The sequence below is a fragment of the Zootoca vivipara genome, chromosome 4 (assembly GCF_965207765.1).
Source record: "Zootoca vivipara chromosome 4, rZooViv2.hap1.1, whole genome shotgun sequence".
NCBI classification, from domain to species: Eukaryota; Metazoa; Chordata; class Lepidosauria; order Squamata; family Lacertidae; genus Zootoca; species Zootoca vivipara.
In genome coordinates, this window is record NC_142587.1 from 47,100,554 (window position 1) to 47,163,651 (window position 63,098).

The 63,098-nt window shown below is 42.4% G+C and overlaps 1 protein-coding gene across 1 annotated transcript; it reads right to left on the minus strand.

Moving 5' to 3' along the window:
- Nucleotides 1-9,394: 9,394 nt before the first annotated feature.
- Nucleotides 9,395-47,452, minus strand: LOC118084786 (amine oxidase [flavin-containing] B-like). The gene is made up of 15 exons (XM_035114743.3): nt 47,175-47,452; nt 36,127-36,221; nt 33,296-33,433; nt 26,372-26,476; nt 24,987-25,078; nt 20,360-20,501; nt 19,774-19,923; nt 18,355-18,514; nt 16,241-16,337; nt 15,495-15,548; nt 13,609-13,666; nt 12,636-12,733; nt 11,171-11,282; nt 10,257-10,319; nt 9,395-9,987 (listed from the first exon to the last, which is right to left on the minus strand). The coding sequence occupies exons 1-15, from the start codon at nt 47,221-47,223 to the stop codon at nt 9,832-9,834; spliced, it is 1,569 nt and encodes a 522-aa protein (XP_034970634.3). The 5' UTR covers nt 47,224-47,452; the 3' UTR covers nt 9,395-9,831.
- Nucleotides 47,453-63,098: the final 15,646 nt, after the last annotated feature.

Sequence of the window (63,098 nt, forward strand, 5' to 3'; positions counted from 1 at the left end):
GGGACAGCCAAGTGGCAATGTGGCACTCAGGAATGTTGTGGCACTCAGGAATGCCCCGGCTCTCTCTGAACTCGGCAGGAGCCAGGGCATTCCTCAAAACAATGCTGCTTAGCCGGCTTCTCCACCAGGGGCAGGGAAGATGAACATCTATGAGAGTCTCCCTCTCCACAGTGGAAGTGGTGGGGTGGGTGGAGCACTGCCTCGTGCACTCCTGCCTGAGGTGGGTGCTTCACCTCGACTCATGGGTGGGCTGGCTCCGGCTCCCAAGAATCATTGGAGAGAAGACATGACTTTGTATCCCCAACATTAGTATCCATTTAGAAATCCCGCTCTCTTTGGTGCAGAAAGAAGTTCCTTAGGTTGAAGTTCCTGTTGTGTGTTGTGGATCCAATGCCTTTTGCATTGTGCAGCCCACTTCTTCTGCAAGTGGATAGAGCCTTGCTGGTTTGGGGCATTTAGGAGGGAACCTTTTATTGGCTTGCAAAGTGGTTGTATTGTTCCGCAGCTGCTATCTTCAATCACTTCACATTGCCTTGTGCTGTGTTCCAAAACTTCACACAGAGAAAAGCACTTCTCACTACTGTGGGAGCTGCAAATGGGATTTCGACTAAAAGACTTTCATTAAAATTGGCAGTGTCCTGCTGCTTGCTGACATGATGCTCCTGCTGGAAGCAACATCTTTCTTTTGCTGCGGAATAAATTTATACATCCAATTTCTTTCTACTTTTTGATGTTCCTGACTACCAGCTCAAACTTACAGAAGTAAACTTACATCTTTCTGTAAAGTAGATACAGTGAAGAACATGCTGAGCCTTAGCTGCAAGGACAAAACCATTCTTCTCAGAACACTGGGCTGAATCCAAGTACTGTTGCCATAGAACTGCTGTGTGTGAACAAGTGCCCTGAGTCAGAGAAGATGTGACACTATGGATCTGTTGTTTGAAAAGCCAGCAGTATGAGCTGGAACAGCTCAATTTCATATTGTTTATCTCTGCGAATAGGGGTATAAATAGCCAAGGATTTCTTTCATTAATTCTGTTGACTGGTTCTGTGTTTGCTGAAACCAGGCTATGAACATTACAATTCCAAGGCCGTTGTGAAGCATACTGGTTACTAGATATATAATTGGTTGCAGACCATTGTGTTGCATAGTAAATTTTGGCTTTAAAAATACTCTACAGTGACATTGCAGGGCTCCTCACACACATTAGGATATCAAAGAACTAGAAAAGTTGCAAAAATGTTGGCAACCATCAGTAGTAGACAGCATGGTTGGCGGGGGCGGGGAATGCTGCTCATCTGACCTCTGGTTTGTCACATCCTTGCCTTTTATGGGGAAGGGAGAGGCAGGGGCAAGTTCAGCATGGTGCAAACACACTGCCTGGAACACTGCAATGGTCTGCACCATGCTGACCTTGCTGCCACCTCTCCATCCCATTATGTAGCAGGGATGCATCTGCTACAAGCATCTAAAACAATCAGGCAGGTATAGCATCTTCTCTAAGGAGGAAAAGCTATGATATCCAGGGATCTTTCATTTAGAAAAAGGCAACTTCACGAACTAAATATGCATGAACTGGGGGAATTATAGTTTTGCAGGAAGGGACTTGCCTCAGCAACAGGCGAGGGAAGGGTCAAATATTCTCACCCATCACCACCCACCTCTTCTCCACTTTGCATTGCAAGAGCAAGCAGTCAACCTTTTGCAAAATTCTTGGTTACCCAATAACTGTGCTGACTTGGGTGGGGAGGGGTGAGAGCTGTCATCCAAAGGGACTGGAAAGCCACCAAGAAGGCTTGTTTCAGTCTCTCATAGAGACCAAGACTAAGACTCTGATGCAGGCTTGGCCTATTTGTTTTGCATATTTACGGACGGGCTGGTGGCATCTGTTCATAGTTCATGTTCCCAGAGTCAGCTTCTTGGTAGGCATGGCTGAGTGTTTACTCTGTCAACACACTGAAAAGGGGTAGGCAAATCAATCTGTTCCCGTTCATGCCTCTTCCACATTTGTTGATGCATAAATCTGCCTTGCCCCTTTTCTACAGTCAACCGTGTTTTAAATCCACGCTTTTAAACACATATTTTTGCACATACATGTTTCTAAACCTTTTTTTATAGTCTCTCTCTTTTGAGCAGAGAACTGCATCAGAACATTCTGTAGAAGAGCCAGGGGACAACTTAGTCCCAGTCCACACATTAATCTGGGAGGGAAGGGTCAGATTGGTTGCAGGTTTTTCTGTCCTATCTAGGACACCCCTGATTTTTGTGGTGATGATTAAATATATAAATATATCCAGCCCAGCTCTCTGAAGGGGAGGCAAATGGTCCTTTCCCTCATCAACTGATGGATAATTTGATGAATGGGGAGAAGATGATACTCCTCTCCTTGGCTGATCCATGCAGATCAGCTGAAGAGGTGGGGCTCCATGCTTCTCTGTGGACATGCCTGTGTACTTGCATGAGACAGAAAAGTGTTAGCCACCCCTGCCGTAAGCAGCTACCAAATATGAGTGATATCCACCTCATACAGTAAACCCATTGATATCCATGGATGTAAATGCATTGGGTATCACCCTGTGTTCACACCTTGACCAAATCAATGCACCAATGGAACGCAGGGACTGCCAAAAAAAATCAAAAAGCCCTCAAAGACATTCAGTGTGGCAATGTTTATTCGTTTGAGTTGAACTTTTAAAAAGGTTCACAGCTGCCAGATAAAAATATCTAGAACAGGAAAAGGAACATAATAAGGGGTTCAAGACAAAATAGCCACCACAGAGGCACTTAAGAAAACGCCACAATCATATAAGGCACAAACAAACCATGACTGACTGAATCCATATCCCGATACTGTGATGTTACACTTGTACACAACAGATACGACGACTAGTACTAGTATGTGATCAAAGGGGAAGAAAGTTCAGCTGCAGGTTAGGTCAGTATAATTTAATTTAAACCCCCCCTTTTAAAAACCTGCTTTGAAGATATTCACTTCTATTTCCACTGGAACAGAAGCTCAGCTGTTAATAAGGTTTCAGGGAAGAAGACGCTGGAAGGAATATTATGCTTAATCAATGGGTACATTTACTTAGGGAGGACTGTTAACTTTTAATTGTACTGTTCAAATTTGCCCAGGTCTCCTGCGGATTAGCTCTTCTAGTTTTCAAGCACACACTTTCTCCTTTTCTGTGAAGCAAATATTTTATTTCTCCACTCTTCAAAATAGGCTTAAACTTTAGAAGCCTGCCTTTGGACACAGTTCTTATAGCACAGTAATATTCTAGGCTAATGTTATGCTAGTTTCAGTTCCATAAACTGAACCTCTTGGGGGAATGGTGCTTTCCAAAAGATGAAATCAGCTAGAGCAGACATCCCCAAAGTTCGGCCCTCCAGATGTTTTGCACTACAATTCCCATCATCCCTGACCACTGGTCCTGTTAGCTAGGGATCATGGGAGTTGTAGGCCAAAACATCTGGAGGGCCGCAGTTTGGTCTTCTCTCCAGCACTTAATAATCTGCTGGGTTTCCACTGATAATTAGAATTCAGGTGTTATCTTGGAAGAGGACATCTTGCAGCAAAGATGACAATGTTTCTAAAGCCTTTAACAGGGTATTGCCAGAATACTCATCTGACTCAGTGCAGAGAGGGGCCCTTTAATGAACTATGCATCAGTTCTCACTGCCAAGTGCAACAGTTGATTTTTCTGACCCCTTTGACATTTAAAACAGCAATACAATAGTTACAGCTCTGCAGTATATGAACAGATACAATGGCTTTCAAATGCATTGATATAAGAGGCAATTAGTGCACACTTAGCAACACCTTTTTCTCTTCATTGTCTCCTGGACTCTCTACATTCCTTCCCCTCCGATTTTTGCAACCTTAGCTTTAACCTGTAGGGCAGCACCATAGTCATTTACAGAAAAGATACAGTGAAATGTTGCTGTGCTCTCTTATTCAACAGTCTTCATCGATATCGATGGCGCACAGAGTCCTTAGTTCACTATGTCCTAAGTGTCACTTTCCCACAATTTGACAGTTAAGAACTGCAATTGACAGTGGGGCATGCCTCTATGCCAAAATAGTTGAATTCGTTATCCACAACACACACACACACACACACCTCAATAAACAAAGTGATGAATGGATTTTCTGGCTCCCTCAAAAGATGCTGGCATTGTAGCCTGCTGCCCATTCCAGAATTGGGCATGTACACACACACACACACACACACACACACACACACACACTTTGGTGATGTGGCTCAACAAGGCCCATCAAAACTATGGCACTAGGGATAACTTACAATAAGCACCCTAGTCAAATAAAACACCGACCCAGACATTCATTAAAAATACTGTAGCCATAGCAGCATACATGCTGTCTTTACTGAATCAGTGAAGTGCAGTTTAAAAAATGTGTCAGATTTCCAATCACGTATCGCAGAAAGTCAACTGGCACTGCACAGAACAAGCACTTACTTAAAAATGTCATCCAACTCCATGCTGTGTTATGTGCCTTACAGTCCTATAATGCCTTTCAGAGGAAGTAATTAAATTCCTAGTGTGAAGGGAAATCTCTGCCATGCCCTTCTTGTAAGCTCCACAGAGGCACCTAGCTAACCAATGGGGGCTGCAGTCCTATATCCACTTACTTGGGAGTAAATCCCTCCAAACTCAGTGGCACTTACTTCTAAGCAGACATGTGCAGGCTTGCACTACACATTGATAGAGTACAACCTTAGATGGACATTTCATCCGAGGATCCAAGCAAGGCAACCTCTGTGTTCTTTTCCTGTAATGTTGTATGACATCATACACATTTGTGTCCACAAACAAGGCTGCTAGTTAAAGTATGATGCAAAATAGTCCATTGTAAGTTAATGAAACACACCTCAAAAGATTAAGATGTTGCCATTTTATAAAGTCTAACACAAGCAATTTATGAAGGGACAGCTTAACCGTTTGCATCTTCCTTCTCCCATCTGACCCTGATTTTGGTTCTGAGCTCTCAGAGAAGTTTATAAATTCATGAGAATAAAACACTCTGCTGTTAAAGATGTTGGTCCTAGCCTTGGGGGGGGGGCAACATGCTGAGTGCCCAGTATTTATCTTGTAAAACCTTCCTCTTCTCCTTTCCCCACACTATCTTAGGTATGATCAGCATTTATCAGCTCTGAAAGATTAATCACTTGGTGGATAAGAAGGTTGAAGAAAACATCATCCCTGTATTGACCCCAGTTCTTGCTTTTCTTTTCCCTCAACTAAAGAGGTGATCGGAGATGGCAGGCACTTTAAATTCTTTGCATGGTGTTGGAGCTTAGTGGTACCTGCACCATGTGTTGGCTTGGGGTTTTCCCACAGCAACCTTTTATACTGTTAGTGTAAATTCATGCCCAGAAACCTGTTTCCATTCATGGATTGATGCAGAAGAAAGTTTTATTGAAATATGTGGGATATGCTTCCAAGAAATGTTGCTGAAAGAACAAAAGTTCAGCGAGTTCAACCTCTTGCCTAAATGCATGATCATCTATCCTCCAGATCTCATAGGCCAACTTCCAGACCAAAGGTAAGACTTTAATGTGCAACCGATTTCTGTTTCTGAAAAGCAGCTGCATTCCCATAAGCTCCACATTCTCATTTATCTCAAGAAATGAGGAACTGAAGAAAGCGGGGAAACAAAACATTTGTGGAAAATAATGATTGCCGGTAAATGGAAGAGCTGCGGATTTGTTGGGAGTGTTTGAGTGCTTTTTTGAAAATGAATCCACAACCCACTTTTTCATGCCTGGTGGGTGAATTTCTGTGACTGCTACATCATAGCTTAGTTAGAACAGGGGAAAGGGGTGCAGTAAAGGAAATCACATTTTGCATAAAATGTGCTGCCTGTGCTCCCTGCCTCCCTCAGTTCTGCCAAATATTCCTAGGGCTGCATGCTTACTCACAACAGAATAGGGACATGCTTCTTTATTAAGTCGAGTCTCTTGCCCTTTCTCATGACGCTGATGGGATACTAAAGCAGAACAAACCACGAACAGCTGGATGTTCATCTTCCCCTCCTCTCCATTAACTAAATATTACAGGCGCTACAGAGCCTCTCATACTACCTGAATGGCCATCACTGACACCCAAGTTATACATAGGAAGAAACCCAGAGCTTCTGTGGTCTCATACCTCTTTCCTCTCCATTCTTCGTAATTTCTAACAAAACCAGTGTATAAAGCAAGGTGCAGGGAGTCTTTGGCTCTCCAGATGCTGCAGAACTGCAACTCCCATCATCCCTGACTATTGCTGGTGCTTGCTGGGACTGATGGCATTCATAGTTTAGCAACATCTGGAGGGTCAAAGGTGCCCCATACCTGATATAAAGTGACCTCAGGTTGGTCATTTCTTTGACCCCCGGCCTCACATTATTGACAGGAAGACTCACCGTGCTAAAATGTCACATCACATCATATTTTATGTGTAATACATTACCAGGAGCCACAAGGCTGGGAGAGAGAGAGGCCACACATAGGCAGGTTGACGTCTCATTACCAAAAACCAACATTTACTACTTAAAAACCTGCCCCTCAATTGCCTGAAAACTTATTCTGAAGCTTAGGAGAACATGGAAACAGCCTCCAATACTGTCAGCTGGAAAAGAAAAGGGGGTGGGGTGGAGGCCACAGTGTGCAACAAGGTACTTGCTGTGCCTTGGGAGCCCCCTCAGGTTCTGGCTACTGCCCTAAGATTTCCTCTGTACCCACAAATAAACTGTGGAAAAGTGATCCATTATGAAAATAGAGGAAATATTTTCATAATAGCAACCCTGGGATATTGTTAACAAACCTACAGTAAGTCTGACCAAAGAATAAAAACAAAAAACATAATACCACCCAAAGGAAGAGGATGGTAAATTCATCAAGCCAAAAGCTAATAAACCTTGGCATACCATTTTGGTCAAGGGATGTAACTTGGTAGTTTGTATAAATATACATATGTAACTCCCAGGGAGTCACAATGTCATTAGTAAAAGATAATCCTAGTTTAGAAAAAAAATGCAAAACAACTCCAAGACTTGGAAATCTTTTGGTAAGTACATGACTCTGCCATAACACCCAAAAAGAAACACCATGTCTGTCATGTCAGCTTGTTCCTGTCTTTCAAATTCCTAAGAGATGCTCTCTCAAGTTAAATTGATGCCTTCAGTTCACAGTGGCACACTGCATAGCCAGAGCACAGAGAAACAGCTTAATTCTTGCCAGAGGCAAGCAACAGACTTCCCAAAAGATTGAAATTTGACATTCCGAAATGTCATTCTAGCTAGCCATCTTGATTTCATTGGAGCTACTTGAGCAGCAAGATGTTGCAGTCCCATTTTGTAGGTGAAAAATGGGCTTCAAGACCCTTCCCACGGTGTACTTCCTGTGAGCCATCTCATTAGAAACCAAAGCAGAAGCATTTTCACACGTAGAAATAATAAACCATTTTAAGCTGATGAGGATGTTAATATCGATAGGAAGATTTTGGACAACATTAAGTGTTAGTTCCTACTGCAAATCCAGGAAGTGCAAAAGAAAGCTAGTATCATTTGTATACACCTTTAAAATAATGGCTCTTCAAGATGATGCAAGTATGACAAGGTGCTTGAAAGGGCCTTTCCCAGAGCCTCAGAGGTAGACATGGACTCCATGTTATGTTTTAAGATACCTTTCCATATGGTATGGTTGTGCAAATTCAAAATCCAGTATCTATTGCTGAAGCTGGGATCCTGAAAATCAAGTTTTCATTTAAACAATAAGAAGTAGTAGTCAAGTGTCCAGTAAAAGGTAAAGGGACCCCTGACCATTAGGTCCAGTCATGACCGACTCTGGGGTTGCGGCGCTCATCTCGCATTATTGCGCGAGGGAGCCGGTGTACAGCTTCCGGGTCATGTGGCCAGCATGACAAAGCCGCTTCTAGTGAACCAGAACAGTGTCCAGTACTCCTATAGAAAAGCTTAGAAATGTTTGGATGCCTGCATGTTTTTATAAACCAAAAATCTAAAAGGGAATATCTAGGGAGCTGCACTCTTGTACCATGCACAGTTCTTTGTCCATTTCAATATTATTTCCTCTCTTCCGCCAAAGTTCATGTTGGTCCCTCCCTGTGTGAAATGCGGCACACTAATTTTCTTTCCTCCGTTACAGTTGCTAGCTACTCACAATGCCAGACATTTCTAAATGCTCAGGGTACACAAGACTTCATAACACTGCAGTGGTAAGATTAAGATGACAGACAGGAATCTTTCAAAATTCACAAAACAGTGTCAACGAGTTCCATCACAATGCAGTTCTGAGAGGCCATTGGCTGAGAGCAGGCTTTGGCTGTAGAAGCTCCCAGGTTACACATCCAGCTTAAAGATCTGCTTAAGAACCAGAACCTGTTGGTAGATATTACTGGGCTAGATGGACCAATTTTCTGATTCAGTATATGGCTGTTCCTTGTAGATTATCATCTTTGGTAATTCATTCCCTGATTTATACTGCCAAAGACATGAGAAAGGAAAAGCAACACTGGGAATGACCCCTATCTGGGATTTGCACCTGTATTTAGCCTGAGTTGATAGGTTCCTTCTTTGGGTGGAAGGATGTGTCAATTTTGGTCCTCTCAAGTTTCACATTTCCCCCGTCTTAAATTCAGTTCTCAACATTTTGCAGCAATTTGCCATGTTTTAAGAAATACTCACGAAAATTCATCGGCATGCTAGAGCGAATTTCTCCTAATAAACACAAAAAGCTTTATGCAACTTTGGCTAATGTACACTTTTCAACAAACCTATTTCCCCATCTGCATTTTAAATGTTATTTCTACTAATACCTTCCTCCTAATATATGCATTATTGTGAGCATTGCTTGGTTGGACAACTGCACCACAAAAATGCAAGAAATTGTGCTTCGGATCACATACTGTTTCGCAAAGTCCAAATATGAGTGTGTAGTGATTTACACTTTTCCTCCATTCCTAGTTCTTCATAATGCCACGAGTCAAAGGCAGGAAGTGGCAGGGGGGAGGGTGTCTAACCAGGAGTCCCAACAGCATCAATGCCCCCCAACCCCCTCGCATGCTTTAATCTGGTCCTGGTATTTTTAATGACCAGATTAAGGCTTGGCCATGTAAATAAAATATTTGCAAACAAATAACTCAAGCCTTAAAAATGTGTGTTTTCATTTGTTGGGTTCACTCAGGTGTAACTGCTCTTGCATTCTCCGAGTTAACACATGGTTGAATAGTAGGTTGCCTATGTGTTCTAGAAAATGTGCCATGGAGTGGAATCCTTCAAAAAAAGAGACCCCTTCCAGTTTTTTGGCAACCTTTCTTTGCAAAAAAACAAACAAACCCTAAGAACAGAAAACAAAAAGTACCCCTAAATTTGTGTAGAATGTTGATCCTGGAATTTATTCACTCATATAATCTCTTCACTTAATTATCATTCTCCCAAAACATTTGGAGGCAATGGAAATGTTCGATCAACTACTTTTCTCCCACTGTGCAATGATTTTTGCTTTGCCACTGTGGTGAGATCAACATAGTAGTTGGTTTTGTAAAAAAGGGGAAAGGTTGTGGCAATGCACTGGGCTCCACCAGACCACTTAAAAACAACAACCCTAAAATAAAATAAAATAACAACAGCAGCCCACTTTGTACTGGCCTCAGAAATACACGTTGGACCCTTTTGCAAGATAAAGTTTCATAGGAGAAATACATGGGATAATTGAGAATTGCATTAATCACTACCTGGCAAGAGTAAAATGATCGTGCAAATGCACACAAATCTGCCAGTTCTTGTTAGATTCACAGATCGATTTTCAGTTTTTCACCAGAAGTCCCCTTTTAAATGTGCAGAGCCCAACTGCAGTCGCTGATGTTAAGAGAGCACAGAAGCCAAACAACTTGAGGAGTCCAGGGACAGAAGGCAAGTTCCTTTCCCAAAAGGTGGTAGTGATTGGCAGGGCTGGGACATCCTGGATGAAAAGGACATTCAGTATTAGTTTAAGGCAACTATAATGTTCTGCTTAGGTGGCAATCTTAGTCACATCTACGGTATTTGGGTATAACTAAGAGCCATGGAATTATGCAGGACTTGCCTGTGACAAAACATGCACAGGTTTCACTGTATAAAGATCCTGTAAAAAGCATGCACAGATCCTGTATAAAGCATGCCACGAAATGGTTGATAAAATCAATAATAATACAGCCCTATTTCACCTTAAAGGAAGAACTGCAAACTTACAAGTGATTCTGGTTCTGACTTCCAAATTTCTGCTTCTGAAATCTTCCCCATCGAGTGCAATATCTAAAAATGAAGATAACATTTAAATGGCTTCCTTTTATTTCCAAATACCTTGGTAAAGGTTTCCCAAAAATTATACCCTAAATGCACGCCAAGGTTTCAGATCTTTCTGAAATGAGGGGGAGGTGCACAAATTCACACGTAATGCAAATTTATCAGAAAGGTCCAAGATTTAAGGGCATATCAAAACAGGCTAGGCAAAATGTTGCCCGCACAGATGCAGCCATGGGAATAAATCCTGCACCTGCAAACCAAGTAAACTTTGAACTGTCTTTAAAGTGGTCTATTTCCTGGGAATAGTCCATAATACTGAAGGCCTGCCCTAATCCCCAATGTCCAATTTCAAGCTCTCTTTCCAATTTTAAAATGTATTGCATTATTTTAAGCACAGTTACAGAGTATGTGCTCAGCAGTCCTCAGCCATCAGAGATTCAGCTGGTGAGACAGGGCCTGTTAAGTTGTGGCACCCATGTTTTGCAACCCTCTTTCAAGGGAGGCTCCACTTTATTAGAATTCCAGTCCATTTTCCTTTCTTTTGTCACATTTTGGGATTCATTTGACCACCGCTACCCTTCCTTCTGTGATTTTATGTTCTGATTTTCCCATTTTGTTGGCTTGCTTGTTTTTGTTGATTATTTGCTTTTAATGGGTGTCTCGTAAATTGCTTGGCCAAATCATGGAATACAAATGTTTTAACCAACAAATACAATTGCCCTTTATTCAAACATATCAGCAGTGCAATCCTATATGCCCCTATGAAAGAAAAAAAAGGCCCATTTAGTCCAATGGGGCTTACTCCTAGATCAGTGAGTATAGGATTGCAGCCTCGCAAGGCCTTGTTACTCAGGACTCACCTCTCTGACTGCTCTCTCTCCAGCCTGCACTGCACCTTCCATGTAGCCGCTCCATTCTGAAGCCGTCTCGGTGCCTGCAAAGAAGATTCTCCCAACTGGCTCACGAATTACCCTTTAAAAGAGGCGCAGAATATGGAAAGCATGAGGGACCCATTTCTCTCATCGGAAGTCAGACAAGAGCATTCCTAATATCATTCTACCACATCAGCATTGCTGCTTGCAACCTATGGCAGATTCAGATTGCTTCTGGCCTTCTTTTCCAACTTCATGAAATCCTTTCTGAGGAGAGGAAAGGTGACTACAATTGAGTAGCAGTCTTGTGATACAGAAAGTTTTCAAGGCACAGAAATCTGAGTTCACATACAGAGCACCCTTGTTGGGCAAAGGCACTGAGTTCCAACATTAATTACGTAATTTGTTAGCTTACTACTTTGATTTATTAAAACATATTATAAACTCAAGAGTTATAACTGAATGTTAATCAGAGCTGTTATATACAGTGTGCAAGGATACTCAGGGCTGATGGCACTGATATAAGTAGCAACATAAAACCGTTGCTTCAGATAATACCCTGTTTCTCATATTTTAAGACATACCCATAAAATAAGCCATAGCAGGATTTTTAAGCATTCAAGGAATATAAGCCATACCCCGAAAATAAGACATAGTGATAGGCGCAGCAGCAATGCCGGCCGCGGCAGGAGGAGGAGGAAAAAAATAAGACATCCCTTGAAAATAAGCCATAGTGTGTTTTTTTGAGGAAAAAATAAATATAAGATGTGTCTTATAATATGAGAAACACGGTATACTTAAGATATTTCCAAATAATAAATGCTTTATCTTGAGTGAGAAACAGGTAGGTAGCCGTGTTGGTCTGGGTAGAAGCAAAATAAAAAAATACCTTCAGTAGCACCTTAAAGACCAACTAAGTTTATATTTTGGTATGAGCTTTCGTGTGCATGCACACTTCTTCAAATACACTTGAAACAGAAGAGTCAGACCCTTATGTATATACAGAGGGTGGTTTACCACTCCCATCAGCCCATCAGCCCATCACCCATTCCCACCCACCCACCCACCCTCTGTATATACATAAGGGTCTGACTCTTCTGTTTCAAGTGTATAAGAAGAAGTGTGCATGCACACGAAAGCTCATACCAGAATAAAAACTTAGTTGGTCTTTAAGGTGCTACTGAAGGTATTTTTTTTTATTTTGAGTGAGAAAGTTACTTTTACTGAACACCTGCAAACTCTCACCAACATTGAGATGTTGAATTCCCCTTTAATTAAGGCTGCACACCAAAACATGAATCTGTTTACAGTTTTGATTAACTGTATTAGTGAAACAAAGGCAACCCTCCTGCCAGTCATTGCGTAATCACAAGCCAGGGAATTGTGTTTCAGATGTTATCATCTCCTCAGGTTTGTTTCTGTAATGAAACATCCTTGCTTATTGTTAACATACCTTCCAAACTGAGTCATTATCCCTGGTGGGAAATAGGCTGTATAGCACCCCCCAGAATACTGTTCTTCACACCAGTTCTTCTCTTCATAGTGCACTGGCTAGAAAGGCAGAATTAACAGGGTTAAAAGTAACAGAGGAAGCTTAAAAAAACAAAAAACAAAACAATAGAAAACTTATTTCAGAGATCTGTGAAGAGTACCCAGTGATTTCTCATGTCACTTTAAAATTTACTCATCTATTTACAGATAAAGCCACTCCAATTTTAAAATACAGGTCAGGTAGCACATTTAAAAGTGTAGGTTAGGCATCCCCAAACTTCAGCCCTCCAGATGTTTTGGACTACAATTCCCATCATCCCTGACCACTAATGCTGTTAGCTAGGGATCATGGGAGTTGTAGGCCAAAACATCTGGAGGGCCGCAGTTTGGGGGTGCCTGGTGTAGGTAAAACTACTTTAAAAGTAAAAAGAGAATGGGTAACACACATAAACTTTAATCCCTCTCTGCCCCCCCCCACTTTGTTAAAGGTTTCTTAGAAATGCATAATAATAAGGTACAAACAATATAGCAAGTGCTTGCTCTTCTCAGTCCATCTCTGAAAGAATTGAAATGCAAAATACATCTTTGGAAACCCTCACATGGTTGACTAAGATCCACACCATGTGAAATATTCCCAAATACCAACACTCAAAGTCAACCTACTGGTTTTCTGAGGTCATGGATTGTGTGTCCAGCTTCACGGACCATGGCCTCAGAAAACTAATCCGAGATGACTACAGTAGTCTTATAAATCTTCCAAAAGATGTCCAAGCGCTGTCCTGGGGCCCCAGAGGAAGATTCGGTGCCAGAGTATTGTCATACAAATAAATTACTAGAATTCATCTGCTAAAGGAGGAGAATGCTTGAAGCCCTGCTATCTGTATCACCAGTTCTAATTATTAATAAAACACACACAATATATATTATCCTCTTACATGCAAGGCTTCCTGTGATCCCAACACCTTTGCATAGAGCTCACAGATCCTTCTTTTCCTATAGCAGAAATACAAGAAAATACAGCTTACGTTTCTGAAACAAACTATAGTTTGCTCTGAATCTAGATGTTATTACCTTTTTTGAAGATTAACATTTAGAGGGATTGGTGCTATACATTCTAAAGGCCCTCATAAACATCATGGGTCTGAGCCTGCTAGAGGACCCCCCCCCCCACATACACAGTCTGCATACAACATCAGCGGCAACAAGGCTAGCCCTATTGCTAGGCTGCTGGCTTTCTGAGTGAGACAGCAACCTGGGGCAGCTTACTGGAGTGTCACAAACAAGTAGCAAACATTATTGTTGCATTTTTAATATGAGGGAGGGTAAAGTGGTGCTTATAGGATTTTCTGCCTTGGCCAGCCTCGGAGCGCCAGTGAATCATAGGAGGATACAAGCAAATGGACATGACCCCCTTTCCTTTCCTTTCCTTTCCTCACCCAATGGCTGATCAGTGGGATTCTCACTTAAAAAAAAAAGAAAGGCAGAAGATCTGCTTCACAAGAGTTGTACCGTATCCCCTGTGCTTGCTATGAGCCAGTTTCACATATGACTCCCATAAACTGATTGGGCACATACTGAAATTGCACAAAGGCAGAGTGTGGAACATGCATGAAAATAAGCTTCGATGCATCATTAGTGGGTCTTCTGGACATGCTCCCACATACACAAAGGCTGCTGCAGGAGGAGCTCCACCCACCCAGCCATGGATGCATAGTGCTCATCATCTGTTGCAAAGAACAAGGCTGACTCCGGGCCCACCCTCTCACACTGTGTAGTCATAGATGTTATAACTGTGCATTTCATATATCAATTTCTACGCACCGAATGAAATACTTTAAACTTAGCAAATACCAAACAACACTCATTTGGAGACCATCAAAACCATCGAAAACATCATTACTTCCTTGACTCCATTTTGTCCTGGGAGTCAGAACCTATATGAAATATATTTGCAGCTGAATCATTTATTTGTTTATTTAAAAAGAATATTTGTATGCTGCCAGCTCATGTAAAAGATACAAGCACAACAAAACACAAAAAAATACCCCTTCAAAAAAATCAGTAAAATGAATGGCTTGTCAAGTAAGTTTAAATAGCTGCATAGACCTGTTAGTGCATAAAGGTCTTTGCTGCTGAGCTTTACATGGGGCAACACTGGAACTAAGGAGGAGAAACTTGACTGGCAGTGCAACCACCTGGTCTGGCTGTAAGTAAGAAAGAAGGGAGGCGAGGGTTGGTTGAGGCTGGTGGAACAGTGCTCCACTTGCCCTAGTGCAGCGTTTCTCAACCGCTGTTCCGCGGCACACTAGTGTGCCGCGAGACGCTGGCTGGTGTGCCGCGACGTGCGGCGACGAGAAGGGCGATTTGCATTGTCACGTGCCTGGCGGCCGCCAATAAACTACACTGACCCGCCAGAAAGCAATATTTCTCCTCCTCTTTCCCAAAGCTCAGTGCAAACGAGCCTGGCGGCCGCCAATACACAGCACTGACCCGCCGGAAAGCAATATTTGGCAGGTGTTTCTTAGAGTCATAATTATAATATAGGGCGGCACAGAGTTAAATTTTTTAACTTTTTTAATGGTGGTGTGCCTCGTGATTTTTTTCACGGAACAAGTGTGCCGTGGCCCAAAAAAGGTTGAGAAACACTGCCCTAGTGGGTCAGCCTCCACTGATTCTACCACCATATGAATGAATGAATTTATTATTTCGGTCACAGACCAGTTCCAGCTCACATACAAAATCAGGGAAGTCCATTTGGGAATGGAAAGAAAGGAAAATCTTGGGCTGCCAGAAACAAAATCCAGAGGTTTATTGTTCATACCTTTCCTCCGCGGTGAGGTGAGTCAATTTTCTGCATTTCCGAGCAAGGATAAAACTAAAATACAATAATGTAGAACAGACTCTTACTTCTATCATCATAATAGAATCAATAATAATTATAGTTTAGATTAAGACCATCTGATGCCGGTGGTTTTCAATCATGTCATAAAGTCACTTTTCAAGACTTATGAAGACTCTTGTCAGGTAGCATCTTTCCACGCGATGTGACAACACAGAAACACCAGCCATCTCACTTTGTCTCTCCTTCCATGACATTGTGGTAAAGGGGAAGTATGGATTTTTCTCATGGAAGTGCCCAAGGGCACTTGACACCTGGTTGGCACAGCTTATACACAGGAAACAAGAAACTCCACACTTGCCTGTTATCAAAAAATGCGTGAAAGAATGAGGGACCCATTCTCTCTCTTTCCGTACTTCTACATAACAGATGAAAAGGTATGCAGGTTATAAACTAAATAGGTGCAAACTCAAACATCGTAGACTGAGACAAGAATTCTTCTTCACAGACAGCTTTTTATACCCCTACAGGACATATAAAGCCAATGCCCTATATTACAGTTGCATTTCCATAAAGAATGATGTTCCAACTGTATGGTACAGCTGCCCAAGTCAAGCAAGTATGGTACATGCTTAAGTCAAGACACAAATTATACTCTCTTCAAATTTCATTTCTGATTCTCTTCCTCTCTTAAAAGACTCAGAAGGCGGCTTTTCAGTATTCCTTACCCAATTATTGCTGGAAAACTTCCATCGGGTTTAGTGTCATCTAGTGTCAAACCAATAGCTGCATCCTCATCTTCAATTATCATGGTGCCACAATAATCTGAAATGGGGGTGAAAATTGAATCCCTAGGTAGTTCTAACAATATGTCACTCTCATGGCTCTAAATAATATATCTTAACAACATCTTTTGACAACAGGGGCACCACAGGAACATTAAATTTAATGCAGTGTATATGCAGCAATTTAAAAGTCAGAATACACAGCTACTTAAAGTGAAACTACATAGTGAAAGGGCCTTTAGAAAGCCCTTCTAGTATGTCCCAGGAAGAATTATTCCCGCCTAGACTAATGTCCCCAAGATCACTTAACTGTGGATATGTGGCTTTTTTGGATTTTAGTTATTCTTACACTTATTACACTTTCCTCCAATGAGCTCAAGGTGGCATGTGTGGTTCTGCCCGGTCCATTTCATCTTCACAACAACCCTGTGACATAGACCAGGCTGAGAGACAGCAACTGGTTGGAGGGTACCCAGTCAGCTTCTTGGCTTAATGGTCCAGCGTTCTAACGACTATACCAAATTGGCCTTCCGGGAGATGCCAAGAGTTGAGCCCTAAGAGTGTCCTGTACAGCCATGCACCACCCTTATGTTTGGATTTCTAGAAGTTTCTGAGATTCCTATATTGTACTCTGCAACTGTGTGAGGTAACAGCAGGCTTTGAAAAAAGAAAGAAAGAAATGGATAGTCTTTGGGTGGCTGCCAAATTCTGGGTTACCATGGTAATTCTTCAGGCACAGAGAATATCGACAACTCTTTGCATAAGAACTTGGACACCACATTAATCATAAAGATAAAAGACATAACCCCATCTTCAAAGCACCTTCCCCAGGGAGGGTCCAGTATCTTTTCAGCACTATTTGCTCAGGCCTTTTAGACTCATTTTAAAATGCTGTCTTAGTAAGGGTTATTTTGCTGCCTTTGGTTTTAATATGTGTTGTCTCTTCGTGGCTGTTCCACCATCTTAATGTTACCATTTGCTTTAATTGTTAGCTTTAATTGTTTGCTTTTAATTATTAGAATTGTTAGTCACTTTGGGATTCAAGAACACACACACTAGGGTGATGACTTTTTTACAACCTCATTTCCCTGTATCATAATTTGATGAGCTTTCATTAAAGATTAGATAAAATCTTACTTTCAAAGAGATTTGATTAAAAAAACCTCACGCATAAAATGATTTTTTTAAAAAATTATTTATCAGTTTTTTTGACCATTTTTGAAGTCACTGTAAGTAGATATAAAATTGAACCCAAGCTTTAGAGTCGCATATATACAACATTATATAGGGTCATCAAACACACAAGGAAGCTTTTTAAAGCTGCAGTAACTGTATAAACGCCGCTAGAGGACGATGTTTTGCTACCTCTCCTGTAGGTTCTTTTTCCAGCATGCCCGGCAGGGTCTGCAGGCTGAGTTTTGAGGTCCCAAAAAGGGGCTTTTACCTTGCGCAGGTGTGACATTTGTATACCCTATGTTGCTAAGAACACTCCCCATTGTGGAATGTGGTGTTGTGTCCAAATTTGATACGAAATATATATAGAATTGTTAATACAATTCTATGAAATGGTAAAACGGCATACGAAAAAAGTAAAAACCCCTTCATATTTTTGAGGGGGGGAAATGAAAAAGTCATTACCCTAACACACACACTTTATGCATCAATTTCAAGATGTGGGTTGGATCCAGACTTCACCCATACTGCTAGAAGGGAATGGTGGTGGAAGACAACTTTCTCCACTCCCTCACTTCCCCTGAAGTCCCCAGAAGATTGGGGGAGGGCCCTTTGGAACAGCATGGGAGGGAGGGGAATAATAATAATAATAATAATAATAATTAATAATAATAATATCACCTCCCTCCCCACCATGAGCAGGATCTGTCTGATGGATCAAAAACCTTCAGTGAAGGAACCACAGGCAGCAAGATTGTGCCTGTCTAGCTCTCCATCTATGTGTCTGTCTCTCTAAGATGATGCTGAAGAAGACGGCATGTGAGAAAATGTATACTTTAGGGCAATTCTGCATGTGCCCCTTCCCTTCAATCAGCATGAAATACCTTTTTTCCTCCAGAATGCTTCCTTGTAGTATACTATGCATTTGATGACTGATCCCATAGGAACCCGGCTGATCAACTGATTCCTCATTGAAGGCAACGGTGGGTTAAAGTGAATCTTCATAAAAAGTGCTGGAGGGATGGCACTAATAACATACCGGGCCTTGAAAAGAAATGCAAAGAAAAATCAACTCTATCTTCACAGGATATTTGAAACTGCTTGTGTTATTATAGGAGACTTCTGGTTACATTTCAATGAAAATTTGACTCACAAAAGAGGATACAAATTTCACATCAAGTTACAGGTCACAGAAATTTTAAGTCACAAGCAATTTTTTCAATGATGACAGAAATGGACTCCTTAACTTTTCCAAATGGCTGAATAAATGGTTGAAAAGGCTCTTTGCAACACAAAGAACACAAGGGTAGTTATAGATACCCAGGCGTCTCCTGGGAAAACATATAGGACAGCAGCCACAAGGAAGGAGTACAGTCACAACAGTCAAGAGAAATGATTGAAAGTAAGAAAGCACAATAGCATAAACCAGGCATCCCCAAACTGCGGCCCTCCAGATGTTTTGGCCTACAACTCCCATGATCCATAGCTAACAGGACCAGTGGTCAGGGATGATGGGAATTGTAGTCCAAAACATCTGGAGAGCTGAAGTTTGGAGATGCCTGGCATAAACCCATTAAGGAACTTGCAACCAACATGCATTTAAGCTTTACACATGAGTAATTTTTCTTTAAAAAAATTTTAAGGGGACAGAAAGGGGGTAAAAAGGGGGCAGTCATCTGGGAGAAATACTTTGGGATTCCTGCTTGCTATTGAACCCAGTGTGTTTTGACAATTCACGATTTTGGTTTTATGCACTATCCCCAGAATGTAACCCCTGCATGAGTTGCCTGTACCAAATCAATTATTGCATTGAGATATGGCAATCAAGCCATGGCTTACACACAATCTTCTACGCTTCCTCAGGGTATGAAAGGAGATTAAATCTTTAATTCCTGGTTTGCAGCAACTTGCTCACAATTTTGTTGTCCAAACCTGGCAAACCATGGTTTGTGCAAACTCTATTTGCTTCTAAACCACAATCCCAAACCATAATTTGACCTGTGGTTGAGATCTGCTTTGTGGGGAAACTATGGGGAAGGAATGAGGAAGGAAAGTTTATCATCTCTTCTCTTACAAACAGAGGAAGGAGAGGGGGAGAACATGTACAGGTCAAAGGCATAATTTATTCATGTTTGAAACAGCAAACTGTGGATATTTAACACAGTCAACTGAACACAGTCATTAGAACATTTTTGTTTGTTGGGATTTTTCGCCCAACTAACAAATGTCCTTTATATCCTCTTCTCCTTATATGACGAAAAGAGAATCCTTGTATATATTAGAACTGTAAGCTTATAAATCACCTCGTATGTTTCATGATCCAGTGTCTCCACAATGACACTTCCATCAGTCTGATCAATGGAGGTAACAGGCTTCTCTAGTTTAACCAGCTCTCCTAGATACTCCATGATCTTCTCACAAATTTGGCCAGAACCTCCAATGAATTTCCTCTCCTGGAAGAGAGAAAAAACACACAACATAGTTCAGCAAACCAAATTGGTGGCTTAAAATGATACCCAGAGGGAACAGATGAACCACAATAGAATCCCCTTCATATTAATATTTTTTTCTTTTGGCACCCAGCACCTTCACATGTTGAGCATGAAGGTCCAAAGGTGGCTTCTAGCCATGTTTGGAAGCCTCTGTGCAGCTAAGAATCCTGTTATCGGGGCTTTCAAGCTAGAAGAGGCTACTAAGCACATTCAGCCCCCTTCGGACCATCCAAATAAAAATATGACTGTCAGAGATGGTGTGGCCAGTGCGTGGAGAACATGGAGGGCAGATCCTGCCCTCTGGAGACATTCAACCCTCACTCAATCAAGTCTGAAATTATTGCCATAATGGTTGAACACAAATAACCGGGGGAGGGGGGGTTCTAGTTCACTATACCTGGCCTCCATTGGTTGTTGAAAATATCCTGGATGTCCCACCACACTGTTTAACGTACCACAGGAACCACAGAGCGGAGACCTCATGGGGCTCAGAGGTAACATCAACATTGACAAACAGAGTAGCAAACCGCCTGGCAGCACTGCACACAAATCCAAAAAAGAGAGAGAGGAATAATGTTGAGTCTGGGCTCTCCCCCTGCCCTGCCTTCATTACAGGTGTGGAGATGCAGGATTCTTGCTGGACAGCTCTTACTGCATGCACAGGGAGGGGTGGCTAATATCTCCATTCTCCCTTTTCATGTAACGGGGTGGGGGTGGGATCTCAGTTCCAATCATGGTGAGAGGGTGAGATTAGTCTGTCCTCTTCTGAGATGCCTTCCCAGTAAGAACCGAGCTACACGCATGCCTGCTGAGTATTTAAAGAAAAACAAGATATGCCACTATCTCCAGGGCACACCATGAGAGGACAGCAAATGGTTAGTTAATTTATAGGGAGGGAAAGAGGTGTTTTTCCTGCCTCAGGTGCCAAAATAACTTCACCAGGCTTGGGTATTAATCACTTTAACATGGGGAGGGGCAATGCTCCACTTTGGCAGTCCTACATTCAACAGCTACTGAATGGATGTGTGTGTACATGTACATGTATACTTACAGTGTGTGTGTGTGTGTGTGTGTGTGTGTGCGCACACACACACACACACACACACACTCACACCCCAGTGGACTGCAGCTAAAGATTTCTATCATAGCTATAAATGCCCTGTTGAATGGTCCTTTGAACTTTTCATTTACTGTTCCACTTGAGACTATCAAATAATTCATGTATTGAAATGATTACTTTTTTATTTAAAAAAACCCCACAGCTTTAGAATTTTAATTCTTTTATAAACCAAGGGAGCCAAGAAAACATCAAATAAGTGAAAACCAATGAGAAAATATTATTCAGGCAATGCTATTTTTTTTCTGATTAGTTCTTTCCAGAAACCAACACGTCCCATTTGTTCCTACCTGAAAGAGCACACTGTGCTTAAGGAAAGTGTTGGCCTCCAGGGAAGCCTGACATTTTGATCTTTTTTTGTGCATGATTTTGAGAGCAGAGTATTATTTCTAAATGATCAACCACTGAAATAGCAACACTGCAATTGCATGCAATATTTATTACATGTTTTCACATATAAATCTGTTGCTGTTCATCACCTTCTTGAGGTGCCTCAAACAAACAAGGCAATAAATAAGTGACCCAAAAAGGCCGAGAGTTCTTTCCATGATATTCGAAAAGCAAAGGAGTGAATTAAATATTTGCCTGGCATATAGACTAATATTTTGTTATGAGAGAACCATAACTGGAAGCAATAGACTAGAGGCGAAAAATTCCCCTTGTTTGTTTTTTGATTATTTTTAGTATTTTAAGAAATTAAGAGGAAACAAGGAATGCTTCAGTACTGTACTACCATCTTGGCAAAGGATGGGGACAGGACACAAAAATCCCCCTTAATGTTATAACCACTGTAACCATCAGTGATCTGGACGCAGAGTCAGAGGCTACAAGGGCACCAGATGGGGAGTCAGTGGAGGGCTCAGAGCTGATTGCTGAAGATAGGGAGACCATTGCACCTGAGATGGTGGGACAGGAGCCCCCAGAGGAACTTTCCTATAAGACTCTCATGGGCACCTTCCCCTGACCCTGGAGCACCAGCTGCCTCCCAGTGCATGTCACCAGTCCAGCAGCACAAGCAATGCACCAGGAAGGGAGGCTATGGAACAGGTGAGAAGTGACTGTGCAGAGGCCAGAGGGTTGGGTCTTTAAATCAGTAAAGCTCACTCAAGGGAGAGGAACCTGGAGGAAGCAGTCCGGAAACAGAGGCATAAAAGACCCCAGTCTGCTCCCAACCTTTACTGGAGCAAGCTGCTCACTTGGAGCTGTCCATGGTCCAGTTTTTATCTGCCTTGCCTCCTTCTCCATGGAATCTGACATCAGACCAATACAGGGCACATAAGTAGTGCACAGTCCTGGTTTCTTTCAATCTACTGTTTCTGGCACAATGTTGGAAGAGCCTCCCAAATCTCCCCCACGTCCAAATAGTTGTTCAATATTTCAGAAGTGGGTGATCAGAAGCACCTCTGAGCACACCATGCATCACATGCAGCTCTGTGGATTTTGTCCTAAATAACAGCAGTCTTCAATCCTAAGTAGGTTAGTGGTACAACACATGCTTTCAATCTGTGGCATGTCTACAATCCTGGGAATATCCAGGTAAGGCTAGAAAAGACTCATGTGAGCAACCCTAGAGAGCTGCTGCAAATCAACATAGACCAGGAGTAGCCAACGTTGTGTCCTCCAGATGCTGTTAGACTGTAACTCCCAACAGCCACAACAATGATGATCCGAATGATCAGGGACGATGGGAGTTGCAATTCAGCAACACCTTTGACTGGATTGGCTATCCCTGGGGTAGACAATGCTGAGCTGGTTGGACCAGTGATATAAACAGCTTCCCATGTTCCTTTGACTTCTTGCTCTTATGTTCCAATCAATCCAGAACCAGTGCTGTGCCAAAATACTTCTCCAGAGGTTTATTTCCCTGTGAAAAGAGTCCTTTTTTCCTGCCTCATTCTCAGGGCACTTCAGCATTTCTGTGGGTGTAGGATTTTGAGCTTGCCTTATAGTTTAAGAGAGTAGTGTGTGCGCATCTTTCCAGAAAACATTTATTCACCTTGGTGCAGCCTCCCTGGCTGCCCCTGATTCCTCATCCGAAAAGCCCCATGGAATGAGCTATCTTATGATGTGTTCCCCTGGGCTTTAATTGAAGCATGGGTACCTGGGCAGGCTGCAGAGTGCAGACTACTGGTGAGATGATTTGCAGAATAAAAGAAAGGACACTCAAGCCCACCCATTGGCCACCTTGAAAGCAAGGTAAGCACAACAAAAAAACCTGTACCCTATCCATGAAAATTTCACCAAAATCTTCTCTCGGTTTTGATTATTTTTGAATGCAATTTCTTAACACTTGATAGAGAATGTTTAAAAAGTGAGAGAGAAAATTAGCACAGCACTCTTTTAGAACATCAGTGCACACATGCCATGGTAAAGACTGCATGCATGCGCTTCATGTCTCTGGAAGGTTTTACTTCCATGCCTTTAGAATTAACTATACATACAGGGAAATGGATGACTTCTTCTATTTAATGTGTGTGTAGTATGGCCCTTGTGTGATTCATCATTTGAAATATGTAAAGTTTATAGGGAATTATCAAACACACATAGCTTTCTGGCTGCATTAGCGCTTGCTGGACCTAACTAGGCACCTAATAGTATATGTCATGCATCTCATTCCGGCATGCAATGTCATATAAAGGCAAATTTGTTCAATTTGTCAACAGAATGGAAGAAAAATGGAGATTACCCTTCAGCTCCATTGCATCCTATAGAAGGGAAGCCATTTCAAAAAACATAAATCTTGATCACAAGGCAGATCAAATGCATAGAAGTACATGAAACATGCACATCAATAGGTTTCTAATAAGAGAGAGAGAGAATTGAGGTTCACCCAAAGGTCTTTCCTGGGGCTTAATATGAGATAGGACTCAGTTTGCATAGAAACCATTGGTTTTAATTCATTTTATCTAAACCACATTCCCCTGGAAGAGCAGGAGGTCTCACAACCCTGCCAGCTGAACATTGACTTAGGAATGCTCACTGCAAAAACAAAAGCGTTAAGTGCTAGAAACACAAATGCAGAAACAGAAAAACAAGAAAAGCCTAACACTAAAGCAGGGGCAGTGAACTGGATCCAGTGGGAGAGCAAGATCCAACCTTCCACAAGCCACTTCGACAGGCTGGCAGGGCCACCCATCTGTCAATTACCAGGTATCATATGACACCAGGTAATTTAAAACATTCATGAAGAACTGGGAACACCTACTGAGCCAGATAGGGAGACATGGGCAGACCACCTTAGCCCATGGCTTATAGGCTCCCCACCACTGATGGAATGTTGCTTGTGTGGTGCTGTCACAGAAGAGTTCTTAGAAATGACCTCTGGTGGAAAATGGGACTAACAAATTGACCAGAGTTGCTAAGAGAAAATAGATGAATCAGCTCCCAGATTTATTTATTTTTTTAAAGGGCTGTGGCTTTCCAGATGTTGTTTGGCCATTGTCCATGCTGGCCAAGGCTGCTTGGAGTTGGTACAAAATCATACTTTGTAAACCATGGGTTGCTTAACCCCGATCTATTTCCCCTGTTGCTAGTTTTATGGTGGCAGATAACAGTTTTATTTCTAGGAGCATTTGAAGTCCTCTGAATTGCTGTTTGGGGGTTTGGAGTTTTCCACTGCTAGTCTGTTTTGTTTATCTTTTTTTTTACTGTTGCTAAACTCCACAGAGCTTACATGAGTAGGCATGTGTATGATCACACTGTCAGAACGATATAGGCACATTTCCACATGCACATTATTTCACTGTATCTCCCAACTGTGAACACAATTCATCATTCACTATGATAAAGATTAATATTACTGTAGCAAATAGATAGCGTTACTTTCTCAACTTGGGATGGAAGTGTTTGCTCTAGGTACTGTTGCTACTGAGCTTATCAATATGGAATGTATAAAACTGCATCTTACTTTGTCCAGCACACTTTGTCTATCAATTCTCGCATAGTCATTTTGTCCCATTCCTCTGCATGGGGCGCCTTCCATGGCGCTTCATTGGGAATCTAAGAGAGAAAGAGAGTCACGATTCAAGAAGCAAGCCACAGATCTCCTATTTAGAAATCATTCACTCTCTTCACTGGCTCCATTGCTTTCTCCACACGAGCGCCATACTAGTTCACTTCTAGACTACTTAAGACTTTAGAAGAAGAATCCTAACAGGATTCTCTAGAAAAATAAACAAAAGAGTTTCATTTATCCATGACACCAAAGAGTTTTTACCTTCTGCAAAGCCCTCTGCTTCCCAGTTTAGTAAAAGAAAATAAAGCCTTTGTGCTTTGGGAATGTATTCTGCCTATCAAACTGCGGTGTTCAATGGTCTAGACAGATTTTCATTGAGAATTTAAAAATACTATATAGCATATTTTAAATTAATTACGCCCTGTACTCTTTTTATTTGGTTTCCCACACAATAACCTATTAAGTCTGCAATGTTATATACCCTTACTTGGGAATAAGTTTGAAATAGCTCATTGAGAGGGTATGGATACAATGCTATGGATAGAATACTGAACCGAGCATCATGTGCATAATGGGCACTGGCAGTCACCTCTGGTGCAGCTGCGAGGAAGAGATAAGAAGCATTGACTCCAATTTCAATTGAACATGGCCTGCCAATATATCCAAAGTGAGATAAATGCTGCTTAGTTTGAACTTTGATTTATCCTAACAAGCCAACATCCAGCCATGTCTTATGGGCCTTGCTTGTTCAGATAAACCATAATTAAAAGAAACTAACTGCACTTCCTAGTTCAGACCTAATATCAAGCTGTGGTTAGGTGAAATGGAAGAGGACACTGGAGGAGGAGAGGAGATAGGAGCCCATTCATTTATTGCTAAATGTGACGACTCATTCTGCATTTTTGTTTTTTTGTTTTAAACCATTTAGAACTATGAAATGGATTGGCTTTTATCTGCACATTTTTTGAATTAATTCTTATGCTATTTATAGCCTGTATATTTATTTAGTCCTGCATAGTTCAAACAAATTAGTTTGCATAGGATTGCAGTATTTATGGTTTGTTAATTTTTATTGTATAAATTTATATACCACATGATTGTTTTTATTACAAAAAACCCCTCAAAGTGGTTATCTTGATTATTTCTTTATCTTGAAATTAGATTTGCATGTCTGCTTCCCTGTCAAAGGCAATTTTGGGGGGTCAAAGGCAAATTTGTAGTGTGAAGGGGTGAGAGAGAGAAAAGAGTGTGTTCTGGAGCAGGGCTTATGGGCACTGAAGCTCAAATGAAAGGCTTCTGATAGAAGTCACCAGTCTGGACAATAAACTGGAGTTTACCTCCTTCCCCATTTCATCCATTGTCCTCCACAAATTGTTGTAATCCAAATAGGCAATGGGATTCCACATTGGAGGGAAAGGGCCTTTGAACGGATAAGATTTGCCCTGCAAAACAGAAGAAGTAAGAAAAGAAAAAACTCAAATCCATTTGCTTATTTTCCTCTGTTTTGATTGAAAACAGGATGCAATTCAATACAGAAGATCCGTTTTAGAGAACAGATCTTTCAAATGAATATACAAAACAAGTCCTTGAGACTGCCATTAAAAAAACACCACATTCTACCCAAGTTGATGCAAATAACTCTTCTTTGAATCATACATGTAGGCAGCCAACCAGGGCAGGAGCACCTTATCCACCTTTTTTGGAACTTGCAGCTGACCCTGGAAGAGGAGGGGAAAGTCCATCATTATTCCTCAACTCCTCTTCTTGAACCTCCTGCAGACCATCGTTGGATGAGCTTTTTAAATGGCAATGATAGGCACAGCTCAGGCTTTTATCACACTAACCAAGCAGTTTCCTAAGATGGAAAACTCCGGGCCAATCCGTACCTTATACCTTAAAGACCTTTGGGGAAGGGTCATAGCTCCATGGTACAGCATCTGTTTTGCATGCAGAAGGTCCCAGGCTCAATCTCCAGGTAGGGCCGGGAGGGACCTCTGAAATCTCAGAGTTGTTGTCAACAATACTTAACTAGATAGACTTGGTAGAAGGCAGCTTCCTATGCTCCATACCAACTTATTTACATATCCCTCTAACCTCCCTTTAACATATAGATCAGCAACACACTGCCTGTGGCAAAGGTGAAGGAGGGAGGTCTGTCTCTTTGACTTCCAACTGCTGGCACTGCTGCTGGTGAATGCAGGATGGATTGAGACCTTTGGGCAGGAGATGAGCCAGGAATTCTTCTCCGGTTTGGATTCTAAATCTGAAGCAGAATAATTCAGGAACTCTTAACACACATCAGTGAGCTTTGCTGATAGCCCCATTTATTAGTTTAAAATATTCAGGGCATACATATAAAGGACATAGCATTAGAAATGGACACATTAGCTAAAAATCTGTACTATAAATCAGTGAAAAAAAATTTAGGCTAGGTTGGCCTCCTTGTTTCCATCTAAACAGCCAAACTGCCACCCGCATTTGTCTTAATTGGATTGTAGATTATGCTGCTTGTGTGTGTGTGTGTGTGTGTGTGTGTGTGTGTGTGTGTGTAATATCAAATTTTAATAAGTATTTGATTAAGTGTCCAGTTAAACTGGCAAATTAATTGAAATGAACTGCTAAACAAGCAAGATAATATGATTTAGAATGTTAATAGATTGATCACAACAGGAATCATTTGATAGGAGAGATTTTGTGGATCAGTGTTATGTCCTATTTTATTTAGTGTCTTTAACAATAATCTTTGGTGAAAGGTAGCTAGCATATGTAAAGTGTGCAGTTGTTATAATTCATTGCCTTTGCAGCTATTTCTTTAAGAAAAGCCCCTGAGAGGCTAGAAATATCAACTGTACATACAGCACATTAAAAGCAGATACATTTTTTTATTAGCTTAAAGTCTTTAGAAATTGAATTCAAAGAAAAGTAGTAAAAGCAAAACCATGGAGACAAGGAATGGCAAACCTGGCCTGCTTGAAAAAGTACACTGTATTGGAAAAGACAAATTGGATGACCTGAAATAATATGTTCTACTTTACTGGAAAAAATACCAAGTTCTTGGAACATCTTACAAGAATTTTATCCGTTTAGCACTGTTTGTGGAATGAAAACCACCTTAGATGCCCCTGTGAGTGATCTATTCCCAGAAAGAAATGGGGAGGGGCTGATGAGGTTGATCATCTTAAAAAAAATATTTCATTATGTATGGCTGGGTGTGGGTGGTGCCGTGGTCTAAACCACAGAGTCTAGGGCTTGCTGATCGGAAGGTCAGCAGTTTGAACCCCCGCGACGGGGGTGAGCTCCCGTTGTTTGGTACCAGCTCCTGCCCACCTAGCAGTTCAAAAGCATGTCAAGTGCAAGTAGATAAATAGGTACCTCTCCAGCAGGAAGGTAAACAGCGTTTGCGTGGGCAGCTCTGGTTCGCCAGAAGCGGCTTAGTCATGCTGGCCACATGACCTGGAAGCTGTCTGCGGACAAACGCTGGCTCCCTCGGCCTATAGAGCAAGATGAGCATGCAACCTCAGAGTCATCCACGACTGGACCTAACAGTCAGAGGTACCTTTACATTTATGGCTGGATTGGGAATTGGAAATACCATACTGTAGAGGTTCTGAACAGAGCCAGGGAAGGCTCGGTGGATGGAAAAGTGAATAAGCTGAGACTCAATCCAGTAATGGCTGGTAGTAATTATGGCTATGTACTACCTCTCATATCAGTGTGCCTCTGAATACCTGAGTATCAATTGGAGAAGCTCTTTCTGATATCTGTTTGGCCACTGTGGGGACAAGATGGGGCTCTGGTCAGATCCTGCATAAGTCTTTTTATATGCTCTTATTTTCAGCTTTTAGAAAAGGCCTTAGCCCATGTTCCAGTGGCTGGGGAAAACCTGAGAAGGATAACAACATCTCAAGTCATCTTGACTCTAATATTTATGCTTTAATTAGGTCTCCAAAGAAAGGTTTGAAAATGAAAAACGAAAGCAATTTTACCCAGTCATTTAAAATCCATTTAAGCTGTTCTACTCCGATCTCTGCACATGGAAATGGCCATTTATTTTGTGGAGCATGTCAAGGATGAGAATAAATCACAGTATTTAACTCTTACACATGTATCTCCAGCCATAAAAGAGATGCCACAAAATTGAATGTGTTCCAATACAGCAATCACGTACTTTGGGGCTAATTAAGTCTGAATGCTCCAGCTGCTTTGCATATTTTATTCATGAACAAGAAGACGGCAAACAACATTTTAATAAACAGTTCCAGAGCAGGAATGAAAATGGACAAGGCTTGAGAGAGCCTTGCAAAGTTGTAATTCAATGGTTAGAGCCAAGGAAGAAGGTAGACTATGCACTTTACATAGAGACAGATTTGTGGCTTTGGTTAATATTTTATAGGAACCAAAAGAGGAAGGGAAGAGGAGACTTAGAGAAAATAATAACCTACCCTCTTAATTAAGAAAAATATACATGTTTTCAGATAAGATATTTATCACCTGTTGAAGTATACATTTTGAACTGATTGAGGTGTTAATTCCCCCCCCCCAATGGTAAGGTAGGTGGAAGGGTGCAGACAGGGCAGTCTCGAGCAGGTCGGGCGCCCTGGCGCTGAGGGGCGGAGATCGCTCTGGCGCCCCCACCCTCGCAGGGCGCAGCATGGCTTCCGCGCGGCTTTGCCACGCAGTGCCCTGCCTACTGGCCCAGCGCCCTGGTGCCCCGCGCCTCCGGGACTCTACCTAGAGCCGGCCCTGGGTGCAGAAGGCAAAAAACATATTTTGATTTCAAAAGTCCCCAGATTACCACATGCCCTATTCATATTAATGAAAGTGTACGTAAAATTATATTGCTTTCCTAACCCCACTTATCTGAGAAGCAAGTAATTGCCTGCATTTGGTTTCCTTTGGAGAAGCCCACTAGCGACTTACGCCATTTTGTGATGTACGAATTTACTTACAACTACATAGGTGGAGCATAGGAGGCATCAAATGGCCAAATCTCCAGCATAGAATCATCATAGTTCAACCCTCTGCGAATACATTTCCCAAATCTAAATACTGCTACCAGAGTAGCCCATCTTCTCCAGACTACAATGGACTAAGCAAGAACACAGACACACCATACCCAAGCTGTAACTTATTTGTTGCATTGGAACCAGGTATCTTCCCTCCAATGCTTTGTTGCTTGGATCATATGATTATTTCTCCCCACTAGGATTCCTGTGAGGGCAGAGCAGAATGTGGTTGCGTGAATAACACCATCACAAGCTCCTCCCACTGGATAGGGACCATGGCTTCATTAGTTGAGTGACACAAATGTCTTGTCACACGCACACCACTATGTAGATTTAATTATCTGAAGAAGCCTTCTCTGAATAAAAAAATGTGTTGTGTTGTGTTGTGTTGTGTTATGTGTTGAGTGTGTGGTTGAGTGTGTGAATGAGAGGGGGAGAGAGAATAATCTCTTAAGAAAAATCACAGTGGACCTTCCTCTTTGCCACCACTCAGTCGCTTATTCCATAGTATAATAATAATTTTCTAACATACTGGTCTGAAATTATTTTGTTAATTGGTATTAGAAGTAGTTCATACTCCTTGAATTAAAGAAGCACCTCAGTTAGCGAACTTAATCCACTCTGAAGTATTCACCATCAGAAAAGAAACAGAAAGATTTTGTACAGTGCTTTTTAAATAAGAAAAATAGTGCTGGTACCCACCATGAAGTTATTACAGTAAGTGCCACACTTTTAACATATGGGGAAAAAGGTGCCGGCTGCATAACCTTGAATACCCCCGGAAAAATGCACTAGTTTTACATGACCCTCATTAAAACTTTCAAAGATAATGTTGAGGTGAATCCTTTACATTTCTTGCAAAAGCATCCACTAATGTTTTAATCTGAAAGTATGACATCATTCCCATATTGGATCATCAGATAGGCAGTACTTTTCTCTGTGGGTACGCAGGTGTACACATACCCCTAAACATTTTGTGAATCTTTGTACTTTTTTTTACCATTTACTGTATTTATTTCCCCCGGTTTGAACTATAAAATGGTGGTTTTCTTGAGTCAAAATGAGAGTACCCCTAAACATATTTTTTTTAGAAAAAAACATTTTGCAGGTATGCAAAATCCTGCAAAACCCTTAAGTTGTTTTTTTTAATAAACTAGGTAATTATTATTCCAGTTATACAGATGTAAAAGAAGTGTAATATGGTGAACGACGCTATCATATCAGAACTAGAAATTAAGCCCACACCTCCATTGATTACAATGCCTTGGTGTCAGTTAGCAAACAACACTTTTCAATAATTTGTCTCATATTTATTGATTAGTACACCAATAAAACATCACTTAAGGGCCAAAACACACGAAGCCAGCCCAATGTAGAATGCTTAACATCCCACACATATCCCATCATTCACTCGCTACATGTCAGTGGGCCTACAAGCAATATTACCAAGCCAGTAATTCCTGGCCTGCTGATGTGGTAATGATGGAGCTTAAATGGTAAATGTACTTAAATGCACTGGGGTATGCATAGAACATTTACTTAAACAAACATTTTACCTGTAATATACCATTATGTAGGTTATACTGTAGTGGTTTTTGCTTGGAAACATAGACTGATCATAGTTCTCCCTAATAACTCTTTGCTCCTATCAACATATATTGACCTTTTGGTAGACACTGTTTCGTTTGTTACTTTGAGTGATATTTAGCTTCTGCCATTCCACCTAAAGGAAAGAACTGCTATAACCTAATCTATACTGGATTGTGCTCAAGGCAGCGAAGCCTCAGATACCAATTGGCTCAAATGTTCACAAATATTCCAATGGAAAGTTGTCTGCCTGCCTGGGATTAAATATTGGCCCACAGGTCCCAGGAAGAGAAGTAGTTTTGTGGGCCAGACTAAAAGGAAGGGGAGCCAAGGGACACCAGACCTAGACACAATGAGAATAAGAGAAATGTGTAGAGTAAGAAACAGGAACAGGAATGAAAGAGCTATTTGGGGGGGGGGATGGATGGCTGGAGGCTGAACTTCACATTTTGAACTTGCCCACCATATTTGCAGGCTTCTGTTGCTTCTTTGATGCACAAGATCTAGATTCAATATTCCTTACTTACAGCAAGCTTTCTGCTCAAACACAGGCCTAAACACCCAATGCAAAAGTGAACGACCAGTTCAAATGTTGGTCCTTCTGTCTACTCTACCTTGGGCAGCATTTGCAATATCCGGGAAGCCAGAGGGTTTATAAACCATTTCCATTCAGGGATGATCATTATCTGCCCTTATTGCTACTGTAAAAGTTAGTGAGAGACTGCCAAATACAATACTGTATAATGTAATAACATGTTGATTAATATTTCCGCCCTTGTCTGACATGCAGGTAAAATGGCCCAGGCGGCCATCATTAACCTTTTCCCATTCAAGAAACTGAAACTGAATTTGTAATATAGTAATCAGGCTGGCCCATGCTAAATCATTTAGCATTATATGCTGGGATGGCCTTTGAGGCATAATTAGAAAGCTATCCAGGCATTAAAATCTCCCAGTATAACCAGGTCTGCCACTGGGCACTCATCTAAGAAAAGACCAATTAGATTTTCTTCCAAGACTCACTCAGATACAGCAGAGCTACTACTGGGGAAACTACACTTTCCTAGCACTGAAGAGAAAGGACACTTAAAATAATAAGATAAATATTGCTTCCCTTAACTGCAAATATCCCAACTAGATGATGCCAGCATGTTTGAACTGCCTGAAACTCTGCATCTAACAGGGAATTTTGCATATCTCTTTAGAAGGCATTAAACATTTCAAAACCCAGGAAATAACAGCCACCTCATTGCTTAATTCTGCATCTTGGTTATATATACCTGATCAAATTTCAACAGGGTATCACTACAGTTAATCATATTATTTAATACTGCAATAATCCATCAAATTATTTTGATTCCACAATCAGATTAGATCACTTGTATAATCATTTGATTATCACTTGATCCAGTCAAACTCCCTACTCCTTGCAGAAAGAAAAATTATACATAGCCCCAGTTAGGGTTAAACATTGATCTTTATCCTATTTAGGGATTATGGAATAGTGCGGAAGAACACTTAATTCCTATTTTCCTTCAAAATTTATGGCACCCCTGAATATTCAGATGAATCTGAGAACTTGGTAACAGAAGCATTCCAATAAAGATGTTATGAGCCACCATCCTAATTCCAAAAACATACACATTCAGAAAAAAGTTCTGGTCATACCTTGACATGGTGAATGAGATGTTCTACTTCATTCACTTTATAGGTCTCTAGTCCTAGCTCCTTAGATAGTCTCAAGACACGGTTTTGTGTTGGCCCCACGTATGCCCCTCCTAGGTCCACATATTTGACATGCTTATTCTGGCAGAGAAGGGAACAAAGGAAACGTTCTTGGCAAATGGCTATCAAACAAAACTTGTGATTCTTCATTTTTGCCCTCAATTCTGTGCCATGGGATGAAAATATTTTTTTTAAAAAAAAAACTATTCAGAGTACTGTATTTATAAGTTTTGCTACTTACCCATCACCATAAGGTCCCAGGGTGGGTCAAAGCAATAGAATTAATATACAACTTTTAACACGTGCAAAACCATTCCAGTCAGAGCAAAACGATACAGATCCATCAAAGGAGATGGGTCCCACAAAACAAAATTCTTCCATGGCAGGGAAAAGAGGTGCATCATAGGATGAAGGCTCTGCAGTGAAGATGCTAGACACTCCCATGTGGGGACAGGAAATCTGACAATTTAGGAGCTGTCCCTTCTCATTAAGGGTATCCCGTTAAAGGGATCCAGGGTGTGTGGAACCTTTCCGAAGCCTGGGAATGGGCTAGGGCTATGCCACGACCCCATCGGTGACCCTCTTCATTGATGTGTATATCATAGGGCTCCCCCTAGGAGGTTGACCTTTTTGAGACTTCCTGCAGACGGGCAGGAGTCAGGATATAGTCTGGCTTTACCCAAATGCCTAAGCCAAACTGCTCACATCTATACCCAATAAAGTTGTGGCCTAATCTATCTCATTAACCCAACATATTCGGGTCTGTGTGTCTATTTCTGAGGGGAACTGCGGGGCCACGCAACTTAGGAGCTGCAACAGACAAAATCCTCTCCAAGGCCACTATTCTTAACCCTTCAGAGGGTGGTGGAACTACCAAGAGAACCCCCTCTACCATCATGTCACTCAAGAGTGTTTATAGGAATGGAGATGTGCTTTTTCATCTGGAACTCAAGCCATTTCAGGATTTACACACTAATAAAGGAGCCTTGAATTGGGCCTAGAAACAAAGTGGCAACCCTCAGCAGGACAAAACATGACTTTAGCTTAGCATGGTGGGGAGGAAGGTGGAGACGGCTAAGGCAGCTATCAGAATACAACAAGGTTACTTGACATTTTGGCCTCTTGATTGAAGAAGAGTTTGTCATTTTTATATATATACAATTTCTGCAGAGAGTGCAGTGCATGGGCTGAAGGCTTGGGGTACAGAAACCTGTTGATGCAAACTGGGTACAAGCCTGGCAGAGTCGGCTCTACGGCTAGGCTGGGTGGTGCAGGGCACCATGGCGCCGGCCCGCCAGGGGGTGCGCCACGCAGCCGCACCTGCCCGCCGGCCGGCCGCTCCGCTGCGCAGCAAGCCTGCCCGCCCGTCGTGCAGCAGCGCCCTTGGCGACCACACTGTACGCTGAGCCCGCCCACCCGCCCGTCGCGCTGGAAAACGGGGCGGCGGGGGGCAGCGGAGGGATCCGTCGCACCACGGCATCAGGGCGCCAAAGGTGCTTAAGACGGCCCTGAAGCCTGGCTAGCATTTTGGTGGGAGACTGCCATGGAACCCTATCTACCACACCTTCCATGATGGGAAGAAAATTGTGATACAAATGTAATAAATAACACCATGGGAGAGGAGTTTTCAGCTACCCCACCTCCTGCCACTGGAAGCCTGGTAAGAAGCTGCTGCAAAAGGGGAAGTGTGAGGACTTTTTCATTTTTTTCCCCTCAAAAATTATTTCCTGTAGCACAAATGGATGAACTTTTGCCTATTAATGACTAAAATGAGGTATATGCCATTGAAATATTTAAAAAGGTTACGCACAAACCGTTTTTACTTTTTTTGTATGCCGTTTTACCATTTCATAAAATTGTATTAACAATTTTATATATATTTCGTATCAAATTTGGACACAACACCACATTCCACAATGGGGAGTGTTCTTAGCAACATAGGGTATACAAATGTCACACCTGCACAAGGTAAAAGTCCCTTTTGGGACCTCAAAACTCAGCCTGCAGACCCATAGCTGCCAAGTTATCCCTTTTTTTAAGGGATTTTCCCTTATGCTGAATAGGCTTCCTCGCGAGAAAAGGGAAAACTTGGCAGCTATGCTGCAGACCCTGCCGGGCATGCTGGGAAAAGAACCTACAGGAGAGGTAGCAAAACATCGTCCTCTAGCAGCGTCTATACTGTTACTGCAGCTAAAAAAAGCTTCCTTGTGTGTTTGATGATCCTATATAATGTTGTATATATGTGACTCTAAAGCTTGGGTTCAATTTTATATCTGCTTACAGTGACTTCAAAAAATGGTCCAAAAAAATGATAAATAAAAATTTTAACATCATTTTGTGCATGAGGTTTTTTTATCAAATCTCTTTGAAAGTAAGATTTTATCTAATCTTTAATGAAAGCTCATCAAATTATGATACAGGGAAATGAGGTTGTCAAAAAGTCATCACCCTAGTGAACAACATCATGGGGCTGGGTTTTCTAGGACCAAGGAGACAGTGTTAGACTCTCTTGTTATTTTTGCTATTGCCAGGAGGTGTAACACTGTTAATGTAATGTTGCTACACAGTACTGAAATGTTTTTTGGAGTTGCAATATTTGCTATTGTGTTGTTGTTTTATTATGTTACTATGAAATAGTTTGCTATGTTTAATTTTGAAATGCATTCTTGTTTTCTTTGTTGTGAGCCATCTGAGTATCATTTTGTGTGTGGAAAACTGGCATGCAAATAAAACTATAAATGAATGAATAAAAGAGATAAGACCGGAATACTTACTCTGACCGTGAATGTTCTGCCTCCAACCCTGTCACGGGCTTCCAGGACTACAACACTCAATCCCGAGTCAAACAGCAACTTGGCTGCTGATAGACCTAAAGAGCAAACAGAAGGATGTATTATGCTATCTCCACCATGCAATGTACTCACAGCTACATGAAATAAGAGTCAACCTTGAAAATGGATTTCATTGGGTTTAAACCACCCAGTTACACATCCTGAGCCCATTTAATCATGACTGATTTAACCTCTTCATCTTTGGTTTCCCACTCTAATAAAATGCTATATGCTTCTTTTTAAACAATTTAAAATTCTCTTCCACTATTTCTTTTTGAGATCAGAATGCTGGACTGATCTAGCAGGCTCTTCTTATGCCCTTATTGTACATAATTCAGAGAAAGTACTTGGGGAGGTCTTTGGACTCCAATGACCCAGTGTAACAAATGAGAGCACTTCCTAGCTATGCCACCTTTCTTATCCATTTGAAGGAGAATAATCATTCTAACATATTACATGGCAGGAAACTATAGGCATCTCCCATACCTAACCCGAATTATAATTTCACACACACACAATATTAGGGCACATGCTGTCTGGCATATTTTTCTTGTTTTATGGTTGATATTTAGTAATATATTGAAAATTCCTCTCTCAGCTTCAGTTCCACAAATTGAAGTTAAACATGCAATTTTATGAAGAACCATGAAGCAATCACATAAAAATATTCTGTGCTTAAGTTCTATGCAGTATCTCACTGCATACTCTCTTAACTGCTTTTATTTTTGTTAGTTCCAGTTACAATGCTACAAAACGTTACTTTCTTCATTGCATTACCCTATAGATCCATAAGTTGCATAGTAAACCATGGCTTGGCATGATGTCTTAATTTAGCCATTGTGTGCCCTGTGGCAAATCAGCAGCTGTAACTCAAAATTTTCCAAGAGTTGCAGTGGTAGCAAAATTAATAAAAAACAACTAAGAATTGACAAAGATTGATCTTATTTGCACAAAGGGCACTGCAACATTTAGACAGAGGTGAAGCAAGGGAAATGCAGTAAGCCTTCATAAGTAACTATGGCAACCTGCTATAAAATTGCATCCCCTTAAAGACTGGCTTCTAAGGGCTTTTACAATGGAAATTTAATCTGCAAAGACTGCTTCCCTATCACAGAATAATCTGTATTCAAATTACTGTCTGACTGAAATGTCAGCAATCATAATTATTAACGATTTTGGCCTGTTGGGTTCCTGGTGGTTCATCTTTCATCAATCAGAATTTTAGATTCAATCATTTCTCTACCCAAAACATCAGAAAGATAAAATAAGATGAACGTTACACTGGTTTCCTCAGTTAGGCTCACCTTTAAAGATGAACTTTGTGCAGTTATAAAATATGAACTGTAAGTGCTATCACTGTATATGAAGAGAACTCGAGAAAAGGTTTGGTTACTGAAGTATATATACATGTGATCTGACAATATCCATTCATTCCCATGGCCAATATTTTCTACAATTTTAACTCAACAATCATCTTTTCCATCCATCCCTTTGATTGGAAGCTTCCTCTTTGTGCCTTTTGCTTGCCCATTTGCCTCCATGGCTATATGAGCTCCATGGCTCATCCAAAACCAGCTTCTTCTGTTATGCCACAGGGCCTTATTCTTAGCACCTGTGACCTATTGGTGGCTGCAAACTCCTTCACCAACCCCAAACAGGTGGTGAAATGAGGTCAAGGAAGGCATCAAAAGGCATACTGAATGGCACTTTTAGAAGCAGCTTTTCAAGCATGAGCCCCAAAGACTGGGACATTAATGAATTAGACTAAAAACCATTTGCAAAAAATTAAGATGCTTGATTTGGGGGCCAAGAACAAGCATTTCCTCTCCCCTCCCCACCCCCTTTGGATTAAGAGCCTGTCTGGAATTTCATCTTTCTAAACCATCCAAGGTCAAGGTCATAGAGCTTCTTCATACTTTCCAAAGCAGCCTGGGGTGGGGTGGGGTGGCGGGAATACAAACCAGTGGTCCTTCCTCTTCCCACGCTTCTTGAGAATGTCAGAAATGGCTCCCAGGCATATACCTCTGTAAGGAAATCTGTCTGCTTTCTGTCCCTACATGTATAATGCATTCACTTCTCCAAGGAAAGGGAAGCACACAGAGACAGCCAAGGAGATGCTAAACAAGTGTGGGAGGAAGCGCAGTTCATTTGTGTGTGTCTCTCCCCCCCCCAGCTTGTTCTGAACATTCAAGCCAGTTTTGCCCACAGATAAAAATAGAAGTGTTTTCTTAAAAAGCGCAGTCAGACGGTATACAACACTTAAATGTCTCGAAACATTTAAAGACAGTTTCACGCAGAAGACTTTCCTCCAGATTGTTTTCTCTCTCTAGAGAACAGCCACTTCAGGCCTAATTTGGAACTCTGGAGTAATTTCACAACCAAATCATACTTAACAGAATATCTGCTGCTGAAGTGAGACATTAAAAACACCTCTAAAAATTAAGGTGAACTGGGAAGCTACACTCTCACCACAATGGCGAAAAGCTTTACATAGTCAAACCACAGAAAGCACAATAACTGATAATCAAATAACAGTTGACTGTGGAGCCATTGAGTTTATGTCCAATTAGGTAATGTACCCACTTTAGAGTGCTCACTGGAAGGACAGATCGTGAAGCTGAGGCTCCAATACTTCGGCCACCTCATGAGAAGAGAAGACTCCCTGGAAAAGACCCTGGTGTTGGGAAAGATTGAGGGCACAAGGAGAAGGGGACGACAGAGGACGAGATGGTTGGACAGTGTTCTCGAAGCTACCAACATGAGTTTGACCAAACTGCGGGAGGCAGTGCAAGACAGGAGTGCCTGGCGTGCTATGGTCCATGGGGTCACGAAGAGTCGGACACGACTAAACGACTAAACAACAACAACCCACTTTAGATATACACTGGGAAACCAGCTTGTGTTCAGCTACAATTACTGGTACCTGTCTGGTAAGGCTGGTCACAGATATTTTTGCAACTATTCAGAATAGGTCATAGTCAGAGTAGTCCCATTGAAATTAATGGATAAGAGCAACTAAAGCAGGCATCCCCAAACTGCGGCCCTCCAGATGTTTTGGCCTACAACTCCCATGAACCCTAGCTAACTGGACCAGTGGTCAGGGATGATGGGAATTGTAGTCCAAAACATCTGGAGGGCCGAAGTTTGGGGATGCCTGAACTAAAGTCAGTTACTTCAATGAGTCCTACTATGAGTAAAACATAGTAAAATACAGCCCAATGTATCTACTTCATATAGTACTGACCTGCTTTAATTAATGAACCTAAGTTAGTTTCGTCCATTAATTTCAATAGGTCTATTCAGAGTATGATTTAGTAGGATGACACCCTGTGTTACTTACTTATAAGGCACCCTGTAGCATCATCATACTTGACAAATGCCTCTTCTGGCAAGTGGATAGACCAGCCCCGTGCAGCTGTTTTTTCTTGGAGTTCCGATCAGTTTAGTCCATGATCAAATTGGACCCCTTTATACTTGTTATTTACAGGCTAACTTGCAAGTCAAGCACTTTATTGAAAGCATAAGCACAATAAACTTTGCAGTTCACTAGAATATACAGAGACAAACCAAAAATTATGTGATGCACAATGAGGGAACTAGAGAGGGCAAGCCTCTTTTGTTCTCAGCTAGAAAGCAATTTCCCCAAGCTTAGATCTCCTTTCAAAGCCCCAGCATTCTGCTTATTGCATTACTTTGCCTGAAACTTGGATTTAATAGCATTGGGATCATTAAAACAGTCAGCACAATATAAACAATCTGATTACTGGGTTTCAGCTGAGATATTGAACTTGGCATCAGGTACTTTGATCTCTGTTCTTACTCACTGTCAGTCAGCAAAATTCTGTTAATAAGGTAGCACTGAAATTGCTCAAGTTAACAGTTTCACATGTCTTTGATTCTTCATTTCATTTCTCTAACTTTGACAGATTGTTTTGGGGTTCTAAATTGTCTCTGTTTTACTAAACTCATGCAGTAGTTGGGAACTCTGGAAAAGAGTGTTCTATGTAGATTGTCCTGGTCAATGTCTATGGCACATTCGGTATTAAGTATGTAGAGTCCATGCAGACATTCAACTGAACATGGTGTATGTTGGAGGCAGAGCCTATTTTCAATAATAAATAATTATAATTATTTATTATTTATTATTTCCACCCCGCCCATCTGGCTGGGTTTCCCCAGCCACTCTGAGCGGCTTTCAACAGAACATTAAAAACAGGATAAACCTTCAAACATTAAAAACTTCCCTAAACAGGGCTGCCATCAGATGTCGTCTAAAAGTCAGATGGTTGTTTATTTCCTTGATGGGAGGGCGCTCCACAGGGTGGGCACCACTACCACTCTGCCTGGTTCCCTGTAACCTCACTTCTTGCAGTGGGGGAACCGCCAGGGGCATACAAAGTGGGGGGCGGAGGGGGCGGTCTGCTGCGGTGCCACTCTGGGGAGGGGGTGACAAGATGGCCCCTGCCTCCCCCCAGCTGTAGAGCAGTTGAGGGCACGCAGCGGCTGTACAGGCTGCCACTCTCGGGTGCCATCCATACAGGATGCCGCACATGCGCACTCCGTACGGACATCGCCCTCGGTGCTGGACCTCAGTGTCCGGGCTGAAGTGTCGTGGAGACGCTCCTTCAGGTATACTGAGCTGAGGCCATTTAGAGCTTTAAAGGTCAGCACCAGCACTTTGAATTGGGCTTGGAAACGTACTGGGAGCCAATATAGGTCTTTCAGGACTGGTAGGGTCTTGGTGGCCACTCCCAGTCACCAGTCCAGCTGCTGCATTCTGGATTACTTGCAGTTTCCGGGTCACCTTCAAAGGTAGCCCCACGTAGAGCACATTGCGGGAGTCCAAGCGGGAGATAACCAGAGCATGCACCACTTTGGGAAGACAGTCTGTGGGCAGGTAGGGTCTCAGTTTGCGTACAAGATGGAGCTGATAGACAGCTGCCCTGGACACAGAATTGACCTGCGCCTCCATGGTACAGCTGTGAGTCCAAAATGACTCCCAGGCTGTGCACCTGGTCCTTCAGGGGCATGGTTGCCCCATTCAGGACCAGGGTGTTCCCCATACTCACCCACCCCCTGTACCCATAAAACAGTACTTTTGTCTTGTCAGGATTTAACCTCAATCTGTTAGCCGCCATCCATCCTCCAACTGCTTCTAGGCACTCACACAGGACCTTCACCGCCTTTACTGGTTCCGATTTAAAAGAGAGATAGAGCTGGGTATCATCTGCATGCGGACCAACACCCAGCCCAAACCCCCTGATGGTCTCTCCATAGCTGCCAAGTTTTCCCTTTTCTCGCGAGGAAGCCTATTCAGCATAAGGGAAAATCCCTTAAAAAAAGGGATAACTTGGCAGCTATGGATCTCTCCCAGCAGCTTCATATAGCTATTAAAAAGCTTGGGGGAGAGGACAGAACCCTGAGGCACCCCACAAGTGCTCAGGGGTCTGAACACTCATCCCCCCAATACCACTTTCTGGACATGGCCCAGGAGGAAGGAGCGGAACCACTGTATGACAGTGTAAACAGTCCAAACATTTGCATAGGTCTAGGGAACATGGTATTTGGTGGTAAAGGCCACACAGGTCAAGAGAAAACTTAAGCCACTTTCTAGCTTCACTGCTCAGGGTTACAATATCTAGTTAGTTGTCCCTCAGAGGGTGAGATGCCCAGAGACAATGCACCATTTTGAGAACACAGATTTTTCTTCCAAAACAATAAGAAATGTGATGCCATATTAAACCTGAATGTATTCTATTGCTTCAGGTAATTTGACCTTCATAGCAGTATCAAAAAGAGATTGTGCAAGTTGTCGTACTTGGCAGCTACCCAACGCTGAAACCAAATTGATATTGTAGCATTATGAGCTATTTAGGCAATTACAGCATGTTGCACAAATTGTTTAATCAGCTGCTTCAGAGGCTGCAAACTCTGTAGATTGGATTCAGAGCCTTATCTGAAACTTGATATCATGTATAAAGAGGGACTGCAGGTGATAGACAAGAATGGGCTTAATGCTGTGCTAGAAAGGAAGGCCTGTGAGGTTCAAATCTAAAAGAACAAGTTACCGGAGATGATAGGGCAAACTATGCGCCCATACGAAATAACAATGCCGTTCACGCCATTTATGGTAGGGATGCATTTGCCACAATCCTCCTCCCCTGGAAAAAGAAGAGAGATGGTATCTCCCTAGGGTCCGAGGGCAATTTTGCCCAATGGGGAGAGACGTGGTAACAGGCTATTTAGGCCTCTTACTCCACCCCACACTCTTCCCTCTTCTTTATTCTTCCCTCCCTCCATTTTGCAGCATGGGCCTACAGGCTAGTCATCTGTTTTCCAGGAGCTGAGTAGGATTTTTTATTTTTATTTTTGAGACTGTAATTGGCTCCTGGTCTTCTCTTTTTTTACTGACTCCACACTGTTGGGTGATGTTTCTTGGAGTGGTGCTCCTTCAAAAAATGTAGCCTGGCTACCTCACCTAACAGCACAAAGTGATAATAGTGTGAGGGTGTTTCAATAGCGCACAAAGCCATTTTCAACATTGTGCAAGGCTCTATTTGCTGTATTGAGCAAGTTTAATGTTACCTGGAGTTTTGTCTTCAAAATGCAATGTCAGCCTTTGAACATTAGCCATTAAAAATGCTGACAAATTTATATTTATGGCCCAATGGGGTGATAAGAATGCAACTGCCCTGTTATAATTTCCCCAAGCTTAGATCTCCTTTCAAAGCCCCAACATTCTGCTTATTGCATTACTGTATGTCCTGAGCCAAAGGGACAATTTGTTTAGAATTTTTTTTCTCACATTAATTGTGGAATAGCCAAAGTCAAAACATACTGGGAAGTAAATATGTACCTAATTTTGCGAAGCTTTTATTTTTCGTGCTTTACTTTTTTCTTCTTTTTCTTTTTGCCTTTTTTCTTTCTTTTTCTTTTTAGAGGTGAAAAACCTTTGTATACAATAATGATTTGTTGTTGTTATTTTTTCTTTTCCATTTTCTTGTAAATGAATATCTATGTCTTATTTGTATGGTTTTAAAGATTGAAATAAATAAAAAACATTTTAAAAAAGAGGTTTAAAGACTCTTTCAAGGCAAATCTAAAATAATTACACCAAAAACTGGGAAACATTGGCCTGTGAGCACTCCAGTTGGAGAACAGCTTTTACCAAAGGTGTCATGGGCTTTGAAGACACTTGAACTCAGAATGAAAGGGGAAAACGTGCTAAGAGGAAGGCACGCTTGGCAAATCCACACCGTGATCAACTCCCACCCAGGAACCAATGTCCCCACTGTGGAAGGACGTGCAGATCCAGAATTGGCCTCCACAGTCACCTATGGACTCATTGTTAAAACCGTGTTTATGGAAGTGATAATGAGCTATGAGTGATCGCCAAAGGAGAAGAATGTACCTAATCTATGAGGAAAACCCACACTTTTCAATCTCTTTCACAACAGTCCAGCAGTAACTCTTCACCAAAAATGATGTGAATGATTACCATCTGCTGAAAGCTTGCTGGACCTCTTCTTTTTGCCTCGGTTCAGTGAGTAAACATCCTTCCCTTAAAGGCATATCAGGATATGAGCACATGGCTAGCTTGTTCTTGCTGTTTGGATGCATGGCAGCTGGTTCGACAACCACAAATACAATTTGAATTGAAGTAAGATTGTGGTGCAGTCGCCCAACTAAACCATTTCAACAGCTCATGCATCCATGTTTCCTCTATTCCTCATCCCTTCCCATAGCTCAGTCAGTAGAGGATGAGACTCTTAATCTCAGGGTCATGAGAAAAAGATTTATGCATTGCAGGGGGCTGGTCTAAATGGCCGTTCTATGGAAACAGTGAGAAAAGAAAAGTTGCCCCAATACCCTTAAATCAAACCCAAAGGTTTTTAAGCCTCCTATATACATTTAACTCTTTTCAGCCATTCCAATCACCTCCAAACATCCTGCCCGCTACTGCCTCAGGCAGGTCTTCAGAGCATAAAGGCTGCATACAGCAGCAAGCATTAAAGCACATTAACCCCCCCCCCAATAATTATCTTGGGAACAGTTTTTTGTTAAGGGTGCTGGGAATTGTTGCTCTGTGAGGGGTAAATTACAGTTCTAAGGATACATTGGGGGTAAGCATGTACTTTAAATGTGCTTTGAATTAATGGTGTGCAATGCAGCCAAAGTCTACTAGAGTGGGGTAAAGGTAAAGAGCCCCCTGAGCATTTGGTCCAGTCGTGGACAACTCTGGGGTTGCGGTGCTCATGTCACTTTACTGGCCGAGGGAGCCGGCATACAGCTTCCAGGTCATGTGGCCAGCATGACTAAGCCGCTTCTGGCAAACCAGAACAGCACACGGAAACGCCATTTACCTTCCCGCTGGAGCGGTACCTATTTATCTACTTGCACTTTAACGTGCTTTCGAACTGCTAGGTTGGCAGGAGCTGGGACCGAGCAACGGAAGCTCACCCCGTCACAGAGATTCGAACCAGCAACCTTCTGATTGGCAAGCCCTAGTCTCTGTGGTTTAACCCACAGTGCCACCCGTGTCCTTTGACTAGAGTGGGGTAGGAGGAATTAAAGTGGGACAAGGGTTGAAGTGTCTGACCTGCACCTGATACTACTAAGCAGAGCTGCTGACTGAACTGAAAAGTGCATACTATACTTCTTCATTTACCTTCAAAAATGATCCTTTTGTTCTCTTAGCATTTGCTTGAACAATATAGGAGCATGTAAATCTGAAATTGCAAATCTTAACTTCAAAGACATTTTTGTCAGATGTTGCTCATTAACCCTCACGACCCATATCAAACATCTAGCCTTCTCTCAGTCAATATAATAAAAGGGTTTGTGCTTTCAGAAAAGTGTTGGGTGTTATAGGTGGTAACCTGTTGCTTTGATAGTCAAGATTTATGCCAAAAGTGAAATACAGGAGATTTGAAAGAGCAGTAATGGTAGACAAAGTTTCTGAGGAGATTTTGCCACAGAAGTGCCAACCTTTTATCTAAAAGTTCTGACTTGGTGATTTATGATATTAGAAGCAGAAAGAGAAGCCAACTCTTTGCCTACGTACGTAGACAGCATTTAGCTCAAATTGCCAATAAACTATATGGAGAAAGAAAGGCCAGTTCTAGTTTTCCAGACTAGACTTTTGAAGTCAGAAATCGCTAAGCCCAACAAAAAAATACAAAGCTATAAATTTGCCCTTATGGTTGCATATATGGTACCCATTTTTATGACAAATGGTCTACGTCTTTTATCAGCTGCATGGCAGAAATTTGCAAGGCCTGTCCTCTCCACCACTGCATATCTCACCTGGGGAAAGTTGCACCTGTTGAGTTTTGACCTGTCATGGACCTGTTAGAGCCACAGAAACTGCCAGAAAATGAGTTTAGAGAACAGTAAATGCATGATGTTAGGTAAGCAGGTTCCTTGGAGTTTTATAGCACATCATCATGCAGACTACAAAGTAACAAACCCTAATCTGAAATAATATAAGCCCAGCACAGATACAAATCAGCAAACTGCCACCATTTCTAGCAGGTAGGTTAGTAGTGTATGATCCAAAAGCAAAAGCTCTCAAAATATTCAAAATTCAAAATGCTTGGGGGGGGGGGGAAACCTACCCAATTTTTTGCTTTTTAAAAAACAGACATCCTCTACTGTAACAGATGGAAATAAGATTGGATATGTAATAAGACTGTGACACTACCAGTGCAGTACTGTGCAAGTCTACATTGAGACATGAGCACCACTGAGTTTGATGGGACCTACTTCCAGGTGGAACCCTTAGCTGGGAATAAATTCAATTTAACTTAGTGGGATTAACTTCTGAGTAGGCATGTAGATGATTGCACTGTGACTGACCTAGAAAAAGACCTTCACTTCAGATTGCTGCCCCACCCTAATCTACAGTTTTTAAGAAGGAACACCTCAGCCCCCAAAAAATATTCTGTAAAGGTAAGAGCAGACAGCAATCAATTTTTTACCCTACCCCTTAACAGTGGATAAGTTTTAAGCCTCATTCTCTCCTTAAAGGCATCTCTCCATCCTTTCCCTTTAATCAGCCTTTTCTTCCTTACTCTAGTGCTTCCCTTTAAGAGAAGAGGAAAACAGAATTATGGAAGTAGCATGGAGGCAGTTTTCTCACTGCTCCTTCTGCTTGCCTATTTTGATCTCATCATCACCATCGATGTTACTACGGTACTACTGATGCTGCTGTGGATACGAAGAGTGGCAATTTATTTGGGTCATGTTACTATTGGTGGCAACCAGAATGGATCCACTAGCTCCAGCAGAGCTAATAAATAAAGGCACAACAGGGATCTGCCTCAAAAAGTCTCCCTTCTAGCCAGATCTCCACTCTAACCATGCAATTAATTATCATCTTTAATTAATTAAAGGCTCCCAAAGGAGCCCAGGGCAAGCATTCCTAGGCACTTATTTGCTGCTTCCACAACAGGGTCTGGAGCAAGACGGTCAGCCTTCCTTGCCAATGAGGATGACCCCTTTGGATCTAAGATGACACGCATCTGGGTACCACAAAACAGAACAGGAACTTATGGGCACGGCCTTGGGAGCGCTTCTGCCAAAATAAGGCGCCACCGCGAGGATAGGATATCCCCAGCCTGCAGCCATCCTTGTTGAGGGAGCCAGACAGATCGTCCCTGGTGAGAAAGAGCAGTCGGGGGACGGGGGGCGACTCCAAGGAGCAGCCGGCGCCCCTCGTTTGATGTGGAACAGGCTGCCCGGGCGGTTGCTGCGCAAGAGCGCGTTATCAAACCACTCGGAGAAAAGAGCAAAAGTCGCCTGCGTTCTGGCGGCGACGCGGCACCCGGCAGCTTCGCCAGTCTCTGCGAGGGATATTAGTGTTCCCCAGCCAGTTTAACCCAGTATAACCCAGCGACTGGATTGGGGACAACCCTGGCACGACCCGAGCGAGGCGCACGCCCCCTCTCCCTCCGCCCCGGAGATGCTTTCGCGCTCGCCCCGCCACTGACCTGAGATGCCTGCCCCGATCACGACCACATCGCACTTCTGGCTGCTCATGGTGGCCGCCTTCTCTCTGCCCGTCGGCTGGTTTGCTGGTTGTGTTTTCTGGCGGCCGCCGAGGCTCCTGGAACAATTGCCAGCCGGCGGCAGCAGCAAGAGCAACAGCGCTAGCTGGGCACCGCCCCTTTCGTTCGGCTTGGAGGGGAGCCCCGCCCCATGCTTTCCCCCTGTCAAGGAGGATGATGGAGCAGAGGCTCTCCATGGAGCTCACCCTTGGTCGACTCTCTCTGGCCAAGAAAGAGACAGCAGCTTCTTGCCCCTGAGCAAGAGCCAGTGCCATTAAACAGGTGCCACCTTTCAGTGGGGACAGGTAGCCCCTGAGGCCAAGGAGGTCGTGTAGGCAGGGGCAATAAGGTCATATGTGTGGGACCAGGAGGCAACTGTATAACACACAAGAGCAGGGACAAGTAGTTCTGGTTTTCTTCCCATCCTTCTCTCCCTTGCAAATGTGTGGAGGGGAAAGCACAGCAGCTGTTTAAGCGCCTAGCACAGGGGTTCCCAAACTACGGCCCCCGGGCCGGATGCGGCCCAATCGGCCTTCCAATCCGGTCCGCGACGACCCCCGCTGCCCGCTGCCGCCGCCCGCTCTCACGGCGCGCGGCGCAGCGACGATCTAAAAAATCGGCAAAACAATCGCCGAAAATCCTTTGTGCGCATGCGTATGGGCCTCTCCCGACCCGGAAGAGGTCATTTCTGGTGCACTTCCGGGTCGGGGGAGGCCCATACGCATGCGCACAAGCGATTTTCAGCGATTTTTTCCCGCCCGTGTGCGTGTGCGCATGCGCACGGGCGCGCACTCCCCCACCCTCCGGCCCGCTGCGCGCGCACTCCCCTGCCCTCCGGCCCACTGTGCGGTCGGCGCGGCGGGCACCGGCCCGCCGCGCGGTAAGTCTGGGGACCCCTGGCCTAGCACCTATCTCAACTGAAAAGTGTCTCACCTTGGTATAGGAGGGGTCCCAGCTGTCACACTTTCTAGTGGGGGTTGATGTCACAATAACCACACTCAGAAGTAAGTCCCACTAAATTCCATGGGCACTCATAGTTTTTTTATGTTTAAGCTTTTTTAATGTTTATTTACTTTTTTGCTTTATCATATCATCTATACATAATGTTACAGTCAAACACTTGGTAGTAAGAAGGAAAAAAAGAAAAAGATTACCAAATAAGCAGAGTAGGCCTATGGGCTCTATTCATTTTAGGGGCCCCGCAACAATGGATCAAAATAAATACTGTTTCTTTTGTGTAATAAAATTGGTTAATTAAAATTGTTGGTAAAATAAAAAATGTGTTAGGAGATAATTTGCGAGGGCTCCCTGGAGATTTCGACTGCCTTGGGGCCTCCACAGGGTTTTATCCAGACTTTAAGACCTGCGGAAAACTATTATCACCCACCTACCCCAACTTATTTACTTCCATGGCTTACTCCACCAAATGGGGAAATGGGACATGCTGCCCCTGATCCATAAGCTTCCAAGGCACAATGGTCAAACTGAGTTTGCAGAGGGGAGATGCCAGTCCTAGTCAGGTATTTTTAAAACATCATGAAAATAGCATGTGGAAGGACTAGGATGGTCACATTCCCCAAAAGTCAGTCCCTTTAGGTTCCATGCACAACCTCCCCACTTTAAGGGAAAGATCCAAAGGGGGGGATTCTTCATATGTTCAACTGAATGCACTTAGAACCCTCACTGTGACCACGAATTGTGACTATGTGTACTATTTCTATATAGTTTGGAAGAGTGTCTGAATAAGACTTTGATCAGGTAGTGATCTGGCTAGGAAAATGACCTTACTTCAGTGCCACCAGAAGCCTGCTTCAGTGATATTTGCATCTGGTTCGAAAGAACAAAGCACCCTTCTCCTCTCTTTTCCATTCATTCCACCTGCTTGAAAGAAACCTGCTCAAACAAGACTGTTTTTCAACTAGCAATCACTTCTAGATCTGTAGGGTATTAACAGGCTGCAGACCAGCCTTGCTGTCAGGCTGGCTTGGGTGCTTAGCAACAATCTAATCCGCAGCATCCATCCCCAGGGCTGTGGCTCACATTACATTGTCAAGATACAGATTCTCTTTTGCCAGAGCCACCTATGTCTGCTGCCTGGCAGAAGGGGGAGTCCACTGCTGCTGTCAACCCAAGCAGGAGCATGCTTAGCAGGACCCAAGCAAAGCAATGGGGCAGATATCAGGACAGGGCACTCTGCAGATAGCCGGTCAGTGCCACATGCTCATTATTATGAGGAGATGAGATGAGATTTTAGACCATGCTTGAGGATAACCTCATGCTTGAGGATATCTATATGTATCTTTATGGGGTTTCCATATCTTGCAAGATTTGCTGGAGTCAAGCAGACCACGTTATGAGCAGTGTGCTGCTTACTCTGGTCCTCTTGGAGAAGAAAGAGAGAGCAGGGAGAAGTTGCCTTAGAGCATCTCAGAGAGTATTTGCTCATCCAGCCCAGGATTGCCTACTACTGTGGCAAGACAATTTTGAGGAAGGTATGAATGCAGGAACTGCCTTATATCAAATCAGACCATTGGCCCATAAGGAGTTGCTTTATACTAAGTCAGACAATGGTCCATCTAGTTCAGAATATGTATTGGAACAAATGGCAATCTGCAGGAAACCCAAGTGCTATTTGGTCCAATTCAGTGGCAAACTGCAGGTTTTCCCGGTGGGATAGCAGCAGGGCAAACAGAGGTGTGGACAAGCCCCAACTGTGGTGGTCTAGGATTTCAGACAGGAGTCTTTCCTAAGCCTACGCAGAGATGCCTTTTGGATGCAAAGCATGTTCTCTGTCTTTGAGCTACAGTCCACTCTGATCACCTGATACCCAGACCCTTTTTAACTGGAGATGCCAGAGATTGAACTGTTTAGATTCGCCCCTTTAAGAATTGACTGCAGTCTAAGCAGCTGTTTTAAGAGCAGTAGTTTACACTCCTCAGCCTGCTAAAATGGCAGTTTAACAGTGCACTCCAACTTCCCTTCCCCCCTTAGCAAGTACTGTACTGTACACAAATCCAAGTGCCACACAATCCTGTTAACTTCAGACATTGGTAAGCCATGCTCAGACAGGTGGCTGTGCTGAACAATTTGCTGCTCTTCACACAATTCCTTCAATTATGCTTCCCCTATGTGATATTCTGTGTTTCCTAAACATTCAAAACCACAAAATACTCTGTTTAATCCAAGACATTGATAGACTAGATTAAGAGCTGAAGAGTTAAGGGTTTCTCAGCTAATTCTCAGTGAGAATTCCCACTTTCTACTTTTGTCCTATTCCTCACTACTCCTCACGGATGTTCTCATGTATTCTAAGAGCTAGTTTTTTCTTCTAAATGCTTTAAGTAAGTAGTATCCGTATATTGTATGAAAAGTTTTATCCTCACTTATGTACACTGGGTTGGAATAATCTGCTGAAGAACAGTTAATTAATAAAATAACACTGCCCTGGAATATTGAGCAGTTCAGAAATTTGCATATATAAATGAAGTAATTAAGTGAATGGCCTTGATCCATTGCTTGAAAGCAATCAGATCCATTCCCCCTCCCAAGTTTCCAGTGATGGACGACTCTATAGCTTCTTCCAGCTGAGCTTCGATGCCTAGCTGTGTCACAGGATCCAGAGCAGGGATAACCAGTTCTCAAGATGGTAGACCAAGGTCTGAATTTTTTTATATACATTAAAGTAATCATAAAGTTTCAGACAGGTTTGTTATTGGTCAGAACAATTTCTATTTAATCAACACTTCGTTAACATAGGTTCAATATTATTATAACCCACCGTGGATTTTATGAATCAATAAACAAAACTGTACATCTGCACAGCCTACAGCAGCCTTTCTTCCTCAATCTGGCATGCTCTGGAAAATTTAAGTTCCAATTTCCATCAGCCAAGTCAGGGCAGCTGTGCTGGTTGGAGCTGATGGGATCTGTAGTTCAAATCTTCTGGATGGAGGGCACCAGATTGGGGATGGCTAGCCTACAGTTTCCCATGTATTCAATTTACATGGTCAATAAGGCTCAGGAGTTGACATTTCACACTGTAAAATAATTTTTCTTTTATTTTGTGATGACATCTACTTGTAGTTGTGAACCTAGCTTGTCTGACATAGAGATGGAGGAAAATTCCATTCCATTTCTGAACTGAGCTAAGGCACGGTTCCTTATTGGAACCCACTTATTCTGTGAATTTCACTCCAAATTTGGTGATGCCATTCTAAGCTCAAAGCTCACTCCAGCTCCTTAATAAGAGGGAAGTGCATGCTTTAGAGAGATAAACATACAAAACTGCATATTTTAGGGGGAAATGTGTACAATTTAAATGCAATTGTTGCTGCGATCTCTTTTTTGGGAAAGAATAGCAGAAAATGGGATGGATCGGACATATGATTACTTCTGCAAAACTGACACATACTGGAAATAGGCTGATCCATCTGTCCCCAGTCTGGCATGATTATGATGCTTCCTAAGATTGAAAGGAAGAGAGTGGATTCATCAGCCATCTACTGTCGAATAGCTGCTTGTGTTGATTTTGGCACAGGCAACAGGCCTGCCATTTGCTATTAATCTTTCTGAGCAACTACTGCATGTTAAATCGTACAGCATAGGGTTATCTTTTTTAAAAATGCCTGGCTATCTAGACATTTGTGTACAATTTGGCTATATCCATTATACTAAATGAGCCTGCATATAGCAGTTGCTAGAATAATTCACAGAGATCATAGCAAGCCAGATTTTTACATTCCATAAAATTCTGTTTCTACATCATTTGCTATGATTGGAGATAGCAGGGATAATGTTCGGACAATCCCTTACAGCTAAGCAGTCCCCTGAACAATGGGGGCATGGAGGGGCTTCTGGGAGAAAGAAGAGGTGGATGCTTTCCTTCTGCGAGTGTCCTCAGATCTCCAGATCTTGGGATCCAAGTCTCTGGCCCAGCTCACCCATCATGTTAAGCCAATCCATGGCTCAAAATGAATGAGCAAGCATGCAGGCTCCTGGAAAGTAGATCTTAGCTGCTTTGCTCCTCTTCTAGTCCTGCTGCAACTGCACTAAGCCACAGAACAAACCTTGGTTACATCTCATCGTTTCTCTGGAGCAAAACAAACCATACACCTGGGTTTGGATGTAATGGTGAGCTGGACCATAATGTAGCTGCAGAGAAACCAGGGCAGGAGCATAGCGACTGCCATCTCTACTCCAGGAACCTGCAGATTTCTCATTCACACCAAAGTTAAAGGGTATCTTTTGAGTAATTTTACAGGACAAGAGACCTCTACATTTTTGGAGTACCTTTCTTTCTTTATGAACTTTCTCCTTTTTTATGTCTCCGAAGGGCTTCCCCACACCACTCCAATGCATTATATATTTTGCTCAGAAGTATGCCTTTAGGGTTATTTCAGCTGCAAACCAAGATGGAGAAAATGTCATTTGGAATATTGCCTGGTGATTTCAAATACCCCGAGCTCATTATAATAGTAATTACTTCTTGTCTTCTAAAATGTCAAGAACTAATTGGCCACGAGAAGTAATATTCTGTAAGTAAATAAAGGTAACTGTGGAGCTTCCAGACTATGGTCGGGAAGGTGGGCTGAATGTGAACATGTCATATTTTGTGAAGGTCTTGCAGGAACTAGTAAATGTTCCTTAAAAAGAAACACAGAGAGTGAAGCCCAAGAAGAGGAATGGCAAATGTTTTCTTTTAAGCGTGGTTACACAGTGTCTGGATTCATTCAACGTCACCTAACTATTCTAAGGGTCAGGCTACAATTTATGTTAAATGTATTTTGGCATTTGTATATTATGTGGTGATTGTTTTTTAAAGCAGCCACCTAAGGTCCTGATCTGGATTAGTCATGCAGTACGGGTTTTTAGTCCTTCTCCTAAACGGTGATCATTGTGAAAATCACACACCGTCACCACACCCTGAAGCTATTTGGCCCATGAGAGATGCTGCTACCGTATTAGCAGCCATAGCAGATTTCCTCTGGGACAAATAGGAGCTTTAGAGTAGATTTTCAGAAGGACACCAGCATTGGGATAGCGGTGATAACTGAATCCCCATCACCTGCACTGTGGTTCAGCCCAGATCAGGACTACTCATATCTGTGTGTGTGTGTGTGTGTTTAAGGCACACTCATATACATATTCACACATTTACAATAACTCATATTTGATCTTGTTGTTGTTGTTTAGTCGTTTAGTCGTGTCCGACTCTTTATGACCCCATGGACCAGAGCACACCAGGCACTCCTGTCTTCCACTGCCTCCCGCAGTTTGGTCAGACTCATGTTCGTAGCTTCGATAACACTGTCCAACCATCTCGTCCTCTGTCGTCCCCTCCTCCTTGTGCCATCAATCTTTCCCAACATCAGAGTCTTTTCCAGGGAGTCTTCTCTTCTCATGAGGTGGCCAAAGTATTGGAGCCTCAGCTTCAGGATATGTCCTTCTAGTGAGCACTCAGGGCTGATTTCCTTCAGAATGGATAGGTTTGATCTTCTTGCAGTCCATGGGACTCCCAAGAGTCTCCTCCAGCACCATAATTCAAAAGCATCAATTCTTCAGCGATCAGCCTTCTTTATGGTCCAGTTCAGGGCCGTCTTAAGCATATCGGGCGCCCTGGCACCGTGGTGCGAAGATCACTCCGAGGCCCCCCCCCATTTCCCAACATGGCTGCCTGGCAGGTGCAGCCGCACCCCCCCCCCCGGGCGGCCTGGCAGCCTGTGCCACCCAGCCTTGCCTTAGAGCCAGTCTTGGTCCAGCTCTCACTTCCATACATCACTACTAGGAAAACCATAGCTTTAACTATACGGACCTTTGTAGGCAAGGTGATGTCTCTGCTTTTTAAGATGCTGTCTAGGTTTGTCATTGCTTTTCTCCCAAGAAGCAGGCGTCTTTTAATTTCGTGACTGCTGTCACCATCTGCAGTGATCATGGAACCCAAGAAAGTAAAATCTCTCACTGCCTCCATTTCTTTGCCAGGAGGTGATGGGACCAGTGGCCATGATTTTGGTTTCTTTGATGTTGAGCTTCAGACCATATTTTGCGCTCTCCTCTTTCACCCTCATTAAAAGGTTCTTTAATTCCTCCTCACTTTCTGCCATCAAGGTTGTGTCATCAGCATATCTGAGGTTGTTGATATTTCTTCCGGCAATCTTAATTCTGGCTTGGGATTCATCCAGTCCAGCCTTTCGCGTGATGAATTCTGCATATAAGTTAAATAAGCAGGGAGACAATATACAGCCTTGTTGTACTCCTTTCCCAATTTTGTTGTTCCATATTCAGTTCTAAGTGTAGCTACTTGTCCCACATAGAGATTTCTCAGGAGACAGATGAGGTGATCTGGCACTCCCTTTTCTTTAAGAACTTGCCATAGTTTGCTGTGGTCGACACAGTCAAATGCTTTTGTGTAGCCATTGAAGCAGAAGTAGATGTTTTTCTGGAACTCTCTAGCTTTCTCCATAATTTGATCTTAGGGCTATGCATTAACCATTGCTTTTCATTGCCAGAGCTATGCACATTCATTATTTGAGACACCATTTTGCTATATCTTATTCAGAAGCGGTATCCTAACAGATCAATCCATAGTGTGCCCATGTGTAGAATTTCATTTGTATATTATTATTATTATTATTATTATTATTATTATTCATCCAGGATGATTTGTGGTCATGATGGTATTGGGGTAGTTATATGTGACCCTGCTTTCTTTTCTTTTTTTAAATATACTATTTTATTTTCAAAGTTTACATTAATCCCAGGGGGGGAAAATCCAAATTGTAACTGTATATATGGCTGTATATATTCACTGCGTTTGTTATTCTGGTACAGCAAGAGAACCCATTTCCCCATAAATATATGAGGTTGATTCTCCTACAGCAGGTTAATTTAATCATTGCAACCATAGACCAAATATTTTCAATTCATTCAAAACTAGAAGGAGGTGAGGGTGTTTTTGTATTTGGCATTACTATTTTTGCTGTGGGGATCAAATTAATTTCTAGCTCAGGATCACTGTCCATAATAACATCTTTTAAATAACCCAGCGAAAAATATCTCAAGAGTCCAAGGGAATATAAATTTCTGAGGTAGCATTAGATACAGAGTTCTAGAAGGTTTATGACCCCACTTTCAATGCTGCTTACGCCTGAAAATGTTTCAGGGTGGACATACTGCTTCTGTATGTGCAGCTGGGCATATCCCAAAAGTGGAGCTACCTGGGACCCGGAGCGGCCTGGGGGCGGGGCTAGCCGCCCACCACCCGTGTGATGGGCATGGGGGGGGGCACTGCTAGCTGCCTGTGCGGTGAGCTTCCCTAGCTGCCTGCCACCTGTGAAGCAAACGGGGGGGCACTGCCTGCGTGCCGAGCTTCCCTAGTGGCCCGCCACCCGCGCAGTGAGCGTACAGGGGCGCTGCCCACTCAGCAAGCGGGGGGCGGGGCGGCAATGTCACCCACCCACACAGCTGACACGCACCGCACCCACCTTCCTCCACCAGTGGCATATCCCATTGCTTGCTGCTGAAATCCTCTAACTTTTCATGTCACTCCTTCTGGGGGGGGGGGTTCCTGCTTTTATTGGATTACAGCAAAAGAGTGCCCTCCTAGTGGCAACAATGCAGTAGCATTCTGAAAGCACACACAGAACAACAAATAAAGTGGAACGATATGTAGACGATCCAAGTTTAATTCCACCACTAAAGCACTATTACTGCATCATGGGCATGTTGTAGAATACACTCACACACAAAAAAAACGCAAGTTCAGAGAGGCCCTTGGTGTCTTCACCACTTGAATGAAGCTATACTGTACCACCGGTCCTTAAAACCAGCAACATAGCTTAGGTAGCTTCTTGTCTTGTGCAGTTTTTCCACCCACGGCTACACCATTCTTGTATCAAACCAGCATCCTCATCCTCCCAGTGCTTTGGAAGGCTAGGAATCTTGAGCAAGATTAATCCACGGTAGATGTGTGCCATAGACAGATGCAATTATATCTATGGGGATGATTGTAGCCAAATAAAAATATTCAACTGTTAACATATACGAAGAAGGAACTAGGAACAGTAGCTATTTGTTACCTGCAGCAGTGATAGAGCATTCGTGCCTTTATTTATTACTCTTGTTTCCATTCTTCTGTGTTAATCATTTAAATTGTTTGCTGTTTCAAACGCTCCATTTGTTCCAAATGCTTCAAGGTGCATCCTTGAAATGATATTCTAGGCAATTGTGCTATCTCAGCAAACATTGTTTATCATTAAGGGTGATAAACGAGAATGCCGGGATGAGTACGCAAGGGTCCTAATAGCCTTTTTGTACAGAGAATGGGGGTCCGGGGGACATTATTGTAGCAGCAAGCAGGAACAAAAGGGTGTCTCCTTTCAATATTCAGCAATGCATTAGCACCACCTAAAGGTGGATTGTTTGTATTCCCATTTGCAATTACTGGGAAATACAATATATATAAAATAAAATAAAAATTGTCCAGTAGCACCTTAGAGACCAACTAAGTTTGCTCTTGGTATAAGCTTTCATGTGCATGCACACTTCTTCAGATCCGCTGAAAGTAAAATACGTTGAAAGTAAATGCTGAAAGTGAAATACACTGCAAGTAGATTGGAACCTGCTGTGGTGACAGCAAGTAGCAGGAATATTTTCATGCATTTGTGTGATATGCCCAGTTTCCTTCCAGTAAAATACAAGTCCATTGACAAAAAGGTCTCTTTCTTTGACTAGTCATGAGAACCTCGGTACAAAAAGAAAGCAGAATCTTCCATCCTGATTCTGTGCTTTCTGCATGAACAATATCATTTTTCTTCATGCACCAATTGGCTTGGGTGTCAGATAGATTTACTCACCAGCCTTTCAGTTTTGTTTGTTGTTTTCATTTTTAATCCATTTTATTTCCTTATTATCTACCATGCACTTGGACCCCATAAAATTTGCGTGTATTGTGTGGAAAAGATACTGCATCTGTAGCGTAGCAACTCCAGAGTTCCCCCTGCCATAATTATTGCATTTATTTCTAAATCATTAGTTTATTCTTAAATATATGGCAAGTATTGATATTTATATATAATGCAACACATGATACAAGACTATCATAATGGTATGAAAATAGCATACTAAATGCATTCTGAGACTGAGTCTAATAATTTCTTATATTCATAGTACAAATATTGTACATGGAATTGCTTCTGAAGATTGCCTGAAAACTTGAGTTAGTTTCAAATGCAGCTGCTAGGCTCCTAATTGGGACTGGCCACCGAGAACACATTTCACTGGTTCTTAAAGAACTCCACTGACTCCACTGGTCTGCTTCTAGGCATAGTTCAAAGGGATGGTGCTAACTTGTTAATCCTTGAGTTCTTGGTGACTTGAGGGAATGTCTTCTCCCACCCTGAGTGCCCCTATCATCAGTGGACAAGGGCTGTAGCTTAGTGGAAGAACATCTGTTTTGCATGCAGAAGGGTCCCAGCTTCATCCCCCCAGCATCTCCAGATAGGGCTCGGAAAGACCACTGCCAGAAAGTCAATATACACCATACTGATCTAAGTGGACTAATGATTTGATTCAGCATAAGGCAGCTTCCTATCAGCGCTGGATTTAGGGCAGTGTGAGTGGTTCCCCTGAACAGGGCACCAAGCCAAGGGGGCACAAAACTGAGTAGATCAATAACTGAGAAGATCCATTTGGGGGCACCAAATTTTTGCCTCAATCAGGATGCCATCTTACCAAAGATTACCAAAGTCCTCCCCTGTCCCTGTGTTACCTTTGGATATCCTCCTCTCGGTGCATCCACCACCCAAGGTGAAGCAGGTGGGATCTGGAAGGGAAGCCTTTTCAGACTCAGCTAGTACTTAGGTTGACAACTTTTCAGTGTCAGGTACGGAGTCTTATAGTTCCATAGCCTTTGTAACTTGATAATATTTTATGCTGCTCTTTTTTGTCCTTTTATTGACTGTCGCTTAATTATTTTTTTGTTTTATAACTTTTTATGTAAGCCACCCAGTCTTATTGAAGATACTCCTTCTCTCTGTATTTAATCAATCAATATGCCCAAGTAATTTTTACCCATACAAAACTTGGTTAGAAGAAATAAGAAAGCACTTAATTAAAATGGGCACAGTCTTTCAACCCTCCTTTTGCAGCTCCTGCAATCATACAAGGAACAATATGCAAGGCCAAGCAACAACAGATTTTGGAAAAGCCATTTTGCTTTTGTAGAATTTATGACTCACAGAAGTGTACTTAAACTCACTCAAAAGCTGATTAATCTCCTGTGCTATAATAGCTGCTCTGTTTGAAAGGCAGCAATTCATTACATACTCACAGTGTACCTGTTTCATGAGATTATATATTTATGATGTTGCTTGTTCAAGCTAATTTCTTTTTTTTAAAAAAAACCCACAATGTTTTAGTCTTGCCCATTTAGGTTGCTTGGTTGTTGTTGTTGTTGTTGTTGTTGTTGTTGTTGTTTTGAATAAAGGTCAGTGTGGTTTTGTAATCATGGTTTGACTCTCTAGCAAAGCACCGATCACTGGAGATGAAGATCCTATAGCTCTGAAAGAAATGGTCCATGTTAGTCAATCATGACACCTGCTGGTTAATTAAATAAAACTTTTAACAAGCCTTGAAAGAGAGCAATAGATAGAAAAGAAGTCTAAGAAAACTAGCAGATAAAGGAAGATGTTTCAGAAGTATGAGATTTAACTGTATGGAAATTTAAACTTTTGAGATTATACATATAGCAGGAAACAAGATGCCCAACAGAATAGGTGAGGAAGGAATGGGAAACATATGGAATAGGTCTAAAGTTTTCAAAAAAAAATCATGCACCAAAATCTGAATACAGCTCCAACCACATCTATGGCTTATTTTTTTTGCCAACCTGGGCATCATCAGCCATAGATGTGGTTAGAACAATGTCCACATTGTTACACTACATCCTATTGCATTACTGTCAACCTGAACCCCAACAGCAGCAGATGCCGCATATCTCTATGCAATTTCCCCCTCCCCACCTGTCATACAAACCCCTCCCTTCCTTCCATCTTACCAGAGAATTGCTGGAGTTCCTAGAATAGCTCTAAGAGGCAGAGGCAGAGATAGGACAGAATAACCGGTTCTGCCACACTGGGCGCTGAGCCTAGGGGGTGCCGCATCCCTCCAGTTGCTCTGCATATGTTGCTTTGAACCAGGTCACAGAACCATAGAATCATAAGAGTTGGAAGAGACCACAAGGGCCATCCAGTCCAACCCCCTGCCAAGCAGGAAACACCATCAAAGCATTCCTGACAGATGGCTGTCAAGACTCTGCTTAAAGACCTCCAAAGAAGGAGACTCCACCACACTCCTTGGCAGCAAATTCCACTGTCAAACAGCTCTTACTGTCAGGAAGTTCTTCCTAATGTTTAGGTGGAATCTTCTTTCTTGTACTGTAGTTTGAATCCATTGCTCCGTGTCCGCTTTTCTGGAGCAGCAGAAAACAACCTTTCTCCCTCCTCTATATGGCATCCTTTAATATATTTGAACATGGTTATCATATCACCCCTTAACCTTCTCTTCTCCAGGCTAAACATGCCCAGCTCCCTAAGCTGGCATCGTTTCCAGGCCTTTGACCATTTTGGTTGCCCTCCTCTGGACACGTTCCAGCTTGTCAGTATCCTTCTTGAACTGTGGTGCCCAAACTGGACACAGTACTCCAGGTGAGGTCTGACCAGAGCAGAATACAGTGGTACTATTACTTCCCTTGATCTAGATGCTATACTCCTATTGATGCAGCCCAGAATTGCATTGGCTTTTTTAGCTGCTGCATCACACTGTTGACTCATGTCAAGTTTGTGGTCTACCAGGACTCCTAGATCCTTTTCACATGTACTGCTCTCAAGCCAGGTGTCTCCCATCCTGTATTTGTGCCTTTCATTTTTTTTGCCCAAGTGTAGTACTTTACATTTCTACCTGTTAAAATTCATCTTGTTTGCATTGGCCCAGTTCTCTAATCTGTTGAGGTCATTTTGAAGTGTGATCCTGTCCTCTGGGGTATTAGCCACCCCTTCCAATTTGGTGTCATCTGCAAACTTGATCAACGGAGACCCCAGCCATTAATGAGCATAAGCCAGGGATGGGGAACATTTGGCCCTCCAGATGTTGTTGGACTGCCACTCCTATCATCCCTATCCAGGGGCCATACTTGCCTGGGCAGTTAGAAGTTGCAGCCCAGCAATACCTGGAAGCCCCAGGTTCCCTATCCCTGATTTAAGGGCCAGCTTGAAAGCTATTTACTGGGTCATTTAAAATCAACCTCACAAAAAGCTTACAGCTCGCTGTATCCATATAGCCTGTTAACAGGAAGTGCTGCTAAGTCTAATGCTTGGGTAACTCCAATGCAAGTTTGGTTTCAACCTTAGCTCTCACCAGCCATTAGAACCAATGCTGCTTTTAAAGGAGTCTTTGCCAATTTGCCCCTTCCTGCAACCTAATGAGCAGGCTGCCCTTGCCCACCGGCACGAGTGGCCATGCTGCTGCTTTTTCATCTTTAAGGTGCTTCCTGTATCTCCAGTTAAGCACAACTGGGACCAGCCCTACCGTTAGGAAGAATGAGCTGCCTCAGGCAATTAATTTTGGGTGTCATATAAAGGGGAGCAAGTTGTTATTTCATTTATCACTGATGTATTTTATTCTATTTTTACTGCCAGGGAGGGTAAGAGGCACTTGTGGGGGTTTTCCAGCTCGAGTGCCAAAATAACATGAGTGACTGTGCGTACTTTGGCTTTGGCGATGGCGTGGAGAGGTGCCATTTGTTGCTCGCAAATGTCTTGGGTTGGCCTTCAGCATAATATCCAATGCACAGTGATGTTTTGTATGCCTTTCCTCTATGGACCTATGAAACATAACAAGAGGAATGGCCCTGAGCCTCAAAAGAGGGCATCAGTGCCAAGAGGTCTTGTCGTGAGCACCACCTAGGGAGGCCTCTTTTCATTTGCTACTTCTCTTGTGGTTGACTAAATGAAATCCGGCAAAACTTGGGAGAGGAGAGGAGGATAGTGTAAAAGAGGCATTGGCAGAGAGGTGCTGCAGATAAATTTATGCCTTGAAGGAGTCAGAGTGAGAACTCTGTGTTCCAAGGGATTCTGTTTTGGAAGTGTGGTTTCGCTTAGGCTCCACAACTGATTATACAATTTTCTGTCAAGGTTGCCAAGTAAACAGGACTCTCCAGAGCTGTTTCTGTTCTGACCAGTTGATCATGGCCTTGTTCCATTAACTCTCTGGGCAGAACTAGAGATTATAAGAGGTAAGGAGCTGTTGCTGCTCTCAGTATCTTTGCTCCCTCTTTCTTTTAACATCGACTGCAATATAACATGTAATCAACCTGTTCAATGCATTTCCTTGCCCCAGTTAGCAAGTGGCGTGAGACGATGTGGGGAGGTTGTGTACAATGCAGAGATGTAAAGTCACACTAGGGATGGGCAAATTTGTTTATTTTCCAGCTACTCAGTTTCTCATTTTGTCAAACTTAAGTTCTCCATATTTCCATATCTCTTTGTGATATTTTTTATGGGGGGGGGTCCTCATGAAAATTCAGCAGCATACCAGTGTGATTTTATCCTAACACATTTTTGCAAAGCAATTTCTCAAAATAAAAAGCATTTTCATATGTTATTTTCACTAACGTGCATTTTTGCACACATTTCTTGACTGGAGAACTGCATTGCAAAATTGGGACAATTGTGAATTTTGAAGGAAAGCTGCTTTTCAGTTCATATATAGTTTCAGGAAGTACAAATTAGTTCAGTTCACCATTAAATGCATCTGTTTATTTACCTATTGTTAAATATCTATATGCAGCCCTTCATTTCTCAATTCCTAAATGGTCTGCAGTGAATTAAAAACATAACAAGAACACCGTAAAAACTTCAAATTAATGCCTGGCTTTAAAAAAAGAAAAATCTTCAGCAAGTTTCTCTATTCCTGGGTGCATGAAAAAAGTTTTTTGTTTTGCTTTTTTGTTTGCGCCAAGCTTGTAAAGGGTAACAGTATTGGCACCAGGCAAGTGTCCTTGAGGGGGGCATCCCAGAATGAAGGTGCCATAGCCAAAGAGGCTCTTTTTTATGGTTGCCAGCCTCACCTCTGCTGGGGAAACCCGCAGAGAAAAACCCCACCTTATGATCTTTAACTGCAAGTAGAGTGAGCGCCGCTACCCCAGAGTTGTCCGCAACTGGACCTAATGGTCAGGGGTCCCTTTACCTTTAGGGTGATAGACGATTAGGTGCTTCTTCAGTTAATGGGATCTTAAGCCATTTAGCGCTTTAAGCACCAGCATACCACTGAAGCTCTTTCAATACTAGAGCAAATAATATGAACCAAACAAGCAGCGCCTGTCAAAACTCTGGCCCTTCTGCATTCTGTACTATTTGGAGCTTCCAAATGATCTTCAAATGTAGCCCTAAGCATAACACATTGCAGTAATCAAACTGGGAGGTTTCTGGAGCATGAATAACCTTGAGCCAGAGAGCTCCGCATCTCTTAAAATGTCTTACCATACTCTGCCCTTTGACTGTCTCCATGTCTTCTGGGAATCAGAACTTCTTATGGTAATTTTTTAAGACTATCTGTTCTTCTAATTCTCTGTCTCTCATTGGTTTAGAGACCCTAGTAATGCATTAGTTGTTTTTAGCTGTGCCTGAAAAGAAATCATGTGAAATCTCCTGGGGCCAGGTTTTGTTTTTTTAAAAAATTATTTTGCTTTGAAGCTTTGCCATTTCTATTTGGATAATGTAAAATTAACACAAACAGCATTAAAAATATATAACTGTGGATAGCTGTTTGCAGACATGTACAATCCAGTTGGAGCTGCAAGTGTGCAGAAGCACA

Coding starts and splice junctions, on each gene's coding strand:
- LOC118084786 (XM_035114743.3), bottom strand. CDS start 47,223: ATGAGCAGCCAGAAGTGCGATGTGGTCGTGATCGGGGCAGGCATCTCA. Junction 36,222..47,174: donor GATCGGGGCAGGCATCTCAG/GTCAGTGGCGGG, acceptor TTTGCTCTTTAG/GTCTATCAGCAGCCAAGTTG. Junction 25,079..26,371: donor TGGATGAAATGGGGAAGGAG/GTAAACTCCAGT, acceptor TTTCTCTCTTAG/ATTCCCAATGAAGCGCCATG.